The following is a 72,089-nucleotide window of genomic DNA, read 5'->3' on the forward strand; positions in this document are numbered from 1 at the left end:
ATATTTTTTTAATTTTTTCATGGTATTAATAAAATACTTGGTAAATAAATAAATAAATAAATAAATAAATAAATATATATATATATATATATATATATATATATATATATATATATATATATATATATATATATATATAGCATTATTTTGTATTATAACTTTGATATTTAATTAGAAAAATAGTGCACAAAAAGATAATAGATAATGTAGTGAATATAATCAATTGATGAATTTGAATGTAAAAATTTTAGGCAATATAACTAATGAAAATATTTCTTTGAATTAATTTATTGATAGTTAATAAAAAAAATTCACTGAATAAAGACATTGTAAGGATAATGTAGCGAATATAATCGGTCAAAGTACCTATGAAGTCCCTGTACTATAGTGTTTTGTTCAATTTAGTCCTTGTACCTTTATTCTGTTCAATTTAGTCCCTCTATTTTAAAAAATGGTAAAACTAAGGACAATTGCCTAAATCTCATTACGAACATGGTCGTAATTATTTATTTTGGACATACTAATTTAATATATTAGTGGTAAAAATGATAGATTTTAAATATTTATAAAGTAATATATGAGTAGGAATATAAATATCATTAGTGCCACGTAACCTAAGTTAACGATAATATTAACATCGTTAACTATTGTCCTTAATTGCACTACTTTTGAAAGTACAGGGACTAAATTGAACAAAATAAAAGTATAAGGACTAAATTGAACAAAACGCTATAGTACAGGGACCTCGTAGGTACTTTAACCAATATAATCAATTAATAAATTTGAATATAAAGAATTTTTATATTGAAGAAAAATAAAGACAATATAACTAATACAATTATTTCTCTTATTTAATTGATTGATAATGAATAACTTTTTTTTTTGAATAAAGGCATTGTGGACACATAATTCTAAATTAAAGAAATGCATACGTATTATTTTTTGTTGTAACTACTAAATTATTATTTATATAATTTAATAAGAGTAAAATAGAGTACTAATTATGCCAACTTTGATTGGGATGAGGTTCGAACCTAAGACTTTTTTTTTTTATTTATTTATTGAAATCAATGAGTAAGTTAACGGTGAACTAACGGCAATTCTTAAAATTTTAACGGAATTAGTAACGGTGTGTGGGTATTTTAGAAAATTTTAGTGTAAAATTTAAATATGATCAATCTTTTAATTAATATGAGCCATTCATTTGATTAAAATCTGTGACCGCCATTTTTTCTACCCATTATAGGTCTAACTCTCTTGGGCCCTTATTAGTATAGTAGATATAGTATAGATAGATAGATAGATAGATGTACAAAGGGAATTGTATTACACTATTTTAAAATTTTAGAATAGAATTTTAACCCAGAATGAGTGTACGAATGAGAAAGTAGAAATCAATATATTTTATTGGGAAGAGAAATTTTTTAGGAATTTGGCGGGAATTAAAATTTCTAGGATTTTGTTATTATATATATTATAGAATTATAGATGTACAAAGGAAATTGTATTACACTATTTTAAAATTTTAGAATAGAATTTTTACCCAGAATTATTGTACGAATGGAAAAGTAGAAATCAATATATTTTATTGTGAAGAGAAATTTTTTAGGAATTGGGCGAGAAGTTAAAATTCCAGGATTTTGTTATTATATATAGTATAGATGTACAAAGGGAATTGTATTACACTATTTTAAAATTTTAAAATATAATTTTAACCGAGAATTATTGTACGAATGGGAAAGTAGAAATCAATATATTTTATTGGGAAGAGAGATTTTTTAGGAATTTGGCGGAAAGTTAAAATTTCAGGATTTTGTTATTATATATAGTATAGATTATATGTTTGCAGTAAACATATTATGTGCTTTCAATTAATAAATTGTGTACCTACTACAATTAACATATTATGTATCTGTAATTATTATGTTATGTACATGCAGTTAATATATTATGTACATTCAAATCATTTATAGGTATATAATCTGTTAATTGAAAGTACATAATCCGTTGTGTATTGTGCTACAATTTAAGAACTAAAAAAGCTATTTTCCCAAATATACACAACACAATCATTAAAAAAAAAAAAAAAAAAAAAACCTAATTCTCTCGAAACCTCTCTTTCTATCTCACGAAACCTTGCTTCTTTTTTTAGCGTTTCTTCATCTAGTGGTCGTCGGCCTTTGGCCAAAGCTTTGAGCCTTTGACGACGGAGCTTCGTTTCTTGGCCGGCAGTCTCCTATTATCTTTTGTTTTTTGTTTTTTTGTTTTTTTTTTTTTTTAGTTTCATAATAAAGTTCAGTGTCGATTCAGCCACCAACCCTTCAAGAAAGTTGCGGTATTTCCAAAGATCTAAAGCTTAAGGATTCCGCTAGATCTGGATAAAGAAGTGGTTTGATTCCCATAGATCCGTAAAATAAAGTTCAAGAGGTGTACTGCTGCTTCTTTTTTCTTTTGTGTTCTGCTTTTTTATGTGTTTTTCTCTCGTTTGTTTGACGAGTTTGTTTTCCTCTCGTTTCTTTAGGCGAGTTCTTTTCTTCATAAGTGTGAAACATATAAGATGGTCATGGCGTATGTGAACTTCATCATGGGTGACAAAGATGACAATGTAAAAGAGCATATGCATCTTAGCTTGATGGATATATTGTCAGTGAACGACAGATGGAAAACGTATAATTATGAGGTGTACAAGACTTTGCAACCAAAGTTAGTCTTGACTATGCTTGATCAATTCTTCAATGCATTAAATTATCTAACGAATTCAACTTCAAATTTGTGAAACAGTTTGCGATTCAAGTTCTTTGTAGCATTTTTAAGGAAGTTGTTTCTATGTATGATGGTAAAGAATGGTATATCTTTCCATCGATCCTATTTGTAATCGATCCACCTTATGATTAAATAAATGAGCTTCTTTGTTTAAAAAAAAAACACAATCATTATTGTATGGACTGTGGTCCATATACTTTCTCCACCTACTGAAACACACAAAACCAATAACGCCTCAACTGAGTCTCAAACTTACAACCTTCCAAATGGAAATCCAATCCAGGTACCATTAAATCACATAGTCCTGGTGACTATGGTCCATATAATTGTATGAATCATAAATAAAAAGTACAATATTTTTTTTATATATAAAGTATATTATTTGAATACTGAAAGTACATTATTTTATATATTATCAAATAATATATAATTCATACATTTCAGTACATAAATAATGTACTTTTAGTATATTAACAATATACTTTGTATTAAAAGAAATTACATTATTTTATATAATGTACATTTAGTACACAAATAATGTAATTTTAATATATTAAAAATGTATTTTTTTTATGATCCACATAAAAGTTTGCCGGGCATACTGGATACGGCAAATTATGTTGTGCATTTGCGTGCACCATGCATGATGCACACGAATGCAAAAACGGCTTCGTTTTACTTAAATAAAAAAAATCATTTTCGATTGCCGTTAGTTACGTAAACATATGTTCATAATTTTATAATTTTCTGGATTTATATTTATGAAATTATGGATGTGTAGTTATGCAATTCTGAATTTATAGTTATGAAGTTATGAATGTGTAATTATGCATGCAATTCTGAATGTATAGTTATGAAGTTATAATTTCACATTCTGAATGTATAATTATGAAGTTATGTATGTGCAGTTAAGCAATTCTGAATGTATAGTTATGAAGTTATGAATGTGTAGTTATGCATGCAATTATGAATGTATAGTTATAAAGTTATGGATGTGTAGTTATGCAATTTTGGATTTATAGTTATGAAGTTATGGATGTGTAGTTATGCAATTCTGAATGTATAGTTATGAAGTTATGGATGTGTAGTTATGTAATTCTGGATTTATAGTTATGAAGTTATGGATGTGTACTTATGCAATTCTAGATGTATAGTTATGAAGTTATGGATGTGTAGTTATGCAATTATGGATGTATAGTTATAAAGTTATGGATGTGTAGTTATGCAATTCTGGATGTATAGTTATGAAGTTTTTTGATTGTGTAGTTATGCAATTCTAATTTTTTTTTTTTAAGACGGACGTCAAAACGATGTCGTTTTTGCAACCGTATGCACCATGCATGGTGCACACAGTTGCACAACATAACGCTCCACCGGATACGGGCCTGGCTCATTAAGGAGCCTCACTTTAAAGATCTTCCGGGCCGTAATTCTACTGGCTTACTGGGCCTTCTTTCCACCTCTAATATCAATCCGTATAAAATAATACTACATCCCGACCCGATTACATCATTAAAAGCGCAAGTGTAGATTCCAAATTTCCAGAGATAGAAATACAGGATCCATTTGTGATTTCTCGTCCCCCTTTCGGACCCTCCGTTTTCTGCTGCACAGCGTTTATAAACCAAACCCTAGTGAGCACACTACATTTTCACTCCGTGCTTCTCTGAAAAAATTAAAGCTTGCTTCTGGTTAGATTCCCTCTACATGTATTTGTCTCTATTCGTGTCTTGAATGCGTGTATGCATATCACTGCTTCTTCTATTATGAGAATGCTGTCGTTGCTCTGATAATTAGGCGTTTTTATATGAATTGCTTTGTTTTTGCATTTTAGTTTGTAATTGTTTGTATCTTTTGAAGTTTGCTTTTTGATTTTAACTAATCTTAATTGGAATTTTGTTGTTTAATATTTATAGTGTCGATGGACCCTAGTGAAAGTGATGCGGCCCAGCTTGCAGCTACCCAGCTGAGTGGTGAGAATGACGTAGCTGGCTTTGATGATGGGGAAACTGGCTCCAGGAAAAGAAGGACTAGTTCAAAGGTACTTTAATTTTTATTCCTGAATTTAAAGGTGTGTGTATTTATTTAGATGGATATGACATCTAATTGGCAAAAAAAAAAAAAACACTCATGGTACATGTAAGCAATGTTGAATATATGCTTTGGAATTTTGTTGAAGCATGTAAGTTTGGAACCGATGATTTATTTGGACTTGAATGTGTACATGATGGGATGGAGGTGGTTGAAATAACCATGGATATCCATATTACATGTGAGGAGCTTGATCAAAATCTGTTTTCTATGCATGTCACTATGCGAGGAAAGAGAGATTTTTCATATATGGTACAATTGGTACTTATCATGTGAACAACTATATGGATAGAAATTCACCAATGCCTAGTGTTAATTGCAACTTTTTGCTTCTCTGAGTTTTGTTCCTTTATCAAATGTAAATTTTGTGTCTTTGTTGGAAACACTGATTTAGAGCTTTCAGAATCTCTTCTGTGAGAGAGAGTTTGAACTGAATAGTGCCGGGATGCATGCTATATATTGTTGGGCAATAACTTTGGTGTTTGGTTTAGGATTTCTTTGAATGAATTCTTGCTAACACTGTTTGATTATCGGAGTCTAAAACTGGGCTTGGGTTTTACATGTATTGTGCTTGTAGGTGCTAGTTCTTGATGGTTGAATGTGGGCTCAGGTTTTGGCTTTGTAGATAGGTTTGTATGTTCTTATATTAAAAAGACATTTTTTTTTTTTTTTTTTTTTTTTATTACTGTGATGTAATTTTTATTTTTATGGTTTTACCATTGTGTATATTTTTTAGTAAAGGATGTGCATTGTCTTTGACTTCATATGATTTCCTATGCTTCCACATTGCAAATGAAGATAGTAATAAACCATTCAGTGGCTGGTCATTTAGAGATACTGGCATAATGCTGTAGTTGCTCCTATTTTAAAATTTGTCTCTATATTTTTGCTTCTGACTTAAAGTCAATTCTTTTATACCTTGCAGCATAGTTCTCGTGAATATGATCACGAAAAGGAGTCTTCAAGAAGCAAGGATAAGGAAAGAGAGAGAGGGCGTGATAAGGATAGAGATAGGGACAGAGAAAAGGAAAAGGACAGAGATAAAGACCGTGATCGTCACCACAGAGATCGAAGTGAGAGAAAGAGAACTCGAGATAAAGATGCTGATGCTGAAGTTGATAATGATCATGCCTATAGGAGTCGAGACTATGATAGGTAGGAGGATTCATTTTCCTAAATATATTTTTGTTTAGTTGTTGGAATTTTGTTTCATTGTTTGTTAGTCATTGGAATAAGAATGCATATATGTTTTCCCTGGTATTATGATTTTTAAAGAATCACTCAGAACTCGAATTTATTTGAAAAGCTGTGTGTGTGTGTGTGTTTTCTTCTCTCTCTCTCTCTCTCTCTCTGAATTCTTTAATTTCTAAATTCTGTTGAACTTGAGTTCCATTTTTTATATACTTAAATTTTGGACTCATCTCAAATTGTGTTTAATCACTTTTGAGCATGCACACATCATTTGGACTCAATCCACCTGTCAGCACCGTCATGGGAGCTTTTAGTGTGCATGCCCAGCTTTATGGTCACAATCTGCTTTTGAAAAGACTTTGTACTAGTACTGATTTACTGAAAACATTCGTCGTAATTGCATATTAGCATGGTATCTTAAAGTTCTATCGTTTCAGGTGGTGTTTTAAGACAAAAATCATGCATCTGAGATTAAATACGTCCTATTCTTCTTGCAGGCATAGAGATAGGGATGAAAGTCTTAGACATAGATCTAAATCCTATGACAGAGATAAAGAGGAAAGACAAAGACACAGGTCCAAGTCCCATGACAAAGATAGAGAGGAAAGGCACAGCCATAGATCTCACTCGAGGGGAAGATCTGGGCATAAGTCAAAATCAAGGTCTCCATCACCTACTCAATCTCGGTCCCGATCTCGCTCTAAAAGGTAAGTTGCTTATTAGCATTAGGAACTTTTTGGTGGCCATTATCTGTGGTTTAGATAAATAAGCTACTATAGTCTCCACATCATTTCTTTGATTATTTTCTATTTTAATACTGGTGTTGTGCATAGCTACAAGGATAACATATTGCATAGGTGTCTGGATGTAGAAGTATGACTGACAAAAACTGATTAGGTAAATGTAGCATTGTAGCCTAGCTATTGGTTGATTTTATAGTGTTGGAGAACATGCACTGCCATACATGGCTTGGGAACCTAGAAAGTTTGCTGGGTCGATGTAATGGATGTATTCTCAATCCTTGTAATGGTTATAGTGTTATACCAAAATTCACTCTTCCTTTTGTTCTAAACAATGTGTTATTTATCAACCTGCATTCTTAATTTAAAAATGGTACTAACAATGTTAATTTACAGCAAGAGGGTCAGTGGCTTTGACATGGCACCTCCATCTTCTGCTCTCCTACCTGGTGCCCCAGGACTCACAGGTATTTAATTTATCATTGTAATAGCAATAAATAATTTTTATAACTGCTATTTTGTTCTTCATCTTTGGACATAGTGTGGAAAATTCTTATCAAAATTCATGGTTTGGTTTCGGTAAGAGTCTTTGGTTCTTTAATTGGCACCAAAACAGAGCGTTCGTCCCTAGATCAGCTGTTAGTTTTTAATTTGATTGTTTACTTGGTGAAATAATTCTGAAACTGAGAGGGTTTTTGCTTTGTTGTTGTCTTTGGTGTTGTTTCTCTTTTTTGTATGTCAATATCTTATGTTCTAAGAAGGCAATGTTGGGCTAGTAGCCCCACTCTGCTGACACTGGGCGTGAGCCGACCTCTGTAGGCTTTTTGTACAAGGAAGACAATAAAGGTCTCGTCATCTTCAACCAGAAATTGCTTGTTTGGTAGCATTTCAATTATTTTTCCGAATACATATATATTTTGCATAATTATGAACTATTTTGAAATTTTAGTTGTCAGAATTAATATTTCAGATGTTAATAAGAAGTACAAAATTTCTGACACTATCACCTTTCAATGGAAAGTAGAAACATAGCTAATGTGTTAGATGATGGTCATTATCATCAAGGAATTTAGTAAGGTATCATCATTTTTATTCTTCTGAGACGTTCTATATAGGTCAGATTCCCGGGGCTGCACCAACCATTCCTGGAATATTTCCAAACATGTTGACTTTGGCTCCTGGACAGGTATTCTGCAACTTTCTAAATTGTAATACAGTTATGCAATGAAGTTTTTGAATTATTTTTGACATTCTTGTTTATTGCAGTTGGGAGCTCTCCCTCTTATGCCAATTCAGGCGATGACTCAGCAGGTTTCTCTCTCTCTCTCTCTCGCTGTGTGTGTGTTTTGTGTTACAACTACAAATTGGAGTATAGATTTAGCCCCTTGGGGCTTTCTTTTGAATAATGTTCTTTAGAAGTTAGATGCCATTTGCCCATTTTCATCTTAGTATTTCTAAAGCTAAAACCTTTCAGTTTGGTTTAGATGCATAAGTATGTTCAAGGATTTATATACCCTTCTGGTTATTTATTGAATTTGCTAAAATTGTTTATAGGCTACTAGACATGCACGTCGAGTTTATGTTGGTGGACTTCCTCCAAGTGCTAATGAACAGGTAATTTGATGGATAACCGCTTTTATGTTTTCTTTGGCTTTATTTTTGTTGCAATGAATTGGTTTCAACCGTCTTAATGTGGTGACAAATTTTCTTTGGTTGTTCTTTATGTAGTCGGTGGCAATATTCTTTAACCATGTGATGTCTGCCATTGGAGGAAACACAGCTGGTCCAGGTTAGTTGTAATATATTTTGTATAATTATTTTTTAATACCCAATTCTACAAGTTCAAGCTTTAGCTATTTTGTTTTCAGGTGATGCAGTAGTCAATGTTTATATTAATCATGAGAAAAAGTTTGCATTTGTTGAGATGAGATCAGTTGAAGAGGCTAGCAATGCCATGGCACTCGATGGCATTATCTTTGAGGTACTGGTCAACTTCATGACTCTCTTCTGGATTAATATGGTATTTTTGCTAATTGCTAATGTATTTGAAGACTCGTATATGTATAGCAGAAGTAGACACTTTTATATAAATTAGGCTTTAGACTTGCCCTTATTCACGTCTTCTCTTTTGTAGGGAACTCAAGTTAAGGTCAGAAGACCTACTGATTATAATCCATCTCTGGCTGCTACTCTTGGTCCAAGTCAACCATGTCCAAACCTGAATCTTGCAGCTGTTGGGTTAGCTCCAGGATCTTCTGGTGGGCTTGAGGGTCCTGACCGTGTCTTTGTGGGAGGTCTTCCCTATTATTTCACTGAAAATCAGATTCGGGAGCTGCTTGAGTCTTTTGGTCCACTTAGAGGGTTTAATCTTGTTAAAGATAGGGAAACCGGAAATTCAAAAGGCTATGCCTTCTGTGTTTATGCGGATGTTTCAGTTACTGATATTGCTTGTGCAGCTCTTAATGGGATTAAGATGGGTGATAAAACTCTTACTGTTAGACGTGCTAGCCAAGGTTCATTACAGCCTAAACCAGAACAGGAGAGTGTACTATTACATGCACAACAGCAAATAGCATTTCAGGTCAATTTTTATTTCCATGTTACAAGTTGCAATTTCCTGTTGTTACCTATTAAAAAAAGTAATAGGTCATACTCAAATGGCTGTACTGTACATTCTCTTAACAAAGAGGGCAACTGACCTTTTTTTTTTACTGCAGAGGCTCATGTTTCAACCTGGTGGGTTACCCACAAAGGTATTATGCCTAACAAATGTGGTTAGTGAGGATGAGCTTAGGGGTGATGAAGACTATGAGGATATATTGGAAGATATGAGAACTGAATGTGGGAAATTTGGTAAGGCATTTCTGGTGCTTATGGGATTTAATTTCATATTTTTCCTACTTGATTAGGGAACTTTTGTAACAATCTCGTACACTGCTCTCCAATGAATTTGTTGCTTGCATCTGCCTCTAGTAGTCTAGTACCATATTTTCAATGCCCCGTGTCGTAAGTCATAACAAACTGGCTTATTTATAGATGGAGAAGCTTCATTTTCAGAATTTTTTGAAAAGATTTTACAGTTTATTCTTGATCTTTTCTTTGACTTGTAGGTACTTTAGTGAATATTGTAATCCCTCGCCCACGGCCCGATGGTGAACCTACACCTGGAGTTGGAAAGGTTTGTATAAGCTGTAGTGTAGTTGAAGCATTTGATATATTGTAGTGTAGTTTGTCTCTCCGTGATGTACAACCATTAAGTGTATTGTTTTTTCATTTTGGTTGGATTGCATTCTCCCCCTTCCTCCCTCCCCTTCTGAGAGTTAAACTAATAAGTGATATTTATGTTTGTGGTTGGTAGGTGTTTTTGGAGTATGCAGATATTGAAGGTTCTACTACAGCTCAGCAAAAATTGAATGGAAGAAAATTTGGTGGAAATGAAGTGGTTGCAGTGTTCTACCCGGAGAACAAGTTCTCTGAGGGGGAGTACGAAGTCTAATCTTATCAACTTCACCTACTACACACTTTCTCTTTCAGCTGCCTCCCACGACGGCTCATATATAGTTGGGTGAAGGATGGATTATTAATTAAGTTTGTTTGGCATGTTGAGTAGAAGTGCAGAAGAATCTAATCTTGTTTGCAGTGTTAGATTGTTGTAAACTTGTAATGTTGGATTTTGCAGTGTAAAATTGTAGGCAGGCCAGCTTGTTAGTTAGTACTTAATAACTAGAATTTTCAAGTTGTGGATTAGAAATTGGTGTTGATAGTATGTGTGCTAAATAAGCAGCCATAACAACTGACCCCTTTTGGCCAAGATGAAATATTGTTGGAATTTGATAGTTTTAAAAAAACTGTCATCGGTTATTTAAATGGTCCTTTGCACCTTAATTGCAGCTAAGTGAGCTAACTAGGCTCAACTCCATTATTCCATTTTTTGGGTTACATTCCTTATGAAATTGGGTTGTTGATATCACATATAAATCTGTCGTTGCACTCAAACACAAACTTTCAGGGATGATTCCTCCAGAAATTGGATGCATGGAAAGATGACATGAAAGCGCAACTGGAAACTTTGACGCTAGACATTGTATTGGTGTAGGAGGGCATGGAAGTGTGGCAAATTATTGTGTTGACTTTGGTCCACGCAACTGTGGATTATGGTCCAAAACTATGTTGTTGAATATTATGAGTAAGAATAATGTACATTATGTGTTATAATAATGCATATTATGTGTTAGAATAATATATTGTGTTAGAATAATGTACTTTATGTGTTAGAATAATGTAAATTACGTGTTAGAATAATGAAACTTATGAGGTAATATGACGTACATTATGTTTTAGAATATTGTAATTATGAGTTATAAAAATGTATGTTGCAGCTGATCGTGCGGAAAAAAAAATAATTAAGCAAAACGATGTCATTTTTTGACTGTGGAAGTGTGTTTAGGGCCGAGTAGCCTAATGGTCAGATTGTTGTCGAGAAGAAGTTTCATATATTAGGTCTACAGGATGATGAAAGGTCTGATCTTACAAGTTTTTCAAATGAGATAAACACGTTAATAAATGCGAGGCATCGAAATATTGTGAAGCTCTATGAATTTGTTCTAATGAGAGACATTCATTTATGATTTATGAGTATTTACACGGGGTATCCTAGCTCACATTTTGAGTGATGACAATTGAGCTGGTGGAAAGGATAACTGTGGTCAAAGTTGTGGCCGGTTAAGTTTTATCATACATGCATCATGATTATTTCCCTTCTATTGTTCACCGAGACATATCAAACAACAATATTGTGCTTTATGATGAATATGAAGATTATGTATATGATTTTGGGACAACAAGATTTTTTAGCCTTGATTCATCGAATTGGACCCATGGGATACATAGCTTCAGGTTTGCACTAATATATTATTGTTATTCTTGTTCAAGTCCAGCTTAAGTGATAGGGCCCCAGTAATATGTTCCCTAACAAATATATTATTTAGTGTGGATGAGCTGAGATTTGATGAATTGAAGAGTACTTGCAGTAGATATATTGGCATTTTTACCCTCACTTTGCAGAATCTTGTTGGTGCAGTGTGGTTATTGTAATCGTAAATGTTATACTTTTGTATAGGTTTTATTGGCTTAATTCTTGGCAAAAGTAGTCTACAAAGTCCTTGTATTGTAGTTTTGGTGTTTGTACTTGTTCATGGTATTTCTTTACTAGAACAAAATGTTTTGTGTGGCTCAGCTGCAATAGGAAGGTTTAATTTTGGTATAGAATCTGAGACAAGGATGCAGTTAGAATCCGATTACGAAGGAATTGAAAATTCATTAGAGACCTCCAATGCGTTCTAAATTAGAATACTCCATAAGGCCTTCTATTAACTGAATTATGGTAGCTAGACGGTTATAGGATTAACACCCTATTTAGCCTCGGATCCCAAAGAGAGAAAAGTGGCATGTATACATTCAATCTAAATATATCTTCAAATTTTTTTTTTTTTTTTTTTTTTTTCCTTTCAAGTTTAAATTTGTAAAAGACTTCTGGTGATTTTCATCTTAATTCAAGGTGATTATTGGTCGCTATGATAACTCACACAAAGGGAGTTCGTGGCGGCATAGTTTGAAAGGGATCCTCGAGTCGATGGTGGAGTTGGGTGACCCTAATCCAGCTCGTCAAGATTCCAAGATGGGTACATGAATTTGATGAATTCTTGTACTATCTTTAACTCACCATTTTGTAATATGTAGTTAGAAGAGTGATAGTGGATTGAGGCAAATTATACCGTGCATCAGGGCGCACAATGCATTGTGCGTCTTGGCTCAAAACGACGTTGTTTTGTACTTTTTTCGTGTGTTTGCTGTTAACTTCTTAAAAAAAAAAGGAATAAGGGCCAAATTAGTCACTGAACGTAACACGATTGTACAATCAGACCACTCAACCTAAAAAAAGTTCAATTAGTCCATTCAACAGCCCAAATTGCTCCAATTTCACTTGCTAGCTGGTGGTCACCCCTTCTTCCCGGTTGGTCGCTGATGTGGCGTATTGTGTGGCATTAGTAGACATCTATTGTATTTTCCTTCATTTTTTTTTCTCTTTCAGCGTGTAATAAAATAGTCCAAAGCCTGCGAAATTCCCAAATTGATTCAGTCCCATTCTTCACTCTTCTTTCGCTTCTTGATTTTGAAAACCCTAGGAGCTCTTGGCTTTCTTCTTCACTGGTGCAAAATCTTGTTATTATTCTATTTCTCTTCTTCTTACAGAAACCCTACTCGTAGTCTTAAGTTCAATGGCTTTTTCTACTTCAAGGTCGTCATTAACTTCTCCAATAATTCCGAATCGCAATTATACTCTCCAATACGAGCCATGTATGTACTGTAAATGTGGGTTGAAATCTCTATTATCCACAACTCGGGATAGTGGAAGAAAATTTTTTGGATGTCAAAATTGGAAGGTTAGATTTTTTTACTTTTGCTATATCATTTTTTGTTTTAGTTTTCGTTAGGGTTTATCGTATTTTTCAGGGCAATGGATGTGAATTTTTCGCTTTTGTTGAGGATATTATGCAAAGAATTGGAGCTATAGAGTATGATAATGGAGTTAAAAAGGCTTGTTGTAAGTTTAAGAGATGAAGTTGTGGTGGTCCAAACCAGATTGGGGAGAATTGAAGAAACTACGAAGAAAATGGATAAAATTGGCAATCATAAATCCGTAAACATGACTAAAGTTGTAGTTGTTGGAATTTTAGTTGTTTTAGCTGCCATGATATGGTTTAATGTTAGGTGTAACACCCCAGATTTTCAAGACTTTTAAAACTTATATAATAAAGATAGAATCTCATTAAATCCCAAATTACGATACAAAGAGTACGGGGTGCTATGCCACACCCGAGCTAGAGAACTCGGGTGCACAGGCTAAATTCTAAAACCCCAATCAGTATTAATACTAAATCATGGCACGCAGGCCGAGAAGGGAAAACTATCTAAGCTACGCCTCAAGCTTCTAACGCGCTCCAGTGATCTACTCGTCTGTGCCTGAAAGCCAAATATATCTGTTCAGCGAGAGATAGCAGGTAACCCACTCCAACGCGTTGAAATACAATACATATAGACATATATATAGATATACGAAAACCAATTTGAAGCATGAAGATATATCCTACGAGACTCTAGCTTTTAAAACAGGGATCGACTCAACAGATAGGGCTAAGCACATACAGCAGTTGTACCAAGCATATACAGTTTACAACAGGCAAGACAGGTAAGATAAGCACAATTAATAATCATAATCCAACATATACGATTCCCAGTATAAAACCCATAGTCACATCCCCAAGGTACTCATAACAACAACTCATCCGTATCTCATCACATAGCACACTTTGTTGGCGCCACAGGACCAATCGCATGCCCATACATGAGGGTCAGCGCATATAGCTCTGACACGACCCCGCAACACCCTGCCCCGTATCGCAACACGGAGGGGTCGATCGCAACCGACCGATGAACCGCAGCTCATCATAGTTTGATCGCAACCAAACAGTGGACCGCAGCCCAAGAGTATGTCATCTGACCGCAGCCAGGAAATATGAACCGCAGCCATGTAGAAACGTTTGATCGCAACCAAACGGTGGACCGCAGCCCAAGAGTGTAAATCTGACCGCAGCCAGCTTCTGAACCGCAGCTCAGGAATGACCAATCCGATCGCAACCGAATTGGGGTATCATGCACACATGACACATAGCAAGCACATGCAACCCACATTAACACATTGGGAAGGGGGAGAAAACGTATAACAAAACCTATGCGTGATCCTTCACATATTAAGAATAATCCTAAGGGGTTCATACTTCTTTCACCTAGGTCAACGGGATACCAATTCAACTAGCATGCAATATATATAAGACTCATACAACCTACGAACGGTACCCGAAATATCAAACTAGACATAGGCACGATAGACGGAGTCCGTTGGGACACCACGGGGATCGGGGGAACATCAAACGGGGAAGCCAAAATCCCAAGGTGGGTACAAACCAGCGGGTAGCCGGTGGGTGAGGGATCACCCGCCGGCTGCCCGCCGGCGGCACTGTTCCGGGCAGCGGGTGCCCGGCGGGCAGCTGCCCGCTGCCGGCGTTGCCCAAATAGGCCGCGGGTAGGTGGCGGGTCCCCTACCCCCACCTACCCCCACTGACTCTTTTTCACCAAAAACGCCCCGGGAACCTTTGTGGAACCCGAAACCATGCTTAGACACTTTCAAACGCAATTGATAACACACGTAGACGTTTAACGGATCAAAATCAAGAAACATATGGCACATAACCTATCATGCTTTTCTAAACATAATCAACACCCAATCATGCGAATTCCCACCCAATATACCAAGAATAATACCATACGAATTCCACGATATACCTAGGGTTCTAATTATTTTTAAATCAACAAGAACACAATTCATCTTCCAAAATCAAGATTTGGTAGGAATGTCATATAACTATCAAGAACCTCATATAATCATTAAGAACATCAAGAACACCATATAATTATCAAGAACGTTATATAATCGTCAAGAACACCATAATTATCAAGAACCTCTCATCATCAAGATCACCCATGGAATCATCCCACCAATCATCAATAATAATATGACAAATCATCAATACACAATAATATGGGGAAATCCTAAGAGGGGAATCATAGCTATGAAAATATGTTTTGTTGAGACATGGGTTACCTCTTAGCCTTAATTGATTCTTTGGCTATGAAGGGTCTTTCTTTAAGCTTTCTCGTTTCTTGATTTCTCCTAGGGAATTCTTGGAATTCTTGGTGTGGTGAGAGATTATTGTGGTGGGAGTTCTAGGTGCCTCCTTATGTTCCCTATTTATATATTTAAGAGTCTTACTTAGGGTCTAATTACTATAGGTCTGCTAACTCTATTCCTTTTAGGACTAAGGATTGGGTTTAGGGATAAGGGCCCATGGACTATGGTGGGCCTCCCTAATTAATTGTTGTGATTTAATTCTTTCTCTTAGGTGATTAATTAAATGATTTAATTGGTTTTAGGGATCGTAACACGGGGTGTTACACTAGGTTTATGAAGAAACCTCAACTTGCTTGTATTCTGTAAATGATTAATCAATATGAATTGTTGTTTACTGGAAATCAGTAAAGTGGTCATCTTTTAGAGGTGTTGTTTACTGCAAATCAATAGCATGAATTGTTGTTTAATGTAAATGATTAGGTTTATGAATTTTTATTGTTTTGGTCATCTTTTAGAGGTGTTGGTATTTTAACTGCAGATCAGTAAAGTGGTCATTTTTATTGATTGCAACAATAAACCATAAGGCATACTCAGAGCTTAAACTATAAGTCATACTAAAAGCTAAAACCATAAGCCATGAAGTTAAAAGATGAAACCATTAACCATAAACATTATAAACCATTAACCATAAGCATTATAACACATGTGTTGACTGGCAGTTTCCCATCACTGTCAAAAAATGAAAGCATTAACCGTATACATAAGGCCACAGACAGTTTACTAAGTCAAGCCATTCACAGCCACTAACAAAAGATTAGGCCACAGACAGTTTACTAAGTCAAGCCATTCACAGCCACCAACAAAAGATTAGGCCACAGACAGTTTATAAAGTTAGGCCATTCACCGTTTACAAAGTTAGACAAAAACAACTTCCAGGCTTAGTTGCTCTTGTTTTCCCCAGACCATTCACTGTTTCTTCTTGGCAGTAGTTTCACTTTCTTTCCCTCCTACTGATAGCACTTGTTGTCCTCTTCTTCCAGGCTACAAAATGCAAACAAAAGGTTAATACATTATGCATGTTATTTATAACCATGAATAACACATAAATTTCAGAACCATGGATTAGCTTACATTTAATATTTGTGCTCCAGTATTTGGGTTTATGTATACACCAAATCCACCACCAGATGTTTTCCTTTGTTTACTTTTCCTAGTAGTTGATGCAGAACTAGAGGATGAAGCAACAACAGACGCTGAAGTAGCAACAGAGGCTGAGGCACTAGCTGGAATAGAAGTTGAGGCAGCAACAGAGGCTGAGGCACCAGCTAGAATAGAAGTTGAGGCAGCAACAGAAGCTAAGGCAGTAGGTGGCATAGAACTCTTTGCAGGACAAACTTTCTTTTGATGTTCCTTTTGTTTACAAATCGAACATGTCATCACTCTACCTTGCCTTGAAATTTTCCCAATTGGAGGTTCTGTAGGCTCTCTGGTTCTTTTTTTTTTTTTTTTTTTTCTTGGGCCTACCAGTCATTGACCTTGGTAAAGGAGCTAAGGTTTCTTCACAATTAGTCCTAGGCCAGCTGATTTCCCCATTAAGAGGCTGGATAATATGACTATAAATTCTCTTGTAAACTTCCTTGGAGTAGCATTGATCAATGTAGTCTTCTGGATCTTTGCCTAGATCAAATATAGCACAACATGCATGTGCACAAGGTATACCTGTGAGGTCCCAAGATCTACATGAACATGTTTTTCGTTGTAGCTTCACCTTGAATTGCTGCCTACCCTTCTTGATCTCATAGCCATCATCCCCGTTGAAGTCAACATGCCAACCTATACTTTCAACTATGTTCTCATTTAGTTTTTTCATTATCCTAGGTCCATAGTTACCAGGCCATTTCTCTACCTGTTTTCTACACCTTGCAATCCTTGTCATGGTAGCTACCCTTATATCTTCCAACATCTTCACTATTGGTTTGCTCCTTGCCTTAACAATTGTTCCATTAAAGGCCTCACACATGTTGTTATCCACTGAATCACACTTCACTTATGTTCTCATAAAAGCCTTGCACCCGAATTTTGCTGGGTAATTAGCCAAATCTGCTTTAGCTTGTGCATCCTTTAACCCTATTTGGTCAACTATTGCATTGAATTTCTCTGTAGTGGTTGCATTAGCACACATCCAAAATTGTTTTTTCAGAACCTTTCCTCTATGTTTCTGTGATACCCCGAAAATCCAATCCTTAAATGGGATTAATTATGTAATTAATTCTAAGCCTTCTCATGAATTTCCCCTTCCAATTCTTTAATTGAAAGTCGGAGGACTTGAATTGACCAATTCCTTCGTCAATTGATTTATTAAAAAGAAAAAGGGACTTTGAGCTTTATAAGTTGTACATGACCTTTTGTCTTCCTAGCCTTTTAGTAGGGGTATTCTTGTCTTTTCACCTTTGCTTGGCATTCAAGCCTTTCCCTAGCAAGATCACATTTCATTTTCCTCATTTGGCAAGACACTCTAAACTCTCCCCCTTCTCTCTAGAATAGTAGCTTTCTTCCCAAGCCAAGTAAAGTCCACCTTCTTCCTTGCAAGGGATCTCTTCAAGATTTCACCTTTCCACCATTAAAGCATTAGGAATGGTAAGATCTTAGCTTAACTAGTGTTCTTGGTTAGTCTTTCATAGTCTTTATCTAAGAATGGTTTTTCTTTGTGTGGTTTTGGTTTTGTTGAGAAGATTTGGGTGAGGAGGAACTCCAAGGAGAAGTCTAGGAGTCTAAGGAAGAGATTTGTGGTCTACAAAGGTAACCCATGCTTTACAAAACCTATTTTACACTTGTTATGATGATTTCTTGACATTCTATGGTTGTTCTTGATGTTGTGAGTGATTTGATGCATAATATTGTGTTTATGCATGTTTAGAGCTTGTATCTAGGGTTCATAAATGCTATTCTTTTAGCTATTCATGTGTTCAAGTCATTTACTTGTTGAATGTGAGATTTTGGGTGTTTTGGAGTTGGAGTTGGAGATGTTGATGTTTTTCCCGAAGGAATTTTCGTGGGTACAGTAGTGATGGATATATAATCTACAGTATAGAAATTATGGATATGGAACCGTGCCCACTTTGCAATGTGGGCACGTGCTCACATTGCAAGGTGGGCACGTGCTCACATTGTAAGGTGGGCACGTGCTCACATCATAATTCGGAAAATTATGCTGTGCAACCGTGGGATGCATGGTGCATACGGGTCTAGATTCATAATTTCTATATTATAGATTCATAATTTTATAAATATATCTTCATAATTATAGATCTATATGTTCATAATTTTTTATGTTCATATTCCCAATTGTTGAACTCTGTATTTACAAATCACATAACTATATGTTTATAATTTGATAACTATACAGTTTTGAAATTATGAATCTACAGTACATATATTATGAATTTGCAATATAAAAATTATGAATCTACTGTATAGAAATTATGAATCTACTGTATTTAAATTATGAATCTACGGTTTAAAAATTATGAATCTACAGTATAGATTTTATGAATCAACAATATAAAAATTATGAATCTACAATATAAAAATTGTGAATCTGCATGGTGCACACAGTTGCACAACATAACAATCCGAAACGACAATTTATATCGTGCACCAAGGGGCACATTGCATTGTGAGCTCTGGTGCAAAACAACGTCATTTTCTACTGTTTTTTTTTTTTTTTTTTTTTTGTTGAAAATTTCGCTTTCCGTGTCTGCGGTTAACTTCTTAAAAAAAAATAAAAAATCTCATGTTTCAAAAATGTACATAATTGTATAACAGAATGTACATAATTGTATAACAAAATACACATACTCTGTTTTGAAAAGATAATACACATAATCTAACATAATACATAATACACATAAACTCTTAACTTTTAAAAAAAATTCCTTGCTTCGGATGCACATAATTGTATAAAAGAATGTACATAATTGTATAAAAAAATGTACATAATTGTAGAACATAATATACATAATTATATAACAAAATACACATACACTCTGTCATGTCAACTCACCACACAACTTAATAAAACGACGTCGTTTTGAAAGGCGCGGGGAGCACATTGCTATGTGCGCCGTGGTGCACGGTATAACGATTGGACAGAAACACCAGCAACAACAGTTAACATCTGCCCAACACATTATGGCACACAAGCTACCCATAATACTCATATCACAACCAAAAAATTAGCAGCATAACGGTTGATCCAGGACTATCCAAAGAAGATAAAGACATCGGCAACAACAACAAAACACTTGCACCAACACATATGGCACACATGCTGCCTATAATATATAGAGTGGCGCACAAGTATTCAAGAAAATACAACTGAAAACGCAATAAACAAAATGGCACACTGGTCTAGCTAAAGGCACGCAGGCAATCTAAACAACAAGAAAGTCACAGGGAAGATCACAACTAGAATACAACAACACAAACCCTAACTTAGCAACCTAAACCCTAACGGGATTAGCTACTATTCGCCAACAGCAAGCCTGGTTAGACCAACGGATTTGATGAATCCTACCTGGTCACCGGTCAGCTAGGCTACGATGTAACTTCTTACCGCAAGCATCCACGTTGAGACATGATCTGTTTAAAGAATGCACGCAAGGGCCAAACCAAAAGAACACCAGATCAAATACGCCTCAGATAAACAAAACAAATGAAGGCATGCAAGAACAACAATAAGGAAAAAGAAAAAAAAATTGCATAAAAACAAGGAAAAAGAGAAGAAAGAAGCAAGAAACAATCATGAGAAAAGAAAGAGAGAAAGAAAGAAGAAGACACTAACAAGAGGCAAATCCTGCCACATATAACCAACCCCACCCGTAACCTAGAAGGGATTAAATTACTATTGGCTAACAACAAGCCTGACTAGGTTAACAGATTTGACAAATCTTGCCCGACGATCGTTCAACCCGAACTAGGGTGCCTCTTGTATCACTGACATTTGCGTTGAGACTAGATCCGACATAAGCCAAGCCATCATTTCCTCCAAACAAGCCAAACACTTCTACTTATTCTTTTCCTCTTTTCAAATTCTTTTTTCTTTTCCTTTTTCCTCATTCCCTCTTTTCTATTTTCTCTAATTTCTTTTTCTTTTTCCATTTTCTTCATCGGTTTTTTTTTTTTTTTTTTTTTCATTTTTCAAAAATACAAAACAAGCAAACAAATGCCAAACACTCAATGAGGATCCTCCACGTCAAAGAAGACTGGGGGCACATCATCATGAACCAATAAAGCATGAACCCTCGGTGGAAGATCAGACAGACTCATAAACAGAAGCTCCCCATGCTTTCAACAACCCAATCAACAAAGGAATTGCATACGAGACACATTAGAATCCAAATACCAAGGAGGAAGAATAGACACATCTAAGGGGGTGTATTCAATCATGACTTTCGTACAGTTTTAAAGACTTTTAAAATGATAGATTTTAATAAACTTTGATTGGCTTTCATAGAGTCGTTCAAAACTTTTTAAAACTTTATAAGACTCTATAAAAGTCTATATAAAAAATATTCATAGACTTTTATCAACTTTTTATTTTAAAAAGTCTACAAAAGTAATTGAAATTCTAAATTGAATACATCCTTACAAACTTTCAATGATTTTGATTCTTATAATTTATAATTTTCTTACAAAACATTTATAATATATCATAAAATTCTTCTTATTATATAGTTTTCCACCCACATCAACATTCTCAACATTATTATTTTTATCCATAGTATGCTAAGATTTATATGCTAATTACTTATATATATTATTAATAAACATCAACAAAAAAATTATTTCATTAGAAATTCATAACAATATTGAGTAATAAAATTTAGGCTAAAGTGTCATCCCGCACCATGAACCATTCGCGATTATTCATGCCGCACCATGATCTTTAATAAGTGATATTTCGAGCCATGAACCAAATATTTTTTTCCGCATAGCATTGTTTTGTAGGTTTCTTACAAGTTACCGTATTTGATGCTGACATGAAATTTTTTATTATTTTATTTTATTTTTTCTTATTTTTCTTTTTTCTCCTTCCATTTGCTACTTCTAATTCTCAAGTAACGATTCCAGTGGAGAGGAAGAGGCCATCTTTCTCGTTGTCAAGCTCCATTTGTTCTGCCACAGCCAGCTTCATTCTCTTATCTTCAACAAAAGCGGCCACTCATTGTTAGTTCCTCAACTATTGGGCAATAGACCAACTCACATTCCACCCACAGCAGACGGAAAAGGCTCACAAGCTATAGAGCTTCATTTCTCAGATGATAGGCTCAAGGATATAATTATTTGCAAAATATTAGTTTTAACTCTATTGAATTATTTTCACCCTTTAATGTTACTGAAGAATTCTGATTCGCTGGAGCACATTGATGTCGGAGGGGAGGTCGGTGAGGTTCCTGGAGGCGGAAACGAGAAGGCAGTTGTAGAGGGCGACGGAGATGAGGATTGTGATTCTGCTTCGCTTCCGACTTGCTTGTCGTTGTTGCTGGATTCTCCGTCGTCTTCCGCGCCGTTTTTCGCCGGAACTACTTCGATTTCGGGTGAGGTAGCGGGAAGCGAAGCTGTGGGGACGTCGGAAACAATGGCGGCGCGGCACAGCGGGCAGCAACCGGAGATTCTCATTTCTCGCCATCGCAAAATGTGTGGCTGCATTTGGGCAACAACAGGAGATTCTCGCCGTGGCGAAACTGGTTCAGGCAAACGGAGCAAGTCTTTCCTCGAGGTGCGGATATACCAGATGGGGTGGTCGATCACTCGGCCACGACGGCTTTCCTCGAGGAAGTCTTCATTCTCACCGTCAAGCCGCAAGTCGGAGCGTCTCATCCGTTGCCAGTAGGAGCAGTTCCGGACGTCTCCTCGCGATTATGTAAGGAGAGATGCTCAGAACATGTTTACTCAATGGCAGCGGTTTTTTTTTAAAAAAAAAAAATTAAAAATGCTTACATGGACTGAAAAATAAGGCCACATCAGCTTATTACCGTGCCATGTCAACAGGATTACCGGATAACCTACAAAAAATGCTAGGCGGAATTTTTTTTTTGGTTTATGGCTTAAAATATCACTTATTAAATATCATGGTGCGGCATGAATAATCGGTAATGGTTCATGGTGCGGGATGACATTTAGCCTAAAATTTATAATAAAAGAATTGATCAAATAAAATATTTAAAAATATAATTACAAGTTGTATAAAATAAAAAATATATAATATTAATAATATATAAAAAAAATTATACTTGATATATTGCTAGGCTTCACGCAAAGAACTATTATTTGCAATAGCAATTTGAAACTACGAACAACAACAAGGTGCTACTGTTTGCAACTCCAAATTGTTGTTGCAAATAGTAGTTCGCTATTCGTAGTAACTTGTTGTTAGAAAAAAGAAAAAATATATATTACGAATATAAACATAAAAACTATAAAAATCAAAATATATAAGTATTTATGTGAATATTATGAAACATATACTAAAATTTGACGATGAAAAATTTGCTTTGTTCATGTATTTAGGGAGAATTAGAGAAAGTTAGGGATAAAAAATTCATATAAAAAAATAAAAATCAATATAAACAAGCAATAATGAATTAAAAATAATAATTATTTCGAATTTTTAGAGAAAGATTGTAATGTTTAGGAGAGAGAAATATTGGTAGAGTTTAGGTAAGAGGAAAGTATAGGTTAATGAAGAAAAAAATAATTTTATTAAATTTAGATAGGTTTATACAAACACAAATTATAACCACAAACATTATACAAATAGTGCGTCTCTCTCTCCCTACGAATTAGGGTTTTGCCTTCTTCCCTAAAACTAGGGTTCCGACGTTTTCTTGTCTTCTTCCAGCGTCTTTCGCTGTTTCTCCGACTGTTGTGCGGTGCAATTTACAGTTGCTAGGCTAGCCAGGCGTTCTACATGGCTGGTGCGACGAGTTCGAATGAGGTTACCGGTCTCACAAGGCGCTGGGCGGACATGGACTTGGAGGATGAGGATGAGTTCGTCCCGACGGTGGTGGACGGCGCTGAGGCAGTGGCTGGGGAGGTAACATGGGCGATCGTAGGCCGTTTTCTGACTAACAAGCTGATTAAGATTGAGTTCATGCGGCAGGTCTTGGTCTCCGTTTGGCAACCGGTAGATGGGGTACATGTTTCTGAGCTACAACCGAACCTGTTCCTCTTCATTTTTTTTTTTTATCATGAAACGGACGTAGTGCGGGTGCTTGAGGAGGGTCCGTGGTCTTTTGACAATCACACCTTAGTTTGCCGGTGGGTTCTTGATGGTGTATAGCCCGGTGATGTTAAACTGGACTCCGTGGATATGTGGGTGCAACTGCATGGCCTCCCTATGGGTATACTTCTGATGCAATTTTGGAACAAGCTGGTAACTTTATCGGGAGTTTTGTACGTTGTGATGATCGTTTTGTGGGAGCCCCTTGGAAGGCGTTTTACCATGTTCGTGTGGCGATTGATGTTGATAAGCCTCTTAAGAGGGGAATGAAGCTGGTAAAACGTGACAAAACGACGTGTTGGGTGCTGTTTAAGTATGAACGCCTTCACACATTTTGTTTTTTTTATGTGGAATGCTGGGGCACTCATATAAATTATGTAAGAAGGCCAGGAACTCGGGGATGCCGGTGAGTGATTACCTGTTTGGTGAGGGTCTTAGAGCTGGTGGGAGCCGTGGTCCAAGGGCGGTGGGTGACCCGTGGCTCATTCCGAGCACTGGTCCTGTGCGGAAGGTCGGGGTAGGGAGCGAGGGGGCGGTGGTGGAAGCTGTCCGGGAGGTGGTGGTAGGGGGAGGTGCGGAGGGTGGTCAAGAGGAGACATATGGGGTGGTGGCAACGACGAAGAGGCGTCATGAGCTCTCCGGAGGAAGCGGCAGGAGGGGGGAAGCCGTGGGTGATGATGTTGTTATGACTGATCTGTCAATAAACTTGCAGTTGGCGGGTTCTGGTTCCCAGACCCGCCCATCATCATGAGTACAATAAGTTAGAACTGTCGAGGCTTGAGCAATCCACGAACAGTTCGTGAGCTAGTGGACATGGCGTCTTGTAAGAAGCCTGACTTTGTATTTCTAATGGAGACTAAGGTGAAACGTGACCACGCAGAAAAGTTACGTTCAAGCTTGGCTTTGAAGGACTGTTTTACGTGGATTCTGTTGGTTTTAGTGGGGGACTGGCGTTACTTTGGAGGAATAATAATACGGCGCGCTTGATTAGTTATTCCGAAACCCATGTTGATGTGGAGGTGACTGTGGATATGTATGACCTATGGAGGATGACGTGTTTCTATGGGTACCCGGAGAGAGATAGGAGGAGGGAGTCCTGGGAGTTGTTAAGGAGGTTAGCGGGGCAATCAGCACTTCCCTGGGTTGTAGTTGTGGATTTAAATGATCTCCTGTTGCAATTTGAGAAGCGGGGGCGTAACCCACATATGGAGGGGCTCCTACGCGATTTTGGGGAGACCTTGGATGCATGTGGCTTGTTGCAGATTCCCATGGAAGGCTACCCCTTTACATGAGAAAAGGGGCAGGGAACTGAAAATTGGATTGAGGAGAAGTTGGATAGGGTGGTTGCAACCCTAGAATGGTGTGAGAAGATTGAGGAAGCCAGGGTTACTAACATCTTGACACGGACATCTGATCACTCGGCGCCCTTCCTAGGACTATCTGACCCAAGGTGTTGTGGTGTTGGTGGGCGAAGATGATACAAGTTTGAAATGGCTTGGTTGTTAGATTCGGGCTTCGGTGGTGTGGTGGAGCAGGCATGGGCTGATGGGGAGGGCCATGGCTTTCTGGATAATTTGCAGTTGCGTTGTGACCGTTTGCAGAGATAGGGAGGAGACCGCTTCCATATGTTTGGCAAATAGATAAAACTGCTACATGCAAAGCTAATAAACCTGCGGGGATGCACGGACCCGAGTTCCCTGGAGGAGTATCGTGATGTTAAGGCTCAGTTGGCTCAACTAGAGGCCCAGGAGGATGTCTATTGGAGGTAGAGAGCGAAACAGGGCAGATGCTAGCACCAGATTCTATCATATGTATGCTTCTTCCCGTAAGCGTAAAAATACTATTTCTAGATTGAAGGGGTCTAATAGGGATTGGGTGCAGAAGAGTGCTATGAATGCTGTGATTCTTGATTACTTTGAAATATTTTTAAAACAAGTAATGCTCCCCTGCATGATAGTTTCTTTGATTCGGTCACACCTAGAGTTACTGAGAGTCAGAATGAAATCCTGCTTAGGCCTTTTGAGCCTGAGGAGGTTAGGGGGGCGATCTTTGCTATGTTCCCTGACAAGGCCCCGGGTCCGGATGGAATGAATTCGGGCTTCTATCAACATTTTTGGGATGTGATTGGTGGGGAGGTAACATCTTTTGTGCTAAACTGTTTAAATTCTGTTGTCTTCCTTGATGGTTTGAATGTGTCAAATATTGTGTTGATCCCAAAGAAAAAGGTACCTGAGTATGCTGCAGATTTGAGGCCGATTGCATTAAGTAATGTGGTCTATAAGATTATGGCAAAAATGGTAGCGAACAGAATGAAGCCCATGCTTGATAACATTATCTCAGAATCGCAGAGTGGTTTTATCCTGGATAGGTTAATAACTGATAATATTCTTGTTGCTTCTAAGATTGGCCATTTTCTGAAAAGGAAACAATGTGGAAAGGCAGGTTGGGAGGGCCTTAAAATTGGACATGACGAAGGCATATGATAAGATGGAGTGGTCATTCCTGAAATGTATGCTAGGGGCACTTGGCTTCGCTGACAGATGGGTAGATTTGATCATGTTGTGTGTGTCTACTGTCTCGTATAATGTTCTTGTGAATGGATCGTCAGGTGGTGTAATCACGCCAACACGGGAACTTAGACAGGGGGATCCTCTTTCCCCATATCTTTTTATTGTTTGTGCTAAAGGACTATCTTTGTTACTGCAGAGGGCATGGACTCAGGGTAGCGAGGGGAGCACCTGCGATTTCCCATCTTTTTTTTTTTTTTTGCAGATGATAGGCTGTTGTTTTTTAAAGCAAATGTTCAAGAGGCAAGTGTGGTAAAGCAATGTTTAGACTCTTATGAACGTTTGTCTGGACAGTCTATTAATTATCACAAATCAAGTGTTTGCTTTAGTACAAATACTAATGATGATGATAGGGGGAGGTGGCGGTGGCATTGGGGGTTGTGCAGGCAAATGACTTTGGTAAGTATTTGGGGCTCCCTTCTATTATAGGAAGGAATAAGAAACATGTCTTTGCTTATATAGAGGAGAAGATTAAGCAACAATTGGGCTCTTGGAATAAGAAACTGTTGTCACAGGTGGGCAAAGAGATTCTCTTGAAAACAGTGGCTCAAGCAATGCCCATGTTTTCTATATTGAGTGTTTTTTGCTAACTGATTCTATTTGCATGGCTCTACAAAGAATAATGAACAGATATTATTGAAATACTGGAGGAATAGGTGGGGGCAGAATACATTGGATGGCATGAGATCGGTTGTGTAGGCCAAAAACGGCAGGGGGTCTGGGTTTCAAGGACCTGAAGGCCTTTAACTAGCATTGGCAATGCTAGGTAAGCAGGCATGACATTTCCTCACAAAACCTGGATCCCTAGCTGCCCGGGTTTATAAAGCAAGGTATTTTCCTAAATCTACTTTTGTTGAGGCTTCTGTTGGAAATAATCCTAGCTTTTGTTGGAGGAGTATTATGGATGCCCACAGGCTAGTTTGTAGTGGAATAAGGAGAAGGATTGGTGATGGGAACTCTACGTTAATTTGGGAGCATCCCTGACTCTTGGATTCAGATTTTAAAATTAATACTCCTATGCCCCATCAGTTGCAGGATTCCAAGGTGGTTGGTTTAATTGATCAGGAAACCCAGACATGGGATATGGATATTCTTATTGATATTTTTAATCCACAGGATGTGAATCGTATCCTTCGGGTGCCGGTTTTCCCTTCTTATGATGATTCATGGTATTGGTTTAGGGACCCAAATGGTATATATTCTGTGAAGAGTGGATATAGAAGCATTGTTGGAGAAATATCAAATTGTACAGGTTTTCCAAAATGGACTGCCCTATGGAAGCTGAAAATCCCCCCAAAGTGAAAAACCTTTTTATGGAGGGCAGTTAGTGGTATTCTACCCACCACTACAAATCTCTTGGTTAAGAGAGTTGATATAGATCCATCATGCCCTATGTGTGCTATTTTTCATGAGGATATTGTGCATTCTTTACTTGAGTGTGCTTATGCGATACGAGTGTGGAATGAGTCCCATCTCCCTATTTCTTGTGTGACTGGTGGTTGCTTTGCTGAATGGTTACAGAATGCTATGACTGTTTTAACTGAGAATGTTCTTATTCAAGTTATTGCAGTCTTGTATCAATTATGGGAAGCATGTTTCTACAAGCCGCACCACACGTGGAATTTGGCCAAAGCGGTTGTTGCGACATGGTGTGCGGCCGGTCTCTACGCTACGGGATCTCCGCGGCAGCAGCAATCCATGCAGCTGGCTTCGGGGTTGCGTTGCTACATAGACGCAGGCCGAAATACAGGTACGGGAGCAGCCGCGTTTGGAGGGATTTTGGTGGCGAATGGTGGCGGGTTTGTTGCTGCGGTCAATGGAAAGCTTCCCTTTACTAAGAATACACTTACGGTTGAAGCCCTGGCTTGTAAGGAAGTATTATCATGGCTAAAGGCACAGAATGTTACAGAAGTGACTATTTACACAAACTATTCGGTACTTCAAGGTTACATTAACATGCCTTATTCCCCCCTAGATCATATGCGGCTGTGGTGATCCACGATTGCAAGTCTATTATGGCTACGTTTACTTGCGTTTTACTTTCAGTACCTCATACTTTAAACTCTTTAGCTCATTCTTTGGCCACTGAGGCGTTTTCTCAGGATGGTTTTTTGTATTGGGATACTATCCCACCTGACTTCCTTTTGATGCATTTGCAATAATATTGAGTTTGTGTTTGCTTTCAAAAAAAAAAAAAGATAGGTTTATACAGTTTAAATAGGGAGAAAAAATAGAGTTTAAATAGAGAGAAAAAATATTCAAAGTTGTTAGAAAGAAAATTTTAAAATCTTGGGATTGATGGTTGGATTTCAACTATTTATATTTGAGAAGGAAAAGTCTACAAAAGTCCTAAAATTAAAAAGTCTACAAAAGTTCATAACTTGCTGAATACCACATGACTTTTAAAAACTCTCTAAAAGTCTTAATCGAATACCGCATGACTTTTAAAGACTCTTTAAAAATCTTGATTGAATACTGCATGACTTTTAAAGACTCTAAAAGTTCGAATTGAATACCTCCAAACTTTTAAAGTTCATAAAAGTCTTTAAAACTATATGAAAATCATGATTGAATACACCCCCTAAGTAACCCCCGACGCTGTTGGGCTTTCTGTAGGCCCAACCCATTTAATTAGCCCTTTTTCATTTGGGCATAATTTAAATGGGATGCAAGGGGGCCCTTTTGTTTCTGCCGAGCCAAGCCCAAGACGTGGGGGCACACATGCTTTAAATAGAAGTGTTGTTCGAGGACCATGAAGTTAGTCAAATGAACCAAGTGAAAAATAATCTTTTAGTTGGCAAGTTCTCTCACGGTCGTCCTTTACTTTTAGTGATTCGAGAATTTTTCGCCAAAAATTTTGTCCTTAAAGGAACACTTGAAATTGGTTTTGTGGATCCTCGTCATGTTTTTCTTACTTTCTCTAATACTCTTGATTGCATTGATATTTTGACTAAGGGACAAATTTTATTTGATGGAAAATACCCGATGAGATTGTTCAGGTGGACCACTGATTTTGATGTACGGTATGAGACGTCGTTAGCTCCGATTTGGGTTTCCTTGCCCATCCTTAAAGCTAATTGTTTCTTTATACCGTGCCTCAAACAGATTGTTAAGCCCATTGGCCGTTTTTTACATGTGGACGCTGCGACGGCTAAATTCTCTAGGCCGCAAGTAGCTAAGGTCAAAGTTGAAATGGACTTGTTGCTACCCCTTAAGCATAAAATCTTTATTCGTTTGGGTAGCAACCGTCCGGGGAGGGAGGATTGTGGTTTTTGGCAATCTATTGAGTATGAGAAAATCCCTCCCTATTGCACGGTTTGTTTTAAACAAGGCCATCTTGCGGGTGCTTGTAGGGGGGGGGGGGGGGGGGAAGGGGAGGGTTGATCCCGTACCGGGCACTACACGGCCATCTCCGGTCACTATGGCACCCCCCCTCATGTTGTTTTTTATTCTCTTGCAGGTACTTCATATGTCGACCCGCCACATAGTGTTATTCCCCAGGTGACTGTCACGGCAGTCGCTGGCTTGGCCCATACTACTGTGGACGTCGCTCCATGCACGTCTGCATCTGAGGTCCCCATGACTCGAGGAATGACCAGGAATCAGCGTAAGCGATATAACTGCAGGGTGCGATTGGCGAAGGGGAAAGCCATTATGGTCGATTCTGACCCTGTGATCGCTTCTAGGGGTAAGGTGGCGGTTCCATATGACATTGTTTATGAAAACTCGGCCTTTGCGCCTGTTGTCTATGATAATTCATTTACCGCCTCGTATAGTGACAACACCCCGGCTCTTGCTTTCGCCCGGGAACCCCGCCTCTCTCCTATTCTTGAGGAGAGTGAGCGGGCCTTGACCCTGGTTTCTACAGGGCAGACTGATCTACAACGCACGCATCAGGTATCGTTTTCTTTTACTCCTATTTCTCATCCTACTTTCTCTCCTTCCTCTTGAGATTGGGACTCCTCCTTGTACCCCTCCGAGTGATACCATTTGGTTGGCTGCTGCTGCTGCCACCGATAGCACCTCGAAGTCCGCTCCGATTTTTCCATGGGATCCTCCTAGGGGTGGGGATAAGTCCTGGTCTGATGGCGATGTCCCGCCAGCTAGCCATACTGTGAATCCTTGGGCGTTGGGTTTTGATTCAGACCCTGATACCCGTTCTGATCAGAGTATGGCCATGCCGATGTGACGCTCTCCTGCTTCTGCTGATCAAGGGGGCAACCCCCTTTCTCGTTTCCTTCCTGCATCTTCTGTTTCCTCATGAGATTCCTCGTATGGAACGTAAGGGGGGTTGCCTCGCAGGGATCCTTTCATAGGATCCGTGTGCTCCTTCGGTCACATTCCCCTTTTATCTTATGTTTACTTGAGCTTTTCAGTTCACCTGATCGGCTTGAGTATTTTCAGCTTCGCTTTAGTTTTGATCATTCTTTTTCTTCCTGTGATAATAAAATATGGTTATTTTGGAATAATGATTTATCGGTTAGTATTGAGGGCCAGTCTGATTAGTGTATCTAAGTGGCTTGCGTCCTCTCTATTGTTCCGACCCCCTTTTGGATTACCTTTGTTTATGCTAAGACCAGAGAACGCCTTCGGGTACCTTTATGGGATGAGTTGCAGTCTATCTCGACTAGACTACCCGGGGGCGTTCCTTGGTCTGTTGTGGGGGATTTTAATTGGCTGCTGAGTGTGGATGAGAAAAAGGGTAGTTTGTCGTATCCTCATAGGCGGACCATGCCTTTTCGGAACTGTGTCGGTACGTGTGACTTGATTGACGCGACTTTTTATGGTTCTTGTTTCACTTGGTGGAATGGGAGGCGTAAGGAGGCGGCCATTTGTATGCGCTTGGATCGATGCCTTTATACTTCGGTGTGGGACTCGACTTTCAAGACATCTGTTCAGCATTTGTAAAAGCCACGTCTGACCACAGCCCTCTTCTGATATCTTGTGATTTATTGAGTACGCATGTGGTTCCGAAGCACTTTGTTTTTCTAAATGTGTGGGTAAAGCATGACAATTTTCAGCGAGTGGTGCGTGATAGCTAGTTAGCCCCGGTCTCTAGAGCTCCTATGTATGTCCTGGCCACTAAACTAAATAGACTTTCTAAGGCCCTTAGTGTTTGGAGCAAAGACGTCTTTGGAAATATTTTTGCCCGTCTGAAAGAATATGAGGACCGAGTGCAAGCCCTTGCAACACAATCCTGATGATGCTCATGCTTTATTGGAATATAAGAAATGGGTGGCTCTGCTGCAAAAGCAAGCCATGATAGAGGAAGAGTATTGGCAACAAAAGGCGCGCATCACCGAGGTACAAGAGGGTGAGTGAAACTCTCATTACTTTTACTCTCTTGTAAAAGAGCGCAGGCGAAAACTCTTCATACACCGAGTTAGAGATGATACGAGCTAGTGGATTGAGGACAGGGACGGTATTGCTACTCAGGCGGTATCTTTCTTTGAGCGTATGTTTACTGCCGAGATCGAGGGCTTTGATATTGCTTTACTTGATTGTGTCCCGCAGTTGGTCACTGGGGCTGACAATGATTTGCTGACTGTGGTCCCTGAGGAGGATGAGATCAAAGCTGTGGTCTTTTAGATGATTTCAGTTAGTGCTGCTAGTTCGGATGGTTTCTCGGTGGCCTTTTATAAGGCTTGCTGGGATATTATTCGTGCTGACGTGGTGCTGATGGTACAGAGCTATTTCTTGGGCAGAGAATTTACACGAGCTATCACGCACAAATCCATCGTCCTACTACCTAAGAAGTCGAATCCAGAGATTTGTGTAGATTATAGACCGATCAGCTTGTGTAATTTCAGCTGCAAAATAGTTACCGAGCTGATGATGGTCCGTTTGAGTACGGTTCTTCCCCGCCTTTTGTCACCTCATTAGAGTGGTTTTGTGGCCGAGAGATCCATCACTGATAACATTCTCCTTGCTTCTGAGATGTGCCACGGACTACAAGTTCAGAAGCGTGATATTGTGCTCAAGCTAGACATGACTAAGGCATATGATCGCATTTCGTGGATACTCTTGACCTCGGTGATGCGCCCGCCGCCATGGGTTTTCTGAGGTTTGGATTGACTTGGTTTTCTGATGCCCAGAAAACCCAAAGCGACGCATCACCGAGGTCAAGAATATCCACGAAACGCGGTCATGCCTTAACCATATCTAGCTAGAGCACAATATCACGCTTCTGGACCTGTAGGTCATGGCACATCTCAGAAGCAAGGAGAATGTTATCAATGATGGATCTCTCGGCCACAAAACCACTTCGATGAGGTGACAAAAGGTGAGGAAGAACCATACTCAAACGAACCACCATCAGCTTGGTGACTATTTTGCTGCTGAATTTACACAAGCTGATTGATCTATAATCTGCACAAGTCTCTGGATTCGGCTTCTTAGGTAGCAGGACGATGGATGTGTGCGTGATAACCCCGTGTAAACTCTCTGCCTAAAAAATTGCTCTGTACCATTAGCACCACGTCAGCAAGAATAATATCCCAACAAGCCTTATAAAAGGCCCCCGAGAAACCATCCGAACCAACAGCACTAACTGAACTCATCTGAAAAACCACAGCTTTGATCTCATCTTCCTCCGGAACCACAGTTAGCAAATCATTGTCAGCCTCAGTGACCAATTGCGGAACACTGTATCATTGTAATTTAGGGCTTAGGGTTTAAGGTTTGTAATTTAGTGTTTAGGGTTTAAGGTTTGCAATTTAGGATTTAAGGTTTAGGGTTTGCAATTTAGAAGAGTTAGGGCTTGCAATTTAGGGGTTAAGGTTTAAGGTTTAGGGTTAGGGTTTGCAATTTAGGGTTAGGGTTTAGGGTTTACAATTTAGAGGGTTTAGGGTTTAAGGTTTGTAATTTAGGGTTTAAAGTTTTTTTTTTTTTTTTTTTTTTTTTTTCCGAACAAAGTCTCGCCAAGGCCCAAAAGTGACCAAGGCTAACAAAGGAAAAGGACAAGGCCCAAAAGTGACCAAATCTACAAATAAAGCATGAGGGCTTAAAAGGCAACAAGTAAAGGAGAAAACTCTAAACTACGAAGTGGGTCCAACACCCATAATGCAAGCAACCTGAAACTGAGTGAAAAGCTAGACAATTCCTGGGCGTCATACCCTACACAAAGGGTGGGAACGATGCTCCAAAAGCCATGACGAACCAATTCCACCCTCAAGCGTCAGGTCGGTCCCCCGCGGTACAGAGCTCTGCATTTTTATCCGAGGGAACCTATATGACCATCCACAGGAGCAATGAAACCAGCCGCCAAACCCAAACCACCCTCATGCGTTGGACAGATCCCCCCGGTACAGATCTCTGCATTTTATCCGGGGGGACCGTAAAAAGTCCGCCACATGAGCAATGGTACTCACCTCCACCCACCCTTGGAACCCAGGCCACCCCCATACGTACAGAGCTTTGCATTTTATCACAGAGGGCTTCAACGACCCAAAGTTCCAAGCGATGGCTCCCTAACCACTGGTGCCAACATATATACCACCCTCAAGCGGCAAGCCAGCTCCCACGGTACAGAGTACTGTATTTTACCCGGGGAACCTATATAGCCATCCACATAAACAATAGCATATATGCTAAGTACCAGAAGCCCACCTCACACCCTCCCAACCCCTTAAAGAAACAGCCAGCCAATTCACCAACCACCAACAAGCGCAAATATATACAAGCAAGACTAAAGGAGCACTCCCACCTCAGAGTGTATGATATGCATGAAACCCACGAATACATCCGGCAAACCACACAGCAACACGCAGAAGCAAGATAGGCAAAGAGAACACAAAGCTGAAAGAGAAACCCCCAATACGAGAAGCCCCCCACGCCCCATGCAAACAAGCCATACAAAGAGAAAAACTAGTTACAAAAGAAAAACAAATAAATAAAGTACAGTAAATAAACAAAGGTAAAAGCAAGGAAGCACCGCCCTCACAGCGGATCCGCAAAGTCGAAGAAAACGTAGGGTACGTCATCATGGATGAGGAGAGCGCGCACCCTAGGTGGTAATGCAGCAAGTGTAGTAAAGGTAGTCTCCCCGGGAGTATCGAGGACCCAATCTGCAAGAATCTGAGTCGGGAGATTCGCCCGGGAAGAGCAAAGCATGAAACTGATGGTGCCGCAGGAACTGAAGAAACGCAGTCTGGAGACCACGTCATCCATGTACCAAGGTGTGGAGGCCGAAGCATCAAAGTAAGCCTCCAAATCTCGGACCGAGGACTCCACCACTAGAGCTCGATGACCTCCATCCAGGCACTAAGTCAGACAAGAGAAGAGAACCCGAAAAAGACCCCGGATAGACTCCCCCTGCCTAGACCAGGCAACCCCAAAGCAAAGTCCGCCACCCTGGTTACGGACCAAGGCAGCCGCCCCCCCTTCTGAAGCCGAAAGAGCAAGATTAATCTTGAGAGAACCAGAAGAAGGGGGGACCAACGAATAGCACGGATAACTCGGCGAGGCACATGTGCCTCCAGATAAGACACGATCATCCGCCAATTAGGCGGCAGGATATGCTGACCCGGCCACCGCCTAAATAGGCACTCAACCACGCCCCGAGCTACCCCAAACATAACTCTCGCAACACTCGGGGTATCTCGGCCGTGTAAGCACCCATTGCGGTGTTTCCAAAGCTCCCAAAGAACCAGATATGGCAACCTGCTAAGAACAAAAGAGCGAAGAGGGTTATGCGTACCACACCGCCCCCAGTTAGCGATCAAAGTCCGTAAACTTCTGTGTCGTGACTGGAGGCCGAGGGACGCAAACACAAGGTGCTACACAGCGCGAGCTGTGTCTCCTGAATAAAAGATATGTGAAATAGAATCGAAAGCAGGAGCCGGACAACACCAACACCTCGAAACGACCACATGGCCAAATCGAGATAGGACGTCATCCGTAGGCAGGTGACCCCGAAACACCCTCCAAGCTAAGAAGGACACCTTAAAAGGAAGGTGCTTATGCCAACATCTAGCAAGGAAGGGGTCCGGGTCAACCAACCTAACAGGTCGCAGAAAAGACTTCGCCGTAGCGAAAGAAAACATACCGTCAGATGCAGGGCGCCAAATCGAGATATCTCGCGGACCTTGCCCTAATCGGGACAAGTCCGCCTGTAATCCGGCCAAAGCCAAGCCTGGGTGATCAAACAGGTCAAGGACGCCATCAGTAACAAAGTCAAGAAGCGGAACACGGGAGTAAGAGACCCCGGGAAAAGATAGAGCCTGCCTAGCGGACCAAGACCCGACCAGTTGTCCCACCAGAAATTAACCCGGCCTTGGAATAACCGCCAGCCCATGGCACGCTCTGCCTCCTCACGAACAGCCAACATCCGCTTCCATGTATGTGAGTCTGAAGTCTGGACAAGCTTTGCAACCGGGTGAACCCGGCTACAATACTTTGCCCGCATGAAGTCTGTCCAAAGCGTGTGCTCAGTGCGAAAAGTCCACCATAGCTTCGCACTAGCAGTACGCACCATCAAGTCCAAGTCCAAGAACCCAACCCCGCCCTTTTTTTTGGGGAGGGCGAGATTCTTCCACGAACTCCAGTGATACCGGGACCCACCGGACTGCCTCCAAAAGAAGCTGGCAAAACAACGCTCAAGGTCCCGGATCACCTGCTTAGGCGGGGCGCAGGCGGCGAACAAATGTAGAGGTATCGCCTGAAGAACTGAAGTAATCAAGGTGGCCTTCCCGCCTTTCGACAGGACACGTCGTTCCCAACTCAAGCACTTGGCCTTCACCTTGTCAACTGTAGGGTTAAAGTAGATGCACTTCTTCCGTCCCACGTACACAGGGCAAACAAGATATGTAAATGGAAAAGAGCGGTGAATACAACGGGTTGCCCTGCGTACTCTCTGTAACACTCTATCAGGAGTACGAGGGTGCATATAGAAAGCACTCTTCTGTAAACTGACCAGCTGTCATGAGATAGACTCATACTCCTTGAGTGCCGAAATGACAGTCTTAATGGCACCCTATCTGGCTGTACTGAAAATGATGATATCATCTGCATATGCCAAGTGGTGGATGTGTGGGGTGCCAGGCGGCTGAGTGAAACGGGGGACTGCTGGATCCTCGTAGACACGGGCCAAGTAAACTGAAAGAACCTCAGCCGCGATGATGAACAAGCTAGGCGACAAATGATCACCCTGCCGCAGTCCCCGGGACGAAGTAAAGAAGCCCTCTTTTATTCCATTCACGATCACTGAGTACCAAACATTAGACACGGCCCTAAATACCAAGTCAATCCAGACCTCTGAAAAACCGAGGCGGCGCATCACCGAGGTCAAGAAAATCCAAGAAACGCGATCGTATGCCTTAGCCATGTCTAGCTTAAGCACAACGTCACGCTTCTGCACCTGCAGTCCGTGGCACATCTCTGAAGCAAGTAGGATGTTATCTGTAATCGATCTCTCGGCCAAAAAACCACTCTGGTGCGGTGTCAGAAGGCGGGGAAGAACCGTGCCCAATCTAACCACCATCAGCTTGGTGACTATCTTGCTGCTGAAATTGCATAAACTGATCGATCTGTAGTCTGCACAAGTCTCGGGGTTCGCCTTCTTCGGAAGCATGACGATGGATGTGTGCGTGATAGCCCGGGTAAAATCTCTGCCCAAGAAGTAACTCTGTACCATCAAAACCACATCTAGACGGACAATATCCCAGCAAGCCTTATAGAAGGCCCCCGAGAAACCATCTGGACCAGCGGCACTGACTGAACTCATCTGGAACATGACGGCCTTGATCTCCTCCTCCTCTGGAACCACAATCAGCAAATCATTGTCGGCCTCAGTGACCAACTGCGGAACACAATCAAGCAAAGTAGTATCAAAGCCCCCGATCTCAGCAGTAAACATGTGCCCAAAGAAAGATACTGCATGTGCTGCAATACCCTCTCTATCCTCAATCCACTGGCCTGTGTCATCTCTGACTCTATGTATGAAGAGTTTTCGCCTGCGCTCTTTTACAAGAGAGTGAAAGTAGTGAGAGTTCCTCTCACCCTCCTGTACCTCGGTGATGCGCGCCTTCTATTGCCAAAACTCTTCTTCAATCATGACTTGCTTTTGTAACAGAGCAACCCCTTCCTTATATTCCAATAAAGCGTGATCGTCATCTGGGTGTTGCTGCAGGGCCGTTTCAAGGGCTTGTACACGGTCCTCATATTCTTTCAAGCGGGCAAAAATGTTCCCAAAAACCTCTTTACTCCAAACACTGAGGGCTTTAGCAAGTCTATTCAGTTTGGTGGCCAGGACATACATAGGAGCACCAGAAACCGGGGCTACCCAATATCACGCACCACCCGTTGAAAATCGTCATGCTTCACCCACACGTTCAGAAATACGAAATGCTTCGGTACCACCTGCACACTCAAAAGATCACATGATATCAGCAGGGGACTGTGGTCGGACGTGGCTTTTGACAAATGCCGAACGGATGTCTTGAAAATCGAGTCCCATACCGAGGTATAGAGACACCGATCCAAGCACATCCAAATGGCCGCCTCTTTACGCCTCCCATTCCACCAGGTGAAACAAGAGCCATAAAAAGTCACGTCAATCAAGTCACACGTACTCACACAGTCCCGAAAAGGCGTGGTTCGCCGATGAGGGTACAGCAAACCACCCTTTTTCTCATCCACACTGAGCAAGCAATTAAAATCCCCCGCGACATACCAAGGAACGCCTCCAGGCAGCCTAGTTGAAATAGAGTGTAACTCATCCCATAAAGGCATCCGAAGGCGTTCTTGGTCTTAGCATAAACAAAGGTAGTCCAGAAGGGGGACGGCACAGTAGAAAGGGCACAAGCCACCGAGACTGATCAGACTGGCCCTCAATACTCACCGAGAGATCATTATTCCAGAAAAGCCATATTTTATTATTACAAAAAGAAGAAGAGTGATCAAAACTAAAACGGAGCTGAAAATACCCGAGCCGATCAGGAGAACTGAAAGGCTCGAGTAAACAGAGGATAGATGGTGAATGTGATCTAAGTAGCACACTGATCCGATGAAAGGACCCCTGCGAGGCAACCCCACGCACGTTCCAAACAAGAAATCTCATAAGGAAGCTGAAGGGGCAGTAAAACGAAGACAGGGTTGCCCCCTAGATCATCTGAAGTAGAAGAGCGTCCCATCGGCGTAGCCATACATTGAGTCGTATGGGTATCAGGGTCTGAAGCAAAACCCAACGCCCAAGGACTCATTGTATGGCTAGCTGGAGGGACATCACCATCAGACCAGGACTTGTCCCTTTCCCTAGAGTGATCCCATGGAAATACTGAAGTGGCCTCTGGGGGGCTGTCCCCAGTAGCCGCGACTAGCCAAAGAATACCACTTGGAGGGGAACAGGGAGGAGTCCCTATCTCAAGAGAAGCGGGGAAAGTAAGAATAAAAGAAAACGATACCTGATGCGGGCGCTGTAGGTCTGCCCGCCCTAAAGATACCGGTGTCAAGAGACGCTCATCCCCCTCCGGAATAGTGGGGAGGTGATCGTCCGGAGGAGGCGGGCCATGCTGCAAGGCAACAAATGAGTTGTCCACAACAACAGGCGCATAGGCCGAGTTGTCATAAACAACATCATAAGACTCCGCAACATGGTCTCGAGATGAACCAGGATCAGGGTCAACCACGAGGGCTTTCCCTTTAGCTAATCTCATCCTGCGGTTGTACCACTTACGCTGATTACTAGTCATTCCCTGAGTGGCGCGAACCACACCAACAGTAGTATGAGCCGGGCCTGCATCTGCCGAGGCAAGCGCAGGGGGAACAACACTACTGGTGTGGCAACACTGGAGGTACCTGCAAAAGAAACCGGAGTAGGAACGATGGGGGGTGTCACAGTAGTGGCCGGGGCTGGGCAAGAAATACCCGAGGTAGGGTCTGCCCGAAAGCCCCCGGCCCTACAATCCCCCGCAAGGTGGCCTTGCTTAAAACAAGAAGAGCAGTATGGAGGGATTTTCTCATACTCAACGGATTTCCAAAAGCCACAATCCTCCCTCCCTGGACGGTTGCTACCTAAACAAATAAAGATCTTATGCTTAAGAGGTAGCAACAAGTCCATCTCAACTTTAACCTTCGCTACATGCGGCCTAAAGAATTTGGCCGTAGCAGCATCAACATGCAAGAAACGCCTGATGGGTTTAACGATCTGTTTGAGGCACGGTATAGAGAAACAATTAGCTTTAAGGTTGGGTAGGGAAACCCATACTGGAGCTAATGAAGTCTCATACCGTACATCAAAATCAGGAGTCCACCTAAACAATCTCATCGGGAATTTTCCATCAAATAAAATTTTTCCCTTCGTAAGAATATCAATGCAATCAAGGGGATTAGAAAAAGTGAGAAAAATATGCCTAGAGTCCACAAGACCAATTTCAAGTGTACCCTTTAGCACAAAATTCTTGATAAAAAATTCCCGTATCACAGAGAGTAAGGGGCGCCCATGGAAAAATTTCCCAACAAGTAAATTATTTTCCAATTGATTCATCTGATTTACTTCGTGGTCCTCAAAAGTGATACAAGCTTCACCCCGGTGTGTTTCAATAATTTTTTCAGAAATTATAGGCACCGGGATGTGACTAGTATTAAAATTCTCACTAGGAGCATTGGGACCACGAAATAAATTAGCAAATAGGGGGGGGGGGGGGGGGGGGGGGGAGAAAACATACCTGGGCTAGTTGTGGCCACATTCGGCCGAGGAAGTGGGCCAGTCGAAGAAGACGGGCGAGAGGGCCCAGAAGGGGCTCTCGGCCATGAGACATTATTAGGAAAAATTCCAATATTTGTCTCACGGCCACCCAAGCCCACATTGGCATTGGGGCGTAAGGTTGGGCGAGGAATTCCACTCGACCCAGCTGACCGTGAGGCCCAAATGGGGGTCGGATTAAGGGAATTCAAGGGGGCAGGAGGCGGCCCACCATTGTGACCCAAACGGCCAACACTTATAGGATTTGAAACATTTTGAGATGTGTTGGCCGATTGAGTGGAGCTAGACAAATTTAAATTAAAAGGCACAATGGGGGGTTTGGGTCCATTAAAATTATAAGGTTAAGAGTGGGCTCAACAATATTAGAAATTAAGGTTAAGAGTGGGCTCAACAACATTATAATTATTAAGGCCCATTCCCACCATGTTTTCTTGTAGCCCACCCCCAACATGAGCCTGATTATGAAGCAAAATTCCAGACGGCCCAAGAGAGATAGAGGTAGCACCTCTGGGCCGCATGGGAATATTATTACTGTGGGCCGAACAAGAGGGGATGTTGGGTGACTGAAGAAAGGGCCTTGAAAGGCCACTTGCATTTTGAGCATCCCAACCCATCCGACCTTGAGGGCCACTGGGCCGTGAGTCCACCAAATGAGAAATATTATTTCTGGGCTCACGGCCACTATGAACCGTGCTGGGCGGATTTTTATTATTATGAAGGGGAGAAGGAATTGGAGAGGGGGTAATGGTGGGTCTAGAAAAGTTTAGCCCATCCCCCAGTTCATTTGCATTCAGATTATTCAAAGAGGAGCCCGTAGTATTATGTTCCAAATGGCTAGAAAAATTCCTTTGAGAATTAAAATTAGCTAAATGGGGCCTAATACTTATGTGTGGAATTCGGCTATCACTCAAAAAACTAGAATTATTTGGGCGGACCAAATTGTGAGCTTGAAGAGCATTATTATGAGTGGTAGCTAAATTGGATGGGTCATTGGACACAGTAGTACATGAATTTAAAGAAATACTTGTACTATTATTGTCCACAACATGGGAAATCACGGGGTCCATGATGCTACGTGGGGTATTTCTAGCATTAGTGTTGATCATAGATTGAGAAATTCCCTCATGAACCACACTAACATTAGGAGTTGGAATAGACATAACAGTAGAGTCAATAAAATTGTGCTCAAGTCCACCATGTCCATGCACCCCTCCACGAGAAATACCACCATGTAACAAACCGGCCGTGAGGGGAGTGGATGTTGGGGCGGTATGGCTGCCAAAATTCATGCCAATGTCATTGGCTCGTCCTCGGCCAACACCCCTTCCCCCCTACCTGTATTACGCCCGGCGGTGAGAGTCCGCCGGCGAGAGCTCTCATGGCTCGTTTTGCTAGTGTGTGACTAGGAAACATTCGGGTGAGTGGGACGAAAATGCAATCCAACACTCGCCCGAGTATCACGATTAGCCGGAGTGGCATTAGGGAGTAAAAGAGAGACGACGGTATCCAACGTGAAGGTTGGTACCGAAGGGACAAGTAAGTTACCTTGCCGAGTCAAAGGCACCGTGTGCCGGCTCCATTGTTGAGTGACATAAGGCTCCGTACGACGCCGGCGCCGTGGTCTTCTCCAAGCAGTGCGAGTCACCGGTAAGGCACGGGCCATGGCCAAAGGCCGAGACGGAGTGTGCTCCATTTGTGCCCGAGCAAACCGTGCCTGAGCCTCCTCCACCAACGACGAGCCCTCATCAACATCTGCCTGCATGAGGTTCCAACTAGAGGGGGCTGCCTCAACATCAACTCCGGGTCCGGCCAAGACTGCCGATATGAGTACAGGAAGCGAAAGAACAATCACTGAGGCACTAGAAGGGGAAAAGCGAAATTCTCAATGATCCACTTGTAACCGAGCAAGAGTTTAATCAATTTCTTGAACATTCTCAACACATACAAAGTCTTCTCCGTGACACAACTGCAAATGAGTCAAGAGAGTCATTTCACTCTATTGGCAACCCTATAGGGTATGTCAAGGAAGACAGTGTACTGGAACGAAATGGCAATCTTAACTCCTCATCCTCAAGCACTCCTACTAAGATGGCATCTCCTCTCAAATCCACCGCAAGCAGCAAGAAAAAGAAGGCATAAATAACTTTGTTAGGCCACGGTGATAAGTTGTGATGTTATCATATTTGTGATCTTTTAATATATCTTTCAATATCTTTTCGATATGGTGTCAGTATGTAAAAAATTTTATTAAGTTTCACACGATAACGTCTGCCTATAAATTGTTTTCCCTTTTTTCATGAACCTTACTCATTCTCAACCCTTAGAAAAAGGAAAAAGCTTGCAGGAATGGACAAAGGGAAAGGAAAGATCGATGAAGCTGAGAGAAGAGCTACTCGTCTAGCTCATCATCTGCGAGAAGCCAGCAAGCTACCAAATGCCACCATCATTAAGCTGGAAGAAGATGAGGAAAGGATCAACGTAACCTACTCCATGTCTAACTCCGCAACCCGAAAGGAGAAGGAGATTCTTGACAATCTGGTCAATGAATCCAGGGCTAAGAAAGAATACTGCCTAGAATAAGCCAAACGGCTTGCTAACGAGAGAATAATGATGATGAAAAGCCCTAACAAGCATTCAACATCTACACCTACTTCTCACTGGCATCCTTTTCCTGAAGTTCCCCAACCTAGTGATCAATCTTATGAAGATTTCACTATGGTTCACTCTCGGTCTTCCACTCATTCACCCGAACCCACTCTCTCACTTGAGGAGCTGGATGAATATGCAAAGAAGGCAAATCTATCTGATGTGACCGAAGAGATGACTCATCTGGAACTTCACATGCCCTATCGTTTTCTCTAAATTGTTGTGTGCTGTATTCTCGTGGCTTGGAACCTCCTTTCTCTCTCCTTTATGATCTAATAAAAGTGTTATCTTTCGTACTAAGAATGAATGCAATTCTTGACTATGTTTATCTTTGTCAGTTTACTGTTTAAAGTCACAGGAAAACTCATCACACAAGTGTAATCTGGTCAGAAAGCGGCCATAAATCATTATGAGTTATCTGACATTTAAGTTCATTGAAGTTGGAGCATGGTTAATAAAGAGTCGAATATTCTCAGTCAAAGTCTTGCCTGGAATTGATAACTCCTTGAAGATTTTTATGAGCATTAATTGCTACGTTGAAAAATATGTGTAACACACATGAACATTATGGATCTCTTGCTATAAAAGGAAGTGAACTCTTCACTTCATCTTTATCATTCTCTTCCTCACCATGGCTCCAAAGAAACCTTTCACTAGAGGTGACTCTCACAAACTAAGAGAGGTTACTAGACGTATCCGGGAGGAACAAGGTGACCTTTATCCTTGTAACAGTCCACAAGCACCAGTAGACATCCTCTCTGATTCCGACTCATCTCTTCAATATGATGAGATGGCTGCCTATATTGTTGAAAAATATGAAAACGAAAAAAGGTCTTCAAAAGGAACAGACCCTATTCAGGCCATCTCTGAAGATCCCAGCAAGTTCTATGATCGAGATTATATGGCCTTTCTGAAACAAGAGGATGAAAAAGAGGCATATGCTAAGGGGGAAGAACCTGAATCCACATCTAGTTCCAACTACCCACGTACCGGAAAATAGTACAAGCAGATGTGGGGAAATCTGAAAAAGGCGAAAGCTGAGTCGTCTGGAGTCAAGAAAAACGAGAGAAAGAAGAATTGATCCCTTGAATTTTGTATCTCACCTTATGTATTTTCTTCTCTCGATTTTATGAATAATAAAACTTCGTTGCGTCTGCTTTTCTTTAAAGATATTGAACGAGACTTTACTTGTCTCATCTCTCATCTGTTTAATATCTCGGATTAAGGACAATTTCTTGAAAATGAATATATTCCCTAAGGCGTGCCTTGGTCAAGTCATTCGGACACATCTTTTCAGAGGTCCAACCCACTATTTAATGGACTCTCTCACTTAACAATGGACTCATTCTTCATATTTCATAGGCTCATGGATAAAGGGAAGGAAATGGCCCTCACATCCGAGAGCTTACCTATGTCCGTAAAAATGTCTCACCATGATCTCGAAAGATCAGTTGAGAAAGGTTTACCCTCTGGGAAGGAACCAGACATCTCAGAATTCTACTCTCTTGTTCAACTCACACCACTTCTGAAACACGAAGAAAGATATCGTGCATTATACCTGGATGACATGGAGAGAGAGAAACAATGGGGGCAGATCACGAAACACTCATCGCTGAAGTATTTGCTCATGAGATCAGAAAGAAGGAGTATTTTGAGTATGCACGAAAGAAGAAGGATAGCATTGAGTAAAGGCTAGCTTGCCCACTAATGCACGAGAGATAGTAATTGTTTCTATTACGTTTGTTCTATGTAATAAATCTCTCGGGAAAAGCACCCTTGTTGTTGTAGAAAGGATTTGTTTGACTTTATTTGTCTTACAAATCTTATGTTGTGCTAATCTTATCTATCTTTGAGTTTAGAATTGTGCTTAAGACGCTTCATCTTTAACTTCTAATCCAAACCGTTTAGATGAATCATAATGGGGATCATGTGGCCGAGAAAAATGATCCACTATCCCACTCTGTCTGACACAGGACGTGATGTGTATTTAATGCACCCACAGGCACTCAAGTGCTTTTCTCTCACCTCATTAAATGGTGGAATGATCAATTTTGATCTGCACACGATCTTATCACTCTCCCACTATGATCAGTTACCATATTGGAGAAGAGGAACCGGTACAGCTCTTTTGAAATTCAAATAATCCATCTCTAAATGGGTTACCCATAACCGGTTACCCGGTGTCTGATAAAACCCTACTTAAACCTTCTTCTCTATATACCTTACCTTTTCCACTCAATCCCTACGCTCATCCATCACACCTCTCTCTCTCTCTCTCTCTCTCTCAATCCTTCACAATGGCGGAACATTCACAAGCTTCACCTACTGATAAAGAACCAGAAACACCATCCATCCTGGAAATCCCAAACTTTCCAACTGAAGACTTGAGGTTCATTGAATCCAGAGTACCTTTTATTGTCGGAGGTAGCATGTGGGATGCACATGGATTTCTTGAATACATTTTGGACAGAAGATTTGGCGAAAACATCATTCGACTCCTCACAGAAACTGGGCTGTATAGATTCATCACTCATCTTTACACCATTTGGCACCCTATTGACGTAACTCAGTTCTACATGAACGCAACCGTCTCTTCTGATTCTCTGACCATCACCTCCAGGGTTCACAATCATGAAGTGATCCTCACTTCGGAAGACATTAGAACCACATACGGTTTTCCACAGAGAGATGACTCTTACGTGTCCAACCTTGCCCATTATTAACACGATCCGGAAGACTTTTATGTCTCTATCAAGAACAACCAAGGTCCGACGAAGTCAGAAATTTCATGGCCGCTAAAGAAGAAGTGGTTTCGACTAAATTATGAGTTCACAGTGGATATCTTCAACAAAGTTGTTGATCACAAAACCTCAGGAACTGATGACGTAACAAAGGAGAAATTAAAGATGCTGCATGCCTTTCTGAATGAAATCAAGGTGGATTACAATCTCGTCCACACCATCACCTACAATAGAAAGAGTCTGGGTGACGTCGCCAAGAAACTAGGGTATGGATTTATGGTCAGTCATCTTCTCGTCACCAAAGGAATTTTAATGCGCCCAGGAATCCGGCCAGGACCGAAAGCATGCCATATGAAACAGAAACCTTCAGGTTATGACAAGCAGAAGGCATTGGAGTTAGGGATTCCCATTGAGATGGCTAAATCCAAGAGGAAGTCTAGAACTCCTAAGGTTTCAGAGGATGATCAATCTAAACCTAAGCGACAAAGGCGAGAAAAACACTCATCTCAGGTTAAGGCAACGAAGACAGATGCTGTTCTACCACTTCCAACTCCTCTGAAATCTCCTCAAGAAAAGAAAGATCCTACTCCACATACTCCACCACCAGAAACAATCTTTGTAAAAGATTCATCTGAAGAAGACAATCTGACTCTTTCAAGACTCGACAAAAAGGGTCACTTTCGGTCTCCTGTCAAGCCAAAGTTTTCCCCGAAGAAACTTTCTACATCGAAAGTGGTAGACACGAGAGAAGCACCTCCACAGGGGGAAGAAGTCACGAAAGAAGCACTTCCTCAGGGGGAAGCTCAACCGAAAGTTGTTCTTCCTGAAAGACTTTCTGATGATCAAGGTCCAGAAACTGATCTCATTCCTTCTCAAGTCCCCCATCCACAAGAACCTACTTTGGCAGAGCAACTTCTTCATGAGTTAACGCAAGAACCTGCTGATGTAGAAATGGAGGCCAGTCGCTATAGTCTTCCACAAGAACCTGGTTCGCCAAAAAAGACGAAAGAAGCGTCTGCTGTAGTGTTTGATTTGTCATCTCTGCCACAAGAACCTACCAATGCAGAGCAGGTTATTCTGACACAAGAACCTGCGTTGGTAGACGAGACAGCTGTTGTGCCGGTAGCAATTCCAGATATCCCGAATCCATCAGCACCTGTTCCTGAAATAATCCTTCCTCAACCTTCACCAGATAAATTGTTCAGAGAATCCATTGAAAGAGACTACCAACGAGTTTTGCAGTGGCAAAAGTGGCGCACTGCTCCCTTAAGCACTTTCATTGAAACCTTTGATGCTATGCAAGACGAAGAAGACTTTGCACTGAAATGAATCGGCACAGATGACATTTACAAAGCCCTTCGTCTTGAAGAGATTAGACGAGTGTTCTCTTACAAGATGACCAATCGCACTCTCGGGAAAGACAAAGCCCCAATCTGCATTGAGCTTAACAAACCACCTTTGGATCCAGTTTTGGAAGAAGAAATGAAGCAACTTCGTTACGCCATGCTGCTGTCAAAAATCAAAACCACATAAGAAAAGGAACACCAGAATGATCCGAACTGCAATGTTAACGGCACGAAGGATGAGCATGGGCAAGAAATTGAAGAAGAAGAAAAAAGTGATATAAATGAAGATGAAGATGATAATGATGATGATGTTGACGATGCAGATGACGAGCATGATGACAATGATGATGATGATGATGATGACAACGATGGTAATTTGGGTAATGCAGGTGTCCAAGGAACTGATCCCGAAGACAGTGATCCAATTTTGATCGGCCCTTATTACGATACCTTTCCCCAAAGATCTCCCCTAAGAAAATTACCCTCTGACAGTGATGACCCGAAAGAAGCTTCCAATGAACATCCCGAAAATCTGTCTCGTGCCATAGTTCCACTTGTTCTACCTATGGACGAAACTCCAATCAAGCAAGAGTAAGAAAATGTGCGTGAGGGCAAACTGGAAGCCTCACCAATCCTTCTCAGCTCAGCAAGTGGTGGCAAAAGGGAAGCACCACCTCAAGATGAACAAATGAACACAACGCCAACAAACATTGAAGAAGAGTCTACTGCAGAGTCCCCACGGACTATCATGAACCTCATGAGAGAAACTGTCCATTCAGCCGAAACCATCCATCTGAAATATCTTGTTCTACGGCAAAAAGACACGAAAGCATTAGATGATTTAAGCAAGAAGGTAGATCTTCTGATGGCTGCCCAATCTCAACCTCAATCTCAACCGTCTCAACAAGCTCAATCTGATCACAAGTTCCTTGAGCAAATTGCGAAGAGACTTCATGAACTTGAAACCACCATGAACAAAGTTGCACGGCAACAACACGAGCTCAAACATTCTCATTTCGGCCTTAAAGAGCGTGTTGACCTAGCCTGTACAAAGATCGATACCTATCAAGATAATTCATACCAACTGGGAGAATATGCACTTCAAATTCTCGATTATGCCCAGGATATCTTGGTAACCGTAAGCAAGCTTTCCACTGTTCCTCCTACCACTTGTGCCGATGATGCCAAAAAGGGGGAAAAGAAAGATGACAACAAGGATAAGGATGATGATCATCCGAGAAACAACACGAAAGATCAGTCTCCAGAAGCAAGACACTCGCCTTCTCGGACACCAAGAGACTCTGGCCGAAGAAACGCAAATCCATCCCATCCTCCATCAAGGTCTCGTGGTCACCATTCCTCAAAGCCAAAATATGGTCAATACCAATCCAGATCACTTAAGCCCCGCCAATCTTTCGGTTCTGAAGCCAAGTACATCTTCGCGGGTCTGTCCAAGAGAGAACAGACGAATTTCCTAAGGCAGAGACTTATGAAGAACAACAAAGTAACTATGGATGGTATAGGAAATTTTGTGGACTTTGTTCCCTATGAAGAAGGAAGTGGTAAACGTTTTGAGGGTTGCAATGTCCCTACCTGGCTTAAAACAAGGGATAATCATACAAGGCAAGACCACATTAGCACCCAAAACGAAAGAATCAAAAGAGAAAACAGAGAGCTGTGAAAGAAACATGATGAAGAAATCAAAAGAAAAGAGGATGAAGCAAAGGAAAGAGAAAGAATCAAGAATCAAGAATCTCATCGAAGATCTTTCAAGTGTAACCAAAGACTCTCCACAAAGTGTTATTCACAATGCAGCCTTCAAGGTGCACAAAGAGTCAGGAAAAAGTTATCAAGAAGGAATGAACTCGTTTGAGCTAATTTCGTGGTGGAAAGCTGGGATTGTCGAAGGAAGAAACATTCGTGAAGCCTATAACAACTACACAAGCTTAAACATCAAAGGAGAACATGAAAAGCTTGTCAAGTCAAATCCGATTAAGATCTTCAGGAAAAAGATCAATGAGAAAATAGACCTCAAAAGAATGCTCAAGCAACAAAGGAAAAAAGACGACAAAGAACATAAGGAAGCTGTTCAACAAAAGTCAAAGCTCTTAAAAATGTAAGATATCTTTCGTTCTGTTTTCATCATAAAGTTTTTGTAACTTTCGCTATCTTAATATGAAACTCTCTTTGTCACACATCTCGTGTCACTTGTCTGATTTATTCATCCTTGTCTTATTTGTTAATGCTTTCATCCTAGAAAAGGACGTGTACACTCTCACGTGAGCTGCTTTTATAATAGAAAAATTATTTTATGAAATCATTTCCAGCCTTACAAGAAGGGTATAGGTTTTGACATCATCAAAAAGGGGGAAATTGTTAAGAACCTTGTATTAGGATTTTGATGATACCAATGTATTGTAGAAAAGTAGACCCCTAACTATTAGCTTTTTCGATCGCTGCTTTCGTCCTAGACGAGAATTGCCATAACTCCCATGTAATTCGTGTTAAGCTAGACAAACACACGAAAATGAGTTATGACTAGTGATAGGGTCTCCAAAACGAATGAAGACACAGGGCATGATGAACAACAACGAAAGTCAAGCAGGAGTTGTCAACTATCACGAAAGGACAGTTTTGTTAAAGACGATTCTTACCAAGCATTACTTCTCCTCAACAACGAGAAGAATATTTTGTCTGTCTGATTTGACAACATCCTAGGATAATAAGGACCTCATCTTATGGGACACATTAATCAAGGAGCATTAAATGAAGGTGTACCATCTCCTGGAGCTAAAGGACAAAACCCTAATACTTTCCATACCTTCAACGGCTACATGGTACAACCTCATTAATGGATCATTTAATGCATGAGGCTCCCCGGTCCTTGCCCATTGGTTAAAAGGTTCAAAAATCTCATCTCCCTCCAACGGATGAATTTTCATCACCTATATAAACCCACCTTCATCAACTAAGAAGGTGCTGGTTCTTTTCACTCGCACTTGCAAAAGCTCTTGAACGCTCTCAAATCTCTAAAAGCTTTTGTGAACCAGTATTAAGGTGTTAAGTTACTTGAAGAAAGTCAGTTATCATTTTCTTACACCTTAAAGAAGTCTTGTCATTTGTTCGAAGCAATCGTCTCCCACTGTCAAGACTTCATCACGTTGGAGAAATCAAGAAATCATTTTCTACCAACCTCAACTCTGAAGAAGAAGTTGATTGAGGCGGAGTAAACTCGAGAAGTTAAAAAACCTACGAAGGCTGTCCGACTTAGTGATCAAGGAGGTCTTTGTGTAATTGTACTAAAGAGTGATAGTGCAATCCTTCCATCAGTTGTGGAAGAAGAGTGGAGTAGGCAACGTTAGCCGAACCACTATAAAATCTCTTGTCCCTTCTATCTCTTTACTTACACCTTTTATCTCTGCATTCATATCATCCTTATTATCACACTCACCGAAAGTTTTCCTCATATCGTAAACTCATGCAAAGCAATTAAACGAATCTAACTTTTTCGCTACGCCAAAACACCGAAAGGTGACTTTGAGGGCATTTCACGAAGAAAGTCTATTCACCCCCCTCTCTAGACTCTCACTACATTCTATCGGGACCAACAAGATGTACAATAATGAGTATAAACTCATTTGCCTAGAAAACTTGTTTTGAGATTTAGGGATTTAGGGTAAGGAGTGTAGGGTTTAGGGTAAGGAATGTAGGGTTTAAGGTTGGAGTTAGGGTTTAGGGTTCAGAAGAATAAAAATAATAGTATCTTACTAAATTACTTAATGATAATGACACATTAGCTATGTTTCTACTTTCCATTGAAAGGTGATAGTTTTAGAAATTTTGTACTTCTTATTAAGATTTGAGAAATTAATTCTGACAACTAAAATTTCATAATGAATAGTTCATAATTATGCAAAATATGAGTTCGGAAAAAGAATTGAAATGCTACCAAACAAGAAATTTTTGGTTGAAGATGACGAGACCTTTATCGGTGCCATTAAAGAACCAAGGACTATTATCGAAACCAGACCATGAATTTTGATAAGAATTTTCTACACTACGACCAAAAATGAAAAACAAAATAGCAGTTATAAAAATTATTTATTGCTATTACAATGATAAATTAAATACCTGCAAATCCTGGGGCACCAGGTAGGCGAGCAGAAGGTGGAGCTGCCATGTCAAAGCCACTGACCCTCCTCTTGATGTAAATAAACATTGTAAGTACCATTTTAAAATTAAGAATACAGGTTGATAAATAACACATTGTTTAGAACAAAAGGAAAAGTGAATTTTGGTATAACACTATTACCATTACAAGGATTGAGAATCCATCCATTACATCGACCCAGCAAACTTTCTAGGTTCCCAAGCCATGTATGGCAATGATGTTCTCCAACACTATAAAATCAACCAATAGCTAGGCTACATTTACTTATAACAGTTTTTCTGTCAATCATACTTCTACATCCAGACACCTATGCACAATATGTTGTCCTTGTAGCTATGCACAACACCAGTATTAAAACACAAAATAATCAAAGAAATGATGTGGAGACTATAGTAACTTATTTATCTAACTAAAGCACAGATAATGGCCACCAAAAAGTTCCTAATCCTAATAAGCAGCTTACCTCACATTCATTCTTGTGCTCCAAGTAAAGAAAAGCTTTATCTGGAAGCACTCTATCTTATACCTTCAATACAAAGTTAAGATAGAAGGACATGAATCTTTAAATGCATGTGCATGGATGTGTGTGTTGGTAAATTAAGAAGAGTAGAAATGAAGACTTCAATCCAAAATCTGACCCCAAACACAGTAGTTTTTTTTTCCCACCAAATACAAATCATTATTTCTACTAACAATATATTAGAAGATACTAACTAACCACTTACCACTAGCATAAAGGACAATATTTAACATCACCATCTGAGAACCCATTTATTTTCATGATTTCTTGTGTCATATCAGCCAATGTTTGAGCACCCAACCTAAAAAATGCAAAAATATCAGGTCATGTATACTTGTCAAGAAAGATCATCCTACATCTGTATATTAGTTGGGTAATCCAATAACTGTTGTTGAAATACATGCAGTAACGTAGGTTTGAAATACTAAATGATGGTTTAGTAAGAACTTACCTCAAATAGTGTGAAAATTTATGGCTTCCGAAATTCAAGACCAAACAACTAGCATAAAGTGATCTCAAGGGAAAAATTGGGGACAGATTTGCCTGTCTGCTGACATTGTCATTTGAAGTGTTGTGTTGTTCATCTCACAACCCCAAATACTCCAAAGCCCTCAACCCATTCTCTGCAGTAGTCACTGATGCAATGCAAATCAAACTGTCAATACAGATTCTACTCTATGCGTAACTGTAAACAACACAGACAATTCTGCATGCAATGGCCAATGGGGAGAAGATTTCTGAGAGCACTATCCACAAAATATATAAGCAATCAAATCTATCCCTCAATTCGTATATATTACAAATATTCCTCAAATATAAAAATACTAACTCGTATATTACAGTCCACTTAGAATCATGCTAAACCTTACCCCCACCAAAATCAAATAAAGTTCATATGTGCAAAGAGCAAATCAACCATTGTAACATATGTTAAATGATGTTAAAAGGGACAACAGCAAGAAATGAAAATATGGCAGGATCACAGATGTATATACCACAGGGATTGACTGTAACATTATTTATTGACTCAAATAGATATTACCAATATTTTCAATAAATTTAGAAAATTACATGGTCTCAAAAATACATGCTTTGCATTGTAAAGTCAGATAAATTTAAAAAAATTAAATATCTATCCTAAGATGAAGCAAGATGTTGAATAAACAGAGTACAACATGACACTGCAAGAAAGAAATCCCAATACTCTAAGACATCTTAGTTTTAAAGACCCCAACTCAGATATTACAGTTCAGACAAGATCTGAGTAACATCTTTCCCCAAAACCATATAGATGAGTTAGATCATTATAAAAACTGGAATAATGTGCAAACTTAGAAATAATGAAATTAAAAAATGAAATAAGCCTGAAATTCACACAAGGCCTACTGTAGAAATAATGAAAAATGATCATATGGGCAGGAAATGAAACCTTGGAGCCACCTGGCGACGTTGTCGCCGAGATTGGACTTCTCCACCGGGTCGGCCGTGTTCAGAACCCGCAACGCCGCTTCAACCAGTGTTTCCTCTCCGCTCATCCCTCCCTCAAATGCACGCAGATGATCCTGAGAAGAAGAGAAAGAAGAAACGGTTCCAGATCTGGACGAGGATGACGCTGACCCCAAGGCGAAGAAGCGCTTCCAGATCTGATGCCGTCTCTTCCATAAGATGCGGTTCCAGATCTGTATCATCGGGGCCGTCGGACGATAGATTGGAGGAGGGAGGTGGGCGGCGTCGTCCATAAGCACCGCTGCGCCGTCGTCGTCCTTCAGGCAGGCGGGCGACGTTGTCCATCTCCACCACCACAGGCGGCATCGTCCATCTTCATCACGCGTCATCCATCTGAGGCGAGGCGAGAGAGAAAGAGATGGTTTGAGAGGTGTGAGAGAGAGTGTGTAAATGGTTTTCATTTGGGTTTTCGTTTCCTTTTTTTTAATATTAAGTTTCCGCAACGGTACTATTCGAAACAGTCGCCGAAATTAATATTTAATTTTTTTTTAAAATGGGATAGTTCCGCGACGGTTCTTTAAAGGAGCAGTTGCCGAATTAATCGCCTTTTTTTTTTTTTTTTTTAAATTTTAAATCGCGATTATTCTCTTTAGAAACTAGCGGATTCTTATTCAAATATTTACAATAATATCACCGCGAATTTTATTAAAAAAATACATAACAGTTGCTAAAAGTTAATATTCTTTGTTATTTTTGTACTAGTGACACTTAAGAAGTCAAACTGTGTTTTTTTCTTGAATTTTATGACTATTATAAAATAACTAGTTATACACACGTATCGCACGAATGAGTTAATGCCTAATGTTTATAATTAAATAAGTATTTGAAAGTATCTCAATGAAAGATTATATATGAGAAGTTCATACATAAGTAATTTAATGTCGAATTTATTTATTTATACAAGATAATATAGAAGATTCATTATAATTGTTAATAAACGTTTTTAAATAGTAACCAAGTTTTTTTTTTTTTTTTTTTTTTTTTGCAAAGGGTTCTAAGATATTTAATGAATACACATACAAGATCAATGAATGAATCAATGGTACCAGTCCGTTAGGTATTTTGATTAGTGTTCATTTAGTTCAACATTTTGGTTTGATTGCTATAGTGTCTGTTCAATTTGACCCAAACCGTGGTCATAATTTGTTAGAGAAAAAAATAGGGTAAATATGTTCATTTAATATTTCAGGAGAAAAAACTGTCACTTGAATAATTTAGAGGAAAAAAGTGTATATATAACTTATTAGGGAGAAATAGTGTTATTTTCCCTATAATAAAACATAAAGAAGAGCACATTGTGCTTTACAAATAAACTGAATTTACAAAAACATTTGTGTAATCCTTAATTACAAATTTCAAAAACAAAAGATTATGAATAACTGCAAATTGCACCAGCAAATACCATGTGATCATTGACTGGAGAGTGGAGACGAAGTTGTTGAACTTTCTGTAGAGAAGACATAATTGCCCAACAAATATATACCATGCAATCCTACCTTAAGATCAATCATGTCTGTGTTTGAGGAATGAACTACCTACCAACTACAATCAATCATATAGGCGAATTGAATGGATTAAATGATGGGCTGGTGACATTACATGAATTCAATCTTCAATGAAATAATTTTCATATGACAATTATAAGTGAAAAATGGTGTAGAACATTAATGTTCCATTTTATATTTTTGAGGAACAAATATGGTACCAGGGGAGTATCCGCAGCAAGCTTTAAAGGAGCCCCTCGTAGTGAAGGATGCATCTCTTGCATCCATCTTACAGCTGTAATACATTGTCTGTAAACGCAAAAATGTTATCACTGAAAATATGAAAAATTATATATAGGCATCCAAGAGATGAACAAGAACTCGGAGCTCACGATATAGCTAACATTAGGTTTTATAATCAACAATTTGTTCGCAACAAGAGGTTCCACAATAACTGTTGTGAAATATTATATTTTAATTAAAAAAATAAAATACAATAGATACGATGTCGGTTTTATAATAAAACCAATGTCGTATCGTATAACAATTTCTTTTAAAAAAATGAAATAGGTTATGGCGTTGGTTTCATAGCCCTAGTCTATTTTTTTTCCCTCTTCTCTTCTTCTCTTCTCATTTTTTCCCTAAAACAACCAAACGACCAAACAACGCGCAACCACCAAGCAGCCAAACGACCGTCTCTGCCATCGCTTCTGCCTCTACCGACGTCTGTTAGCACCCGCCGTCGCCATCCATCATCCTTCTTCTTCTTCTCTCCACCCCAACCACTGCCAAACCACTGCTGTCACTGCCACTCTCCACCTCTCATCGCTGCCACCACCGTTCTCTTCTTTGAATACTCTATGTAAAAAGGTATATAAAATTATTTACAATCTTGAAAAAAAATCTTGTAATGCATATGCCTCGTGGTATTGTGGGCAACGTTGATTATGAGTTACATCTTGAGAAGTAGGAGACCATTGTTTCTTTAGTATTATGTGTTCATAGTATTTTTAATTTCATATATATATATATATATATATATGATTTTGCTTGTGAATACGGTCTTTATAACGATTTTGGTTTGACATAAAAAAATCACGTATGGCTTCTTAGATCTAAATTGGATTCAACCAAAATTGATGACTAGAAATGATCGGATAGGGTATATAAATGTCACCATGCAACATGGGAAAAAAATTGTTATTTAACTCCATATATTCTCAAGTAAGTATATATTAATTGCTTTAAATACAATAACTTATATATGATATATTTCTATTATATATTATATTCACTTAAAACTAATAAATTACTTATTTGTAGTGAACATTAGATGTTGATGGCAATTTGTCCTCAATTATATGAAATCTATTGGTTTTATTCCATTGGTGGCGAATCACGTGAGGACAATAAAGATATAGTTGAAACGTATAAACTTATAAATAGTAGTTACTAGTACGTTATTATTAAGAGTTAATACCCAAAATCGTTCTCGACTATAGTGGTTTTTCTCAATTTCGTCCTAAACGACTTTGGTGACCTAATATCGTCCCAGACTTTTGTGTTTCGCTCAATTTAGTCCTCCATTTGTTATTCCGTCAAATTGGTGTTAAATAAAGGGACAATTCAATAATGTCAATATTGATCTCTCTTTACTTTCGACTTGTGAAGTGCGAAATTCCTCTTTCTTGTACGAATTACACCCAGAATTACTCCCGGACCTGCAAATCAAATTTTATATTCGCAGTTTTAGGAGTAATTCTGGGAGTAATTCGTAAAAAAAAAAGGGATTTCGTAGTTCACATGTCTATGAGTAAAGAGATGCCAATATTAAAATTACTGAATTGTCTATTTATTTAACACCAAATAGACAGAATAACAAATGATGGACTAAATTGAGCAAAAACACAAAAGTCTGGGACTAAATTGAGCGAAACACAAAAGTCTGGGACGATATTAGGTCACCAAAGTCGTTTAGGACGAAATTGAGAAAAACCACTATAGTCGAGGACGATTTTGGGTATTAACTCTTATTATTAATATAGTTGATGGATTTAATTAACCCGGGATAGCCCGAATTACTAAACCTGATAAATAAATGATAAATAATACAGTAATAAAGACAAAAAATATTTGTCGCGGAGACAATTCTTGTATTAGTACTAATTTGTAGGCAGAGTACAAATAATTGTAATGATTGGACATGAGATAAGATAAGAGATAAATTGTCCTAAACAAGACAATAATATGCCTTTTATACCAATCCATCTTCCAACCGCCCCATGAGAATAGGGTGGGCGGTTGGGTCATCTTTTAACTGCGTCCGCATGCGCACGCTTGAGGCCGCCCTTAGCCACGGACACCCGGGCCGAGACTACCCCCAACTGAGGTCGCCCTTAGCCGAGGTCGACCCCAGCCGAAGTCGCCCTTATCCGAGTTCACCCCAAGCCTCCCGGGTTGCCTCTCCTCTTCTTCGGGTTGGTTTGCCCCGAACCCGTTTCTAATATATCCATCAATAGTGATGTCATCAAGTATTTACTTTTTTTTTATCTCTCTTATATTTATAGATGTGTGAAGACAACAAGTATGTTGAATGGAAAGAAACCAACTCATCCACCAAAATGGATTATATGTTCGGTAAGTATTTCATACACTTGTAAAATTACATATATGTTATTGTTTTTTATTAAAAAAAATTCTTAATTGTATTTTAATTCAAATGTATTGTGCCAAACAAGTTGGAAGTACCTGGATATTATGTGATGAAATTCATGTTGAAAATTCTTTTCACACAAGCATATAAAGGAATATAATGGATAAGGCAAATAATTTAATAAAATATCTTTCTCCTTCAAATTTTTAAAATACTAGCCTATTGATTATTTATTCTTCCAAAGGCTGAACCCCAACCCTAAGGGCCCCCCACACCCCGGCCCGACAGAGTATTTGGGAGGATGTAAATCATGGTGACTCAACTGAACATGAACCATAGAGGCTAGACCGGTGCTCACTGCGCACAAGGAGCCCCTCTCACTTTGAGAGGTTGCTCCCACACTAGCCTATTGATTATTTATTTATTTTCAACTTTGTAGAGTTTGGAGAGATTTAATAGATTGAGCTACAATCAACAAGAGATTGATGAAGTTAAAGACACATGGTCCAAGTACTTAATTGAGAATGGGTTAATACAGTACTTGTTTAGTACATGAAATAATTGATGTTGATAATTTTAATTTTAAATTGTTATTATTAATTAGTATCCATTGTGAGATTTATTAGTTTTAGCTTGATTAATTATGAGATTATAAATATAAAATTGCGCAGATTTTGGATGTGGTTGTGATCTGTATATTAGTGTTGATACTCTGGATATATATGTGGTTAATTGTGGTATCTTTTGCGCAAGTTTTGGGTATAAATTTAATAAAATAAATATATCACGTCGATTTTTCAAAACAACCGATGTGGTAAGTTTTTATTTTTAAAAACATAAAAATAGATACGACATTGATTTAAAAAAAAAAAAAAAAAAAACCAATGACATATATAAATATTTTTTTTAAAAATAACATATCACATTGTTTTTTTTTTTTTTTTTTTTGGTGTAAAAAACTGACGTGCTATGTAATATAATTTTTTTTTTTAAAAAAAAAAAAAAAACAAACACATACCACGTCGATTATTAGTTAAAAACTGACATGGTATATTACTTAAAAAAAAATTTTAAATTATATGACATCGATTTGTCTTAAAGACCAATGTTGTATATCTTTTATTTAAGGATACCACATTGATTTTTTAATAATCGACGTGGTATCTCTTGTTTTTTTAATCTCTTGTTGCTAAAAACCAACATTGTATGCTTTTATTAAAATATTTAAAAATAATATACGATGTCTGTTACGTTTTTTTATAACAGACATTGTATTATTTATTTATGATGTATGTTTAAACAACGTCTAATATTAAGTGACATTGTATAATTTAAATATAACCGATGTTAAAAGTGGTTTTGTGGTAGTAATATTTTAGAGGTGTTAGAAAAATTAGCTTAAAATGGCATATTAAGTGGCTATTTTGTGGTACAATTATTAGTGGGGTCCACTTCCGATTTGGGTCGGGTCAAAGTGGATTCGGATTCTTCGTAGTAAGACGAAGAGATTGATATATTGTACGCTCAAAACGGATAATGGGTGAATGAGATATTGATTCTCAAAGTAGACCCATTTAAGTTGGGAAATGAAGGGAAAATGTAGGACTTTGTCCCACATTGGTTTGGAAACAAGATTTGCCCCCCTTATATACATGAGCTCTTTTCAAGCTTGTAGAATTGTATAGCATAGAGGCTCTTTCGCGCGCGGGGGGGGGGGGGGGGGGGGGGTTGTGCAAATCAAAATCCAACTAGAGGACATCAAAAAGGCTTGAAATCAAGCCCGAGCTCGCGTGCGCCGGCGTGCGCCGGCCTTGCGGGCTAAGTTATGCCTAACTTGGTTGTGGTGCATGGCTCGGCCAAAACCGAAAACACCACTCTCGTGCTACAGAGAGCACGAGAGGTTGTGGTGCACCGAGAGCAAAACTCTCGTGCAACGGTGAACACGAGAGGTGTACTCTCGTATTGCACCATGGCACGAGAGGTGTACTCTCGTGGTGTACCACAGCACGAGAGTTCACACTCTCGTGCACCCCAACGGTCTGAAGCCCGAAAGTGCAGAAGATTAAACTCATCTATTACGGAATTAATACTGTTTTAATTCCAATTTTTAAATTCTGAGTTTAATCCTACTTAGTGGTGACCGTTACAGGTGTTACACAATTGGTTTTAACACCAATTTAATGGCCATGTTGAATGCTATCACTCCAACATCCCTATATAAAGAGAGGTAGAAGCAGTAGCATTTTACACAGTGCAAAAACGAAAGGAATTCCAGTAGCTTTCAGCTTACCAAAACTCTGCTTCTACTCTCTTCTTTACCAACTAGTGTTCTCTACTTTGCTTTGTTTGCCGGGTTCCTTGTTTAGGTGCTTAAACAAGGAATCGTAGCACGTTTTATCCTGGGAAACCTAGGCTACAACGCTCCTAGCACTTGTGGGAGGTAGCAAATAAGGTTTTAAGGAAAAAAACCTTGTGTTCGAACTCGTCCTAAACCTATACCCAAACACTCAACATTTTCCTTCCCAATTTTCTGTTTTCCCATATAATATTAATCTTTCCGTAGGATTATTATTATTTTTGGGATTTTCAACCATATTACCCAACAATCCTCAACCATGTTGGCTTCAGAACTCTTGTTCTTCTTCTTTGGAACTTTGCACTCAGAGGACTTGTGGCCAGTCTTGCCACAATTGAAGCATTTTCCATGAAATTTCTTCTTGGTAATGCCTCCTTTCGGACCTAGCTTTTGCTTGTCCTTCTTGTTCTTCTTGGAGTTTTTAGCATGCTCCACAACATTGGCTTTAGCACCAATAGTGACAGAATTTCTTCCATCATTCGTCCTGTTCCCCTCCTCAATTCGGAGTCGCTGGATCAGGTCCTCCAGGTTCATTTCTTTTCGCTTATGCTTAAGGTAATTCTTGAAGTCCTTCCACCCTGGAGGCAACAAGTGGATAACAGATCCCACTAGGAAGGCTTCACTCAACGTCATGCCTTCATCACGGATTTCATCAAAGATTAGTTGTAAATCTTCAAAACCTTATGAGCTGTGGAACGGTAGGAAACCTTATTTCACAAGTGGTGCCCTTTGATGCCACCACCGGTCATGCCTTCCTTATGAGCTGTGGAACGGTAGGAAACCTTCCTACCAGTACCTGAAAGTGTAGGGGTGTCTTGCAAAAGTTTTGGTGCCAACACCTAAGAAAGTAAAGATAGGTCCTAAGACAGTGGACTGTATCTTTATTGGCTATGCACATAATAGTAGTGCTTATCGGTTCTTAGTACACGAGTCCCATAATCCGGACGTACACGAGAACACGATAATAGAATCAAGGAATGCATCTTTCTTTGAAAATGTATTTCCTTGTAGGTCCAATGAGGGACCGAGTTCGTCAAAACGAACGTTTGACGAAGCTATGGATAATGATAGTGGGGAATCCGAGAGAGAACCCGAGCTCGAGCCAAGACGCAGTAAGCGGGCGAGAGTTGGAAAATCATTTGGTCCTGATTTTCTAACTTACTTGTTGGAGTACGATTCGAGTACTCTAACTTGTTTATTAGAAAATGAACCCGATTTTCTATCTTGTTTGATAGAAAACGAGTCTCGAACGTACGGAGAAGCCGTGACTTCTACAGAAGGACCAATGTGGAAAGAGGCTATTAAAAGTGAAGTGGATTCTATTTTACAGAATCACACTTGGGAACTTGTTGATCTTCCTCCGGGTAGTAAACCCTTAGGATCCAAGTGGGTCTTTAAAAGGAAGATGAAACCCGATGGTTCCATCGAGAAGTATAAGGCTAGGCTTGTAATCAAGGGTTACAGGCAACGCGAGGGACTTGATTACTTCGACACGTATTCTCCCGTGACGAGAATAAATTCCATTAGAATGATACTTGCTATAGCCGCGCTGCGGAATTTGGAAGTTCATCAAATGGACGTTAAAACCGCTTTCCTAAATGGCGAACTAGATGAGGAAATCTATATGGAACAACCCGAAGGGTTCGTGGTTCCGGGCCAAGAAAGAAAAGTGTGTAAGTTGGTTAAATCGCTATATGGTTTAAAACAAGCGCCTAAGCAATGGCACGAGAAGTTTGACCATGCGATGTTGACTAATGGATTTAAAATAAACGAAAGTGACAAATGTGTCTACGTTAAAGAAACGATAGACGGTTATGTCATTCTTTGTTTATACGTAGATGACATGCTCATCGTTGGTAGTAACGATCGGATGATCAAGTTTACCAAAAACATGTTAAATGCGAGATTTGACATGAAGGATATGGGTTTGGCTTATTTAATCCTCGGGATTAGAATCATTAGAAGACCTGATGGTCTGGTGTTAAGCCAATCACATTATATTGATAAAATCCTTGAAAAATTTAACAAGGATAATCATCAAGGGACTAGGACGCCATTAGATCGAAGCGTTCATCTAACCAAGAACCACGGGGAGTGTATTTCTCAAGTAGAATATGCTCGGGTTATTGGTAGTTTGATGTATCTAATGAGCTGTACTAGGCCGGATATTGCCTTTGCGGTTAGTAAACTCAGTAGATATACGAGTAACCCCGGTGCCATGCACTGGACGGCAATAGTGAAGGTTCTGAGATACTTAAGGTATACTCGAGACCTTGGACTGCACTATGGGAGATATCCTGCTGTACTTGAAGGGTATAGCGATGCTAGCTGGATATCCGATATTAAGGACTCCAAGTCCACAAGTGGCTACGTGTTTACACTAGCCGGTGCAGCCGTTGCATGGAAATCCTCTAAACAGACCGTGATAGCTAGATCCACGATGGAATCTGAGCTGATAGCCTTGGATAAATGTTGTGAAGAGGCTGAATGGCTACGCCATTTTTTAGAGGATATTCCTAATTGGGAAAGACCTGTACCTCCAATGTGTGTGCATTGCGATAGTCAAGCTGCAATTGGACGAGTACAGAATCATATGTATAATGGTAAGTCTAGACATGTGCATCGTAGACATAATACCATTAGACAACTTCTCACAACTGGTGTTGTCTCGATTGACTACGTAAAGTCAGAAGACAATATAGCGGATCCGCTAACCAAAGGGTTATGTAGAGTAGCTGTGGAGAAGTTGAGATGAGGAATGGGTCTAAAGCCCTTGGTATAAAGTTCTATAGTGGATACCCAACCTAGCTGGCACCTAGGTTCAATGGGACAACTAAATTATGGAACGGAGCGTGTCACTGTGGGGGTCTCGGATTCCCTACCACTCCTCGTTAGAAACAGTGGCTCCCGCACAAGGTTAGCATGTTAAATGCTTTAGTGATTCGAATGTCGGTTGACATATGTGAGTATGCGGGATACTCGGGAAAGAATCACCTATGTGAGAGAGAAGTGAGGGTCGCTTCAAAGGAGAATTGACGGGCACAATTCTTCACAAACTCTTGCAGAACCAGGAATGGTGACCCACGACCAAAATGGGCACAATCATGAGAACAAAGCATGGTTGGGAGGTTCCTGTGTGAGATATGTCATCGTCTACACAAACGGCAGTCGGTTCAAAGACATCGCGTTCTACCGTACAGTCAGTAGAGTAAATGTATCTTACGAGGGAAGGTTCAAAGGGTGTGACCCTACCTATCCTATGCAGGGATCGACCGTTGAACACAGTTGTTTCCATTTTAAAACTACCCCGAAAATCAATTTTCATTCATGTGGGGGATTGTTGGAAAAATTAGCTTAAAATGGCATATTAAGTGGCTATTTTGTGGTACAATTATTAGTGGGGTCCACTTCCGATTTGGGTCGGGTCAAAGTGGATTCGGATTCTTCGTAGTAAGACGAAGAGATTGATATATTGTACGCTCAAAACGGATAATGGGTGAATGAGATATTGATTCTCAAAGTAGACCCATTTAAGTTGGGAAATGAAGGGAAAATGTAGGACTTTGTCCCACATTGGTTTGGAAACAAGATTTGCCCCCCTTATATACATGAGCTCTTTTCAAGCTTGTAGAATTGTATAGCATAGAGGCTCTCTCGCGCGGGGGGGGGGGGGGGGGGGTGCAAATCAAAATCCAACTAGAGGACATCAAAAAGGCTTGAAATCAAGCCCGAGCTCGCGTGGGCTGGCCTTGCGGGCTAAGTTATGCCTAATTTCGGTATCATTTTCCATCTGTTATAGTCACTTGGCTCGGCCAAAACCGAGAACATATAATATTAATCTTTCCGTAGGATTATTATTATTTTTGGGATTTTCAACCATAACAAGAGGCACACATTAACACATACTCACTACTAGAAATCTCGCTGTTTCTGTCCAACATTTCCGTCCAACCGCAAATTCGTCGGTATTTTAATAAAATTTTCAACTTTCTATTACTAAAGATGGGTGGATGGAAAGTCGGTCGGGATTTCCGTCCAACGCATGAGTGTTCGACGGAAATTCCGTCCAACACTCGCGCGTTGGACGGAAATTTCGACCAACCTGTAATGTTGGTTGGTAAACTTGAATTGATTGATAGGTAGAAATTAAAAATGGTAGATATTTAATTTCCGTCTAACAATAATGTTGGACTGAAATTTTAATAGTTTAGCTAAAAAATAAAGAAATATTGGAATTGTGGACTTAGAGAAGCGGGAAATATAAAACTTTGGGTGGGAAAAAGAGAAGTTTGGCAGACAACCTCTATCAGACCCCAGACCATCAGGTTACCACCGCAGATCTCCCTCTCCCTCACCATCAGGTTACCACCGCCACCGCGACGCCTCCACCGCCACCACGACGCAATCACCGCCTCCACCGCCATAGTCGCCGACTCACTCTCTCAGATCGGCCAATACGCTTTAAAAAAATAAATAAATAAAAATAAATCTCAGATCTGTCTTCTCCGCCTTCAGATCTGTCTTCTCCACAATTCCTTTGAGATCTTTTCTCTCTTCTCACGCCGCTCCATAGACAACGCTCCTTCTCATGTCCTAGGGGCAAGCTCCTCCGCAACTTCAAGCACCTCAACCTCGATTTCCAACTCATCACCGACGAGGCCACCGGAAAACGGAAACTTAAGGGAATGAGGGTAGGCATGAAGGCAGTAGAGGGGCTGGGTTAAGATTTGTTTGGGATCCAGAGGGCTTGGCTTTGTTTATTTGTTTATTTGCAGGGGAAAGAGGTTGAAGAGGAGGACAGATTGCATTTGGTTGAAATGGTTTTGCTCTTTTTCTGCAGTTCTATTTTCTGAACAGCCCACAATAATATTTTCCTGTTAATAACTACTAATGTGATTTTTATTTTTTTTTTAAATTTCCAGATTGGGTGGTTGCCACTATAAAGGTATATTATCTGCTCAAGAACTCATGGATGGTTTCAACTTTTTGTTAGTGTATCTATGGAAAATACTTCATATTATCTATTCATATTTTTTTTAAAATGTTGTAGGCTGAAGGTAATTGTTCTGGCTGCATTATTGTTTCTCGTGAATTGTTTAGTACCCTTAGAATTCTACTCTATAGTACTTAATTGAATCATGTTATCTACCTTACTGCTACTTTCAAGCATGCCTGGCATGGTGTTTTCTATTGAATTCACTGAAGCATGCTATTTTAGTGATTCTTTCATATGGCAAAGTATTTCAAGCATTGAAAAATGAATGCCATGGTGTTATTTGTTGAATTTAGTGTAGCATGCACCGTGTATGCTACTTCATGAGTTCATGCTAGGTTGATATTACATTATTTTATATGGTTCAATTTAAAATATTTAATGGCCTTTTGTCTTGATATTCATCTTTGTCAGTTCACAATAAAACCATCTCATTTGAGCATTGCATCAAGGAGATGTTTTTAAAATAAGTATATGAATTACATTCATGTGAATTTTGTAGCTATCATGCATCAAGGTTAATTTCTGGGACCATTCTATCTACTATGAATTACACATGTTCACTATGATATTCTTCTCGTTTTGTTAGAAAATGAACATTTTAAATAGAATACTCAGCTTTATTAGTGCTCATAAGTTTTTATTTTCCAGATGCAAGCTAAAGCTAGAAGAGAAAGAATTGAAATAGCAAAAGTAGTGGAATTGGAAGCTCAGCAGAAAGCAGCTGAGGAGGCTGCAGAGAAGAAAAACCTCTGAGAATGTTAAGAATACTACAGTTCGTTAATGCTCCTGAGATTGTAAACAAGGTCTCAGGGCAGGCAGTGGAATTAGGATCTGATGTACAAAGTTCTCTACAATCACGAGGTGCATTTTGATCATAGCTATTATGGTGAAAAGTTTTGCATAATTTACAATTCAACATGATATATCTTTTTGACACAAGTCACAATACACTTAATTGCGAAATGAACATCACTTGTGTGCTTACTATTGGGTATCTACCTTCTCAAGTTGTAATTTTGCGTTGTTGCAGGAAAGATTGCCAAAGATGCAGAAACTGTTTTGAATTTAGAGAAGAAAAGATTGAAGATCTATAAGGAATTAGCTGTAGAATATGAGACTATAGGTTTGGGCCCTAAAAGGGTAATCATTATCAAGAGAGCTTTCTGCTTATATTTATTAACTGTTATCATTTTCTACTTTGAGGAGCAACATATAATTATTGTGTATATTTAATCATGTACTCTATGTTTCACTTAAAAATATATTGAGTTTGAATTTCTTAAGTACTTTAGTAGACATTTGCAAGTTATAGTATACTTTTGATTGTTTGAATAAATTATATTTTGTATATATTGTTTTGCTTCATTATTTTTATCTATTTGTGTAAAACAAAATGCTTATTAGAGCATCCAAAAAAAATTCTTATTAGGATTTTCCTACCAACAGTTGGAAGGAAAATAACAAAATATAATATGTGAGTTTTCCGTCCAACATTGGTCGGAATTTCCGACCAACGCACGTAGTTGGACGGAAATTCCCACGATTTAAAAATGGTGGGTTATTCGCCTGAATTTCCGTCCAATTTTTGTTTATTGGACGCTATTTCTGACCAAATATCGTAGTTGGACGGAATTTCCCACGGAAGTTTTTCCGAACGTTCCTTTTGGTCGGTATGTTGGACGGAAACGTCGTTTCCGACCAATATATCACGTTTTCCATCCAACATTTGTTGGACGGAAAACGCGAGATTTCCAGCAGTGACTTCACGCTTGAGATTTTGGAATGATGATAAAGACAATAGTTACACATCCACCATACTCATGCTTATTCCACCTCATTTATCATCATTAACCTTTAAGTGTACGTAACATTTCTTGAACACATGTTACCTTTGAATTTGCCTTGGCAAAACTTTTAAGGTCTGATGACTTGTTTTCACTTTAATTAATTTATTTTTTTTGACGTTGGTTTGACAAAAAAATTACATTATATGTGAAACATTATATATTATTTCTGTAGTAGTGTCTTAAAGTGGTATGTATCAATACCTAAGAGCTTTATTATAGGAAAAGAAAATAATTCAACATAAATGTTAAAGTAAAAGGTGAAACAAAATTTAATTGGTACTCAAATTGAACAAAAGTACCTCCAAATTTACAAAAACTAAAAAAAAAAAAAAGAAAAATTGAAATACACCCATTTTTATCATGAATTCTAATACATGTACTCCCAAATTCTACCCCTTACTTTTATTCCATGACATGACAAACAATGATAGGATATTTTCATCATGTGAGTCCTTGAAAAAGTGTACATATCAAGAATTTGAAAGAGAAAATAAAAGCTAGAAAAAAAAATAGAATCCATAAAGTATTTTTCTTTTATTCATTTACAAGAGTAAACTTGACTTATACCGTCTTCTGCAGACTGAAACGATACGGCAACCAAAGACCAAAAAGACTCACAAGACTCGTCTTTCTGATGCTTGCCAACTTGAGTAGGACCCAATTAGTTGGAAATGATTCCACTTAATTGACAAAATAAAAAGAAAAGCTATCTTAAACACAACTTTACTAAAAGTGGCTTTAATAAAGAACATTTCTTCTCATATGTATACTTTAATTAGTTTACACTATTGTGCTGGCTGGGATGAATAAAGTTCACCTCTAAAGTCAATCTTCTCCACGATAATAAAATACAAACTTGTTTCTTTTTTTTTTTTTTTAATTTTTATCTTTAATATCCCAATTATAGCAACAGAAGGCTGCTTTTGGAGTCTTCTTACATCCTTGACGGGGCAAATTAATTATATTATTATATCAACAGTTGACAAATTTAAATTGATGAGTGTTGTTAGATCGACATCTATCGAATTATCATACTTGTTAAATTGTAGAATGATCTCAACTGTTAATTTGGAGAAGATCAATGAACTGTAAAATAATAAAATCTGAAGAAAAAAATGTGGTAATATTTTTTGTAAATAATTCAAACTTTGAAAATGTATATTATATTACATATAATATAACTTCAAAGTGCATTTGATGATTTTGATCATTGCATGCAATTTGTAGTTTTGATCAATACACTTTGTAGTATTGGTCAATGCACTTCAAAGTATGAAATATTTTACCAAAATGTTAATACATTTTTTTTTTCAAATTCCATTACTTTACCGTCATTGATCTTCTCTAGATCGTCAATGGTTGAGATCCTTCCGCAATTTTTACTTGGCCGGTGGTTCACATATGATCTATTCCTATATATAAGAAATGGTTTATGTGAGAATATGTTTTTAGGTAAAAAGTGAGGACTAATATGATCAATCTATTTGGATAAATCAAAGGTTGCATGTTGTTGAAAAGTAATGGGTAAAATTATTATATATATAGAGGTTTAGGATCAAATGCAAAAGACTTCTCACGTAAAAAATGGGGTGAGATCTAAGCCGTTCATCTAGACACCTAAAATGAGATTTCTTTTACGATCATTCTCAGTCATTATCCTTCAAATTTGATGTTGTGCAATCATTCCCAGCCTATTTTCCTTTAATTCTGTTGTGGATTTCATCATATTTTATAATTTAATTCAATTCAATAATCTTATGCATGTTCAATTTTGTTGTGGATTTCAACATATTCCATCATTTAATCCAATTCAATAGTCTTATGCAGCTAAAAACAATTTTGTATGGATTGGTCCAAGCCTATGGTGTTCATCAGGGATTATGAGTTTAATGGAGGTTTTTTTGATCCATTATTTAAGGGTAAGAATATGCACTAGAACCTAGAAGGAAAATGTGCACTTGAAGAAGATATTTTTGAAGAAGGAAAATGCATGTGTACTCGAAGAAGGAAAATTATGCATTCGAAGTAAAAATATATTTATATACATTATAATGTGCACTGGAAGAAGGAAACTGTGCACTTGAAGAAGAAAAATGTGCACTGGAAGAAGGAAATTATGTATTTCAAGTAAAAATATATTTATATACATTATTACAATGTGCACTTGAAGAAGATAAATTATTATGCACTTAAAGAAGAAAAATGTGCACTCGAAGAATGGAAATTATGTACATGAAGTAAAAATATATTTATATACAATACAATGTGCATTGGAAAAAGGAAATGTACACTTGAAGAAGAGAATTTATGCACCCGAAGAAGGAAAATGTGCACTCGAAGAAGGAAAATTATGCACTCGAAGTAAAAAAAAATACATTAACTTATATAACTTTACCAATTAGCATACGTGCGTTTTTTCCAAATTTCACTCATTCTAGACCTTTGATATGAATTTAATCAATGGTTGAGATCCCACCCTATTTTTTACTTGGGGAAGTCTTTCGCATTTGATCTCTCTCTCACACACACACTAGTTTTACATGCGCATTACGCAATTGATTTAATATCCAATTGTATTTAAATAAGTATATCAATGTAAGATTATATATGAAAAGTTTATTATAATTGGTATTAAATTAATGTTTAGTTTTTTTTTAAAAAAATAATTATTTAAATACTTATGGTAGTTGGTATGGTATTATGTAGTAGATACTATTTTTGGTTAGAACTACTGTAAGTTTTGTTAATTCGCTTTTGGATAGGTTTGTCATTGTCATTGTCTTCGTTGCTTATCCGTTATTATTTTTTATTTTTTGATAGTGTCTCATGTGCAATTGGGTTACTTTGCAAAAAGAACATATTTGGTCTACTTAGTTTTGTTACATTAAAGAAATAAATGCATATCAAGTGGCTTGTGGTTCATTGGTATTGAATTGCTTCTCTATGTGGGAGGTCTAGATTTCAAGCCTTAGTGTAGGCATAGATTGTATGGGTATTCCCCTTCCCTTTGTAGAAAAAGAAATAAATGCATGAACAATCTACATTATTTTACAGTAGACAAAATATGGTCCACACAATAATGATTGCCTAAGTTGATTCCCCTATACTTCTATTTATAAAATTGACCCCATCACTTTTTAGCCATGGATCCCGATCAAAATTTTTTTTTTATTGTATTGAAAAACTAATTGAAGATTAAAATGTCATTGTATTTAACGACATTTAAATGATTTTGTTGATGGAGAACAAAAAAATGATCATGCCACAATAATACTATAATTGAAACAAAATATTCGAAAACAACAGATAGAATTATATATATAATCTATACTAGTATTTTATATGCGATGCGCAAAAAATATATGCCCAATATTAAAACTAAATATTAAAATCTTACTTATATTAATTTTTTTAACAAATAATTGTGTGTGTGTGTGTGTATATATATATATATATATATATATATATATATATATATATATATATATATATATATATATAATTGTATAATTCATATTAATATTTTTGAGGTAAAAATTATAGAAATAATAAATTATTAAATATGGTAATATTTTAATTAAAACCTAAATGAATTCAAACTTATCATGAAAGGATGTAAGAAATAATATTATGTATGCATGTACATAGTAATAATAATGTAGAAAGATAACAGAAGTTATAACTGCAGGGATATTTTTGTCCAAAAAATTATGTAGTACAACTTTTATAGCATAAGTTACAAAAGAATTTAACTGAAAAAGGACATAAACTAGGGGTATAACCTGGATTGAAGTTTATTATGTTTTTAAATATGGAGTAACATTTTCCATATTCAAATAAAATAAATTAAAATATTACATATAATTCTTTAGTTGCATCATAACTCATAAGTCCAATATACATAGGGATGGCAATGTGCTCCGTTCCTGTTGGGGATTCCATCCCCGTAGGGGATGGGGACGGGGACGGGGACAGAAAAAAAATATCAGGGATCGGGGACGGGGACGGGGAACTTGTGAAATTCTCCGGCGGGGATGGGGATACCCCTCCCCGCCTCGCCCCGTATATATACACACACATATATATATTTACACACTATGTTTTATTAGGATTAGGAATTAGATTAGATTATTAGTTTTATTAGATTAGATATTAGGATTAGGAGGTCAGTAAGTTTTATTTGATTAGATTATTTTTTTTTTTGAAAGTTACTGGCTCTATTACATTGTAGTGTCTGTTCATATTTGATTAGATTATTAGTTTTATTAGACTTTAAAATTACCAAAGGTTAGTCAGTAAGTACTGCTTATTATTAAAAATAGTATAATGTTAATTGTTGAAGAATTATAATTACAATTTTTAAAATAAGCTTATTATTACTTATGGATTTCAATTTATTTTTTTAAAAGAAATTGTACGAATTTCACATTTTGACTATGGATTGACCGGGGATGGGGATTCCCCGTCCCCGCCAAATTTTCCGCGGGGACGGGGACGGGGGATTTTTTCAATTCTCCGCCGGGGATGGGGACGGGGACGAGGTCGGGGTAGCAGGGACGGGGATGGGGAATATACTCCCCGCCCCGTTGCCATCCCTAAGGGGGTGTTTGGTTGACATGAATTGCGTTGGAGTTGAATTGCAATTCAATGAAATGATAAACTACATTGTTTAGTTGGAGGGAATTGCAATTCCAGGAATTGCAATTCCCTCAATTTATTGAATTGCAATTCATAGGGCCCCCTATGAATTGCAATTCAATGAATTCATGCAAAGGGAAAGGGAAGGAAAATACATATTTGTCCTTGAACGTTATTATTAATATTATTACACAAAGCGTATTTTAGTCTTTATATCACTTCTCTCATTTTCATTATTCCTCTCTACCAAACAATGTAATTGCAATTCCTACTTTATTTTCACCTTATTCTTTTCCCACCGAATTACAATTCCTTTCCGCCTTAATTCCTTCCTTCCAACCAAATGCCCCCTAAATATACACGCACGCAAACATGCATCTATATATAATACTCCCACAGTTTGGGAAGAATATATAATACTCCCACAAGTTTGGTGCTTTTCCACGCACTCAATACATTAATTAGCCTTCATTTCACCATTAATCCTCCTTCCACAATGACAAATCACTCAAATATAATACTCTTCCTGCTTATTATACACCTCTTCCCCTCTCCTCCAATTTCTGCTTCCCATTTCAACGCTACCAACACCCATTCATTATTACCTGAAAGCTATTCGCAAATAGCAAATGAAGTGGCTTCTCTATTGACATGGAAGTCCAGCTTCGACCTCAAAACCCAAAAGATATTGTCATCCTGGGTTGTTGGTGGCAACCATTGCAATTGGACTGGAATAGACTGCAATGTTGATGGAAGCATTACAGCCTTAAACCTCAGTAGTTGTGGCTTACGAGGTATGCTTGAGGGTTTAAACTTTTCATTGTTGACCTCTTTACAAATCATTGATCTTTCTAGCAACTCTTTCTATGGTAATATTTCTTTTATTAAAGAAATGACCAATTTAAAAAATTTAACAACTCTATGTCTTTATAATAATCAATTCTCGGGCTACATACCTCAAGAAGTTGGCTTGTTATTATCGCTGGAAGGTTTGATATTGCTTCAAAACTCTCTCATTGGCCAAATTCCTACTTCAATTGGGAATTTGAAAAACTTAGAATTGTTGTATCTTTCTCACAACAATCTTTCAGGCAACAT

General features: G+C 38.9%; 1 protein-coding gene and 1 long non-coding RNA gene across 6 annotated transcripts; one reads left to right on the top strand and one right to left on the bottom strand.

Moving 5' to 3' along the window:
- The first annotated feature begins 4,295 nt into the window (after nt 1-4,295).
- Nucleotides 4,296-10,632, top strand: LOC109193209 (splicing factor U2af large subunit B-like). 5 transcript variants are annotated; one of them, XM_019344066.1, is made up of 14 exons: nt 4,296-4,454; nt 4,680-4,804; nt 5,780-6,009; nt 6,543-6,752; nt 7,182-7,252; nt 7,901-7,971; nt 8,052-8,096; nt 8,340-8,399; nt 8,514-8,574; nt 8,654-8,766; nt 8,920-9,366; nt 9,503-9,638; nt 9,896-9,963; nt 10,144-10,632. In XM_019344066.1, the coding sequence occupies exons 2-14, from the start codon at nt 4,685-4,687 to the stop codon at nt 10,279-10,281; spliced, it is 1,770 nt and encodes a 589-aa protein (XP_019199611.1). In that variant the 5' UTR covers nt 4,296-4,454; nt 4,680-4,684; the 3' UTR covers nt 10,282-10,632. The 5 variants fall into 5 exon arrangements, with proteins under 5 accessions (XP_019199611.1, XP_019199608.1, XP_019199614.1 ...); XM_019344063.1 differs by having other exon boundaries at nt 4,296-4,397; XM_019344069.1 differs by lacking the exon at nt 8,052-8,096 and having other exon boundaries at nt 4,296-4,397.
- A 9,262-nt stretch (nt 10,633-19,894) lies between these two features.
- Nucleotides 19,895-53,145, bottom strand: LOC109193306. Its single transcript, XR_002056254.1, has 6 exons — nt 52,941-53,145; nt 51,963-52,146; nt 51,717-51,812; nt 51,455-51,517; nt 50,952-51,021; nt 19,895-20,175 (listed from the first exon to the last, which is right to left on the bottom strand). It is a non-coding gene; the product is annotated as an uncharacterized LOC109193306 (long non-coding RNA).
- Between the last annotated feature and the right edge of the window lie 18,944 nt (nt 53,146-72,089).

This window comes from Ipomoea nil, unplaced genomic scaffold, assembly GCF_001879475.1.
Source record: "Ipomoea nil cultivar Tokyo-kokei standard unplaced genomic scaffold, Asagao_1.1 scaffold0222, whole genome shotgun sequence".
In the NCBI taxonomy this organism is placed as follows: domain Eukaryota; kingdom Viridiplantae; phylum Streptophyta; class Magnoliopsida; order Solanales; family Convolvulaceae; genus Ipomoea; species Ipomoea nil.

Coding starts and splice junctions, on each gene's coding strand:
- LOC109193209 (XM_019344063.1), top strand. Junction 6,753..7,181: donor TCCCGATCTCGCTCTAAAAG/GTAAGTTGCTTA, acceptor GTTAATTTACAG/CAAGAGGGTCAGTGGCTTTG. Junction 9,367..9,502: donor AACAGCAAATAGCATTTCAG/GTCAATTTTTAT, acceptor TTTTTACTGCAG/AGGCTCATGTTTCAACCTGG.